Raw genomic sequence first — 69,790 nt, 5'->3', positions numbered from 1 at the left:
TACAATGAAAAATATGTGACTTACAGTGTAATGGACCTCGATTCAGATAAAATAATAATAATAATAATAATAATAATAATAATAATAATAATAATAATATTTTATTTTCGCTGGCAGAGTTAAGGCCATAAGGCCTTCTCTTCCACTCAACCAGCCTTAATCAATACAATACATAAATTTAAATTACAAATATTTACACTACACTTAAAAGGTTCTCCAGCAATATTCTTCACTACACATTTATTTAATTTTAGATAAATCTATAAGGTAAAGTAGTAACTTAATTTATGAGCTAATTTAATTCAATGAATTATAGTTAATTTAATATTTGAGATAGCTAGTAAAATGATGAAAATTTAGACTTCGTATTTCTGCAAAAGGGCCTAAATGTAGGCAATCTTGAAGAAGCAGCATGCGAAAAATTTCTAGATCGCCTAAAAGAAAAAAATGAACATTACCCTCTTTCTGTCTGACCGCCATAAAGGAATTATGAAATTTATAAGGACCAAATATGAATGGATGGACCATCAATTTGACATTTGGCACATGGCAAAAAGCTTATTTAAAAACCTTAAAGCCGCCGTAAAAACATGTGAGAAAACACAAATGTGGAAAGAAAGGATCATAAATCACTTATGGTGATCTTGTGCTTTACACGTGAAGGTGATTCTGACGACTCAGAAGACAGATTAATTTCTGCATTGAATGATGTTTGTAATATACACGAAGAGAGACATATTAAAAGATGTGCACACATTCACCTATACAATAGGGAGAGGGAATGGATCGAACCTGGATCCAGCGATTACAATGCTCTGAAAAATGTTGTATGCAACACTGCCCTTTTAAAAGACCTAAAGCAGAGTAATCAGTTTTGTCATACGAGCAAATTTGAATCATGTAACGAGAGACTGGTTTACACTCCTAAGAGAAAACACTTTCCACATGATGAAATGGTAACAAGAACCATGATTGCGATAATGGACCATAATTACAACGTGAAAAGAGATGTAACTGACTCCAGACTCCAATACTCGAAAGCCACTAAACGATGAGTGGAAAAGAAAACATACAGCAGGAAGGAAAACGTGTGGAGAGAAGAAATGCAAAGAAAGGTGTTGGAAGTAGCTCGTGGTTGTCAACTACTGCAATTCGATGATCCACATGTTTTAGAGATTCTCTCAAACAAAGTCCCGGAGCCTAAACAGTGTGACTCAACAACTATGGTGCAATAGAATAACATAAACCATGTACTAATTTGTTGTTGACGTGAGAAAAACGCGTATCTGTAGTCTCTTCATAACGAATATTTCACGTCTTACATACTCAGTGAAGGCGTTGACTTAGATTATAATTGATCGAAATATTAAACCTTTTCAGTTTGAACCCTTACCAGACCCAAGTCGTTCCAATCACAGAATGGATGGATTGTACACGGGATTTAAAATGGCATAGAGTTTAGATAAGTTATTTATTATTATTATTATTATTATTATTATTATTATTATTATTATTATTATTATTATTATTACAGTATATTCATGTGATAGGTTCTAAGTGAGTTAATAATAACCGACTGTAACATATGAATATGTACAGGGACATCATTTTATTTTTACTTCAATTTTTATTGTACCTGAGTTTTTGAATGTACTTCACTACCACCCCCTCTACTAGTAAACTTATAAACCGTCCTCCACACAGAATCAAGACCGCGTATGCAGTCAAAGTCGCCTTACAGTTATAGTAACCAGTACTGAGTTAGTGAGTATAGTACGTTTCAGAAATATGTTCGCGTTTCCAGTGACGAAAGAGCTTTCAATATTGAATCATATTTTCGCACAGGTACTGTCGTCCGTTTGCCTACGTCGCATCCCGGTTTTTCCCACCCGCTTCTGCTCACCTCTCTGTAAAGACAAGTGGCTGGGCTGTCTTAGCTCTTTTCTGGAAACGTCTACATAATATTATACAACTGTTTAAAATAACTTAAATAAAAAGGCCTCGATAAGTAATTAAATGTCACGTGATTTCCCCCCTTTCTATTACCCTGCGACAAAACCACTTGGACGGACAGTAGATAGCATGTCTAAGTAATTTTGTCGGGCAGAAGTGAAGATTGAATTTACAGTACGTAAGGCACTCTTTTATAGAGTAGGTACAGAATTATTTCAACATGAGTTACTAGTACGAAGGACGAAACTGCTAATTGAAATTAGGTACAATGGTCTATAGCGCGATGATATGCAAAAAAGAACTTAAGCCTGTATCGAAATGAACAGCCACCATTTTCAAAATTGTGTGTAAATATCCATATTATGATTATTTTTCAATTTAACTTCATTCTCTATATTGTATGCTAATGTGCTGCAGACAGTATAATATACACTGCATAATGAATAGGTCCGAATGGATAGATCAGTTCGTGAGTAAAAACATTGTTAATACAGTACTGTATTTTGTTTGAGACGAAGGAGTTCTCGTAATGTTTGGTCTTCTTTGAAGGAGTTTGCAGGTAGAGAAATTGTAGTAAGTTTGCGATATATCTCACACAAAGTAGAAATATAGACGTTTAGAGCCACATGAGCATCTCCTACATCAGCAGGTTTCGGAAAGTGTAACATAATAGTGTCCAGTTCTTCCTTGTACGCATTCCTGTTTGAGGATAATGAGGCCTGCTGTTGGATGGAAAGTAGGTTCCCGAAAGTTCAAGGAGCACAGGTGAATGATCTGACTGCAGCTCAGGTAGAGTGTAAGTGACTAGAGGCGGTGGTGGACACTCCAATATGGCAAAATCAATAATGTCAGCAGCATGTCTAGGATTATAAGGATAATGAGTTAGTTCCGTTGAAGCAAGTATCGTAAGTCCACTTTGCTGAACGAAACTAGAGAGTTGTCTTCCTCGATGACAAGTGTTGAAACTGTTCCACTGCTGATGTTTAGCGTTGAAGTCTCCGGCGAGAACGAAGTACTGACTGAAATTTGCTAAATATCTAAGATGTTGGAGTGGAAAGGACACTCTAGGATGGGCATAAATTGCTGTGAAAAGAATTTCAGCATCTACAGTTTTTACTATTACACCAGTAGTCTCTAAATCTGGATTATATTGTAGGTCTACATTTCGATGTGGGATGGAATCTTTAATGAAGATAGCAGTACCTCTATGATAAAGTAAAGGACTGTCTGTGCGATATACTGTATAGTTCTTTACGACAAGACAGTCTTGTGGTGTTAAGTGAGTCTCGTTGACAAGCATAATATCAACATCGTACTTGAAGAGAAATTGTTTGAATTCGCTTAATTGAGACTTCAGTCCATTAGCGTTCCAAAATATAATTCTTGAAGATCGACGTGGCGGTGTAGTCTTATTTACCATGTTGACTTGTCTTGTTGAAAGGCTGTATAGTCGCCATTACTTCTTGTATTGAAGATACTAACATTGATACATGTTTAAAAATATCCTTGATTTCAAGTAGAAAGTTTTGAATGTTGAACGAACGCAACAATTTATGCAGTTCATGAAATTCTGACTGTAAAGATTGAGTTGATTGTCGATAAGCAGACTGAGAATTGGTAGACGCTATCTTAGCCCAAGTTAAAGTTAGGTCCGAAGGTGATGGGGATTTTATTCTGAGTTCACTTTGTACTATTGGTTTCGGAGTGATGAGATTGGCATATGAAATAAACTTTGGACATTGTCGGTAACGTGCAGTGTGTTTATCTCCACAATTTGCACATAGCGCTTCATGTTCTAGACCTTTCTTTGGACAATCGGCTATAGCATGTTCTCCCGCGCACTTAACACATTTACTTTGGTGACGACACCCTGTAGACCCATGACCAAAAGCCTGACATTTATAACATTGACGTATAGATGGTATAGGTCGATAGGGTTCAACAGTCATTTTGATATAGAATAATCCTGTGCATTGACGTATTGCTTCACCGGCAGGCGGATTTTCTAATATTACAATCCAAACAGGAAGTTTTGAAGCTTCTTTAAAATCAGTTCCTTTTGTGGTAAATTGACGAACAGATTTAACTGGATATTTTAAAACTAGAAGTTCTTGATAGATTTCTTCTTGGGAAATTGTAAGTGGCACTCGCTTAATTACATATTTTAACTGCCTTTCTGATGGTTAAATAAACGTATGGAATTCAATGTTTTCAGAAATCAGGTGTTTAGTTAATTTGTTGAGGATCAATAGTAAATGTACATGTGAGGGTCATCTGTAATGGTGGTTTAATGGGCCTCGATGAAGACGAAGTTTGGGCATGTGGATTAAGTAGGCCTAGTGATCTAGGATGTTGCTTCTGATATTGATTTTTATGTTGACGATACTGTGTTGCTGCTGTTGATCCTGCTGCTGTTGGTCCTGCTGTTGCTGATGATGATGATGCTGTTGTTCCTGCTGCTGTTGATCTTCATCGTTCACGGGAAGAGTATCATAATTTGGAAGTACGTTAAAACGACTTGATAACAGGATGTTCTCAGATGCTGATGTAGAGGGATGACTTATCGTAGATTAGCGTCCAGATATTTTCTGCGACCTTACAAATTGAAATTCATCTTCAGAGTTAGATGTCTCATCTCTCACTCTTTTATTGACTTGTTTATTTTTAGCTCGCTCAGCATATGCTTGAATGATATAGGTCTTCATACTATTTCCGATACCTGTATCTTGTAGTATTTCTTCAAGATCCGAAGTATTCATTCGTGACTCAGATGACAGAGCTGATAATGTTTCCGACTCCGTATCGATTTCATGTTCCATTTGTGAAACCGTGTTCATGACCATGTCATTATTTACGCCGGTCGTCATCAATAAATCAATCGGGGATAACGCTATTTACGCACACGCAGTCGTAAGATGTAAGTTATATTTTTGATGAAGTAAAGAAATAATCACTGTACAAGCAAAAACAAGAGGAAAACACAAATACACAACACACAGTAACTAGTAATAAACACCAGTTCGCTATACACAATCGCTCCGTAGTATACTGTAAGCACGTCTTACTCGTGACCAACCACCCAACACAACAAGCTGCATTCCGAACAATTGTACACAGACCAATGAACCGACAGGATTACAACGAAGAGCTAAACACAGTCAAATACATAGCACAAGAAAACGGATACAACCCCAACATAATACGTAAGACAAAACATAATCACAAAAAAACATAAGAATATAACACAACCACAAGAACACAAAAAATACATCACACTAACATACGAAAACAAAAACACACACAAAATTGCAACCTCATTCAAGAAATTAAATTACAACATCGCATACAGAACAAATAACACTCTACAAAAACATCTCAACACACAAACAACACATACAAACAGATACAACCACACAAATGTAACACCTGCAACAACTTCTACGTAGGACAGACAGGCAGATCATTTCAAACACGTTACAAAGTGCACGTCACAGTATAACAAAATTATAAAACACCTCCATATATACAGAACACATCACAAATGCTAACCACACCCACAGAGACATCAACACAGACATGGAAATACTACACATCCAACCAAAAAGCCAGAAACTAAACACACTAGAACAATTTGAAATATACAGACACAAGAAAACACACCCCAACGAAATTCTCAACACACAACTCAATTTCAGAACACACACACACACTCTCTGACTCTACATTATACTACACGAACACATCCTCACAGGAAACAAAACAAGAGGCGCCAAGACCAACAACGACCAGTTCTGAAGATGATCCATAAATAGGTCGAAACATGTAAGCAAGATGCGTTAGAATCTAACACAAGAAAGTCTTATCATACATATTCCGAAGTGATACAGTGTTAAAAGTTGTGTAATCAAGATGTAGAATAAATAGAATTAAACATACATAGTTATAGCCTATTTCATGTTGAAAGGTAAATTAAATAGCAAATTCATATATTATTTATTATATGATTGGTCTGTCATTAGATATTTAGAAGTTGCGAACAGGTTAAATGCCACACACTACAGCTGATTCTCCTCTCCCTTTTGCTATCATTTGACGCTCGTAACAATCGTGGTAGCCACAGATGTTTCATCTTATTGTTTCCGCAATATATCTACGAAACAATTTTATTTTTAAACTTATAAATGTAATTAATAAATGCCTAGCTAATACATTTTCATTTAAAATTCTGCATTTATTGGGTTAATCTGTTATTGATTTGCTAAATTTTCACTTCTTAAAATATTGACTGCATTGTGTATGTTTTTACTTGCAAGAAATAACGCAGAGTCAGTATAAAGTTGCTCCTCATTGGTTGATGGAATGGAGTAGAGGAAGTGAAAAGTATAACCAACTTAATATATTTGAAAACAACTCAGCAACGTAAGTAAATTTTCAAGTTTTCATGGGTATTTAAATAAGTAAACGAATAGGAACACACATAAATGGAATTAACTGCGCTAATTGTACCGATTTGCTACCTGTGGATTTATTTAGCGCATCGCAGTGCCATTTTATTATTTTATTAGAAGCATGACACTATTGGTACTGCTGAATGATATTATACCGAACGCTTCTCATTTTAATTTCGAGCGGGGATCGCAGAAGTACAGTTCGTGGTTATTTGTGACCGGTGAAGTGTGTGCGTGGTTTAGTTTTTGTGTTGAATAATGGGGGATATGAATAAATGAACGGCCTGAGAATGTCGTCGCGGGTTGAAAGGTTAGTTACACATTTTTATTACAGACTATATTTGCTATTTTCTAAAGATGATTGTTTGTTAAAATCTTCCGTTGGTAATTTAAAACTATCATATGTGAGAATGGTAAAGTTAGTTCAGTATCATGTATTGCATTACTCTGCATGTAATACAACAGTTTAAAAATAGAGCTGTTTGAAGTTCAGTAAAGCGCTATGATATATTCCTTTAATTTATTTACCTGCGATCTTATACTAGTTATTGTTTTTATGCATTGAAACATGTCTGCGTGTGCTTGTGTATGTCTGCGTGCGTATGGTAAAATGCAACGCAGTATGATAGGATTATTTCCAGAACCAACGATAAGTAGGACTACATTGGGTGCGTACAGTTGTCTTGGAACTACATTCGGAATGTCATCCATACCACACAATGTAGCGTTTAAGAATTTTCGTTAGCCAGGTTTGAGTTTGTGTAAGAGATGATAATAGTATTATGAAACCTCAGTTATTTAGTCAGTTTATTCTTTAAATTTGACTTCCTCAGAAAGGTTATGATGCAATCTTCTGTGATCACGAAAATAGAGGAGCCATAATAAAATTAGGCCTGTATTTTGTATTAGTTTTTATCTTGTTATATTTTTAAAAGATACACATTTTAATTCAAACGAGTTCATTATAATTTTTGTGGTTTTAGCCTGCTACTCGTTTATATAGTTAACATTCTAGTTGTAAAATATAATGCAATAATTATTAGAGATTTCTCTTCTTTATGTAGTGTATCAAAATATTGATTATTGATTCTTACAAAAAAAAAAAAAAAAAAAAAAAAAACTCGTTCATCCGAGTTTAACCATGTCGTAGTGAAGTATTTTGTTCAACCGTTATAAGCGTCATTCCTCGAAAATGCAAGGTTTGTTTCATATTGAACTGTTTCATTCATTTAATGTTCTGCCCAAGGGTAGGTCTTTCACTGTAAACCCAGCTTCCTCCAATCCTTTCTATTTACTGTCTTTCGCTTTGTCTCCTCTTATGATCCATATATCTTAATGTCGTCTATTATCTGATATCTTTTTCTGCCCCGAACTCTTCTCCTATTCACCATTCCTTTCAGAGCATCCTTCAGTAGACAGTTTCTTCTCAGACAGTGACCCAACCAATTCCTTTTCCTCTCCCTGATCAGTTTCAGCACATTCTTTTTTGACCCACTCTTTCCAACACAGCTTATAGGCATAGTACAACCCAAGTATTTGAAGCAGTCCATTTGCTCTACTATCTCATCTAGAATTCGCAAGTTTAATTGCTATATTTTTCTTCCTATGACCATAGTCTTCGTCTTATTTGAATTTATCTTCATCCCATACTACTCACAGCTGTCATTTAACTATTGAACTGTTTATTCATTATTTAAATTATATATTTTTGTTAGTATTTTATACTCATTATGAAGAATATTAACTTAGGTTTGGTGCTCAAGTGTTTGTTATAAGATAGTTACCCTTAATAAAGCTTCATTAAGGCTGCCGTATGTCCGTAGAAAAGTAGCACTGCTTTCGAGCCTAAGTGTCCGGCATTCATAAAATTTTTGACTGTACAGACAAATGTTTCGATGCCCGTTGGAGACCTAAATTTTTTATGAATAGATACCGGGTTTTCGTACATGCAGTTTACTACAGAACTAGAAAAGTATTGGCAGTTAAGCGGCTTCAAGGCGTCACCATGGTAACCGCTGAAACCAGGCACCCAGAGTCCATGCTGACGAGTCGCAACTCTTTCACGTGAGCACGTGGTAGGCACCTGTTATGTTCGGAAAATCGAATCATCGTTATTGTGTTACAGCAAGTATTGGAGTTCTGTCATGGCTATTCTTTCGTAGTTATTTTGTGTTGATGGAGGAAGAATTATTTCGAGTTTAGTTTTAAATTTAAATTAACTGTGTGTGTATTTCTAACGCGATTTATAGTATTCGTGCATTTATAAAATGTCGATGATCCGAGGAACGACAACCCATTAAAAACCATGACTGACCAGCCAGCTGCTGGCCTCACGTCCACATGCCGAAGCATAGGTGGACGATCATCCAACCAGAACGGAGATATCGTGTAATTAGCATGATGATCCCCCCAATGGTTATAGTTGGCTTTCGTAATTACTTAATCATATCTCGGAAAATAAATACTGGGACATCATTTTATATTTACTTCAATTTTTATTGTACCTGAGTTCTTCAATGTACTTAACTACCACCCCTTATACTAGTAAACTTCCAACCTTTCTCAACACAGAACCAAGGCCGCGTATGTAGTCAAAGTCGTCTTACGGTCATAGTAAACAGTACTGAGTGAGTATAGTACGTTCCAGAAATATGTTCGCGTTTTCCAGTGACGAAAGAAGTATCAATATTGAATCATATTTTCGTCGTCCGCTTGTCTACGTCGCATCCCGGTTTTCCCCATCCACTTCTACTCGCCCCTCTGTAAAGGCCAGTTGCTGGGCTATCTTAGCTCTTTTCTGAAAACATTAATTTCTGTTAGGAATTGGACGTAGACGTAATATTATACAACTGTTCAAAATAACTTAAATAAAAGGGCCTCGTTAAGTAATTAACTGTCACGTGATTTCCTCGCTTTCTACGACCCTGCGACAAAACCACTTGGACGGACAGTAGATAGCATGTCTGGGTAATTTTATCTTTTCGGATCGGGAAGAAGTGAAGACTGAATTTACAGCACGTGAGGTAGGCCTACTCTTTTATAGAGTAACTAGTACGAAGGACGAAAGTACTAATTGAAATTAGGTACAATAGTTTACAGTGCGATAATATGCACAAAAGAATTGAAGCCTGTATCGAAATGAACGGCCAGCATTTTCAAATGTGTTTAAATATCCTTATTATGATTATTTTTCAATTTAACTTCATTCTCTATAGTGTACGCTAATGTGTTGTAGACAGTATAATATACATTGCATAAGTCGACCTGGTTGGCAAGTTGGTATAGCGCTGGCCTTCTATGCCCAAGGTTGCGGGTTCGATCCCGGGCCAGGTCGATGGCATTTAAGTGTGCTTAAATGCAACAGGCTCATGTCAGTAGATTTACTGGCATGTAAAAGAACTCCTGCGGGACAAAATTCCGGCACATCCGGCGACGCTGATATAACCTCTGAAGTTGCAAGCGTCGTTAAATAAAAACATAACATTTAACATTTACATTTCATAATGAATACGTCCGCATGGAAAGCTCAGTTCGTGAGTAAAAACACTCATTGTTAATACTGTATTGTGTTTTGGTTAAACAAAAACCTAATGAAAATTATCAAACTCAAAATCGCGATTTTCCTAGATTACGTAAATGGATGAACTACTTTTCTTCCCTCCTATACCTAGTAAAGTGATTTGTTTGTATTTTACGCCAGTATCATCGAACTACAGTTGTGGAAGGGGGTAGCAAACGTGTTTCCGGTTGCCAACCGTTAAGTCAAAGGTATAACCAGGTTAATATTAAAAATGTTAGTAAAAATAAAATTATGTCCCTTTATTTACTCGTTCTACACCACTGTATGTCAAACGGAACTACAATGCACTCTTATGTAGCGATCGGTGGTTATGACGTCAGAGCTTGCAGTAAGACCTTTAATATTTCACAAACTGAAAAGCGTAGAGAGATGAGACAAACGACGTTAATCTAAGGATTACTTAGGTAAACATCCTATAATATAATCAAAATTTAGAATTTTATTGCTGACTGCTCCTTTAACATGATATTACCGAAAATTATTTAAGGTTTGTGTATAATAACTTTAAGGCTATAGATCTGTGAAATTTCTACCTTTACATATTTACACCAATTAATCTGAAACTTGTACCACATATTTCTTACAATGAGGACATCCAATACAAAGTTTTCACTTTGATAATCCAATTATGCCTAGTTAACTTATAATTAATTTTTGTATTTTTTTTTAAATACTGAATTATAATTGTCACAATTTTCAAAGTTTACATAATTTTTCTTTAAATTTATATTTAATATATTCCTAGTATATGTATGTAAAATATGACACATGCTTTTCATATTTTTTCAATTAATTAAAAAAAAATATGTTTTTAGTTTCTAATTTTTCAATTTTTTTAAACTTATTACATCCTAAATACATAGTGATTTCAATACTTTCAATAGCAGAAGAAACTACATGTGTCAGTTTACATCACATGCTTTTTTGGAGTTGTGTGCAAAATTTCACTGAGATTGGAGAAAAACTTCATTCGTTAGAGCATTTTGAACGTTACAAAATGTTGAAAATTGTAAAATGGAGAAAACGGGTGTCAAAGTACAAGATACATATACAGAAAATTCTGTGCCTTAAAACTGCACAGCTCTATATGTAGGACCTTCGTCCTTCTTCATTTGTTCTTTTGCAGCTATTTTGGTCAGTCTGATTCTATTACATACTGACCTATGTGCTGCTTTTGGAGAACTCGCTGCATTGAATTGGACACTTGTCTCTTGCCTGGATTAATTTCTTAGCATTGTCACTTATGTTCAGCCGGTCCACCCCAGTCACATCTTCCTTCACTTACAGTTATTTCGGACCCCTTATTGAATACACTAACTGCTGAAGTAGCTGATCCAAATGTCTCTGAAAGCCTTTACCATACAAGACTATGCAAACATTCATTCACATTCTGGGTATTCCCAGTGGTACAACTTTCTAACAGTTCATTAGGAGCAAGCCTTTGATATGCTAATCATATTTTGACTACCACAGATTCAGAAAGTACAGTCTTCATTGTGGAGCTGTTATGTTTTGGAGGTACCTTACCTAGAGCAATGGCTCGATTGAAAAAACACCTTTACAGTACATTGACAATATAGCATGTATCATACTAATCAATCCCCTTTATCCTTAATTTAAATATTGCGTTTTTTGGAATTCTATTTAGCTGTTTTCAAATAATGCTTGAACAAACAAAGATATTTTTCTTTATCTATTTTTCATCTTTCTATTAACTTGATTCGAGATAGAAACAAAGTATGAGAAGAAAATTTAAAGTGCATAACAATTGACATTTAAGATGAGGAGGATATACTGTGTGATATTTATAACAATGGTAAGCTAACATTTTCAATCAAAGATCTTTGCTATTGAAGCTATTTTGTAAAGTTGATTTGAAGATTAAAGACAGGAATATTATATTAGCCTATATTTTAAATTTTATCTCGTTCAATTTTCAGATTTAATGTTTTCATTGAATCTTTCATATCGCTACATACGGGACTGACGTCTGATTTGTGTTGCATTAATTCATTATGAAATGAAATTCAAAGAGGGCATAACTTTACAAATATACATTTATCTAAAAAAAAAAAAATAAACAAGCGAGTTTTCGTAAGGTCGAAGATCTGTGGCAGCCTAGGCTTAGTTTGTTCAGGCTTTTAGTATGCTGTGCATGTACGCTTTCGTAGATTAAGTACTCCACACCTATGGAGTAACGGTTAGCGAGTCTGGCCGCGAAACCAGTGGCCCGGGTTAGATTCCCGGTCGGGGCAAGTTACCTGGTTGAGGATTCTTCCGGAATTTTCCCTCTACCCAATACGAACAAATGCTGGGTAACTTTCGGAGCTGGACCCCTGACTCATTTCATCGGCGTTATCACCTTCATCTCATTCAGACGCTAAATATCCTAAGATGTTGATAAAGCGTCGTAAAATAACCTACCAAAATAAAAAAGTACAGAAATAGATTTACCCTGGACCGAAGAAAGGAGTGCTTTCCGGTGTAATACAACATAATGGTTACGTGATGATTTCGTGTGAAAATGCCAGAGAAAATAATTGGTTAGATATACGTATAAGAAAAGAAGATGTTTGGGTGTGTTTAGAGTGAAGTGCTACAATTTTGAGGTTATTTTGAATGACTTAAGTACGTTTCTTTCTCCCGTTTCTTGTGTGTAGTGGGATCGAAGATTCATAATTTTAGTTAGTCTATTAATATTACTCTGGATATGGTTGAAATATTTATTAAATCTCCTGTTCTTTGATGCACGACGATCTTGGAATGCCTACAGTTTCTGAATACATCCGCGTTATTACTAAGAATTTGTTATATACAAACGAGAAAATGAAAATGTACTAATTTCAAATATTGGGAAACTATAATGTTGCTATGTATACCAAGCATGAAACCCCAAAACATATTTTACTGAATTAATACGTGGTAACTTATTTTTGAGTTAACCACTGAATCATATGGACCTTATCATTATTGAAGAAAATGGATGAATTGTCAAGGCTCCTCATAAAGCCGGAAAAATAACAGTGACATCAGGAAAGAGCATCGTCACAGAGCATCGTCCTTCTAAATATCCGGACTTGACCAAAGACGTTTTATAGTTTAACCGGACTTGACATTGCAAGCGGAAGTGAATAAACCTGGTGGACAGTAGAGTAATTAATGGTATTGGAAAAGCGTGCTTACTTCATGTGACTGTTCAAGTTTGTTTCTTGTATAATAATTATAGTGTAGGCTAATAACAGAATTGTGACCTTACATTTGATATAATTGTTTTTGTAGTGAACAAAGCTTGAAAGTATATTTTGTTATCTACAAGACTTAACCTTGAAATGCTTCGCACGTGGAGTGTTCCAACTTGTAAATGGAATTATGATAAAGAAAGTCCGTTATTATATGTATTTTTGTTTCCGAAAGGTAAAGATTTAACATATTATAAGTGGACATTTTACCGAAACAAATAACTCATTGGTTCGTAAAAAAACGTTTTGATTCTGATTTCGTTATGAGAGAAGATAAATTTCCGTGTGGGGACGGTTCGTTTATAACTGTGCATAGAAATAATTGAAAACTGAAAGAGCATATTAAACGATTTTTAAAATACATACATTTAACTAAATAACTGCCACAGAAAAGAAGACCCCAATGAAAGTTAAGCTTCTGTTGTTACATGTGGCAAGCATCAATTTGAAGTAGTATTCTGAGAGTGAAATGAGATTCATTAGGAGAATTGTCACTAACATCATTTATATCATCTTATTCAGATATTAATATCTATGCTGCTCAGAATGCACGAGAATGTGTCTTGGATAAATTTGAGGGTGCATAAGAACATATACATACCGTTGAATTACACAGGAAGTTCTGACCTGCATTGATGGTTATGTTGCTCATAGTGTATTTAACTCGTTAGTATCGAACGCAGAAAAGTGTGTATCATGTGTTTCAACTTTATCTACAGGCAGGGACTTAATAATTGAAAGCAATACAACATTTTATTTTGATGTCTTAAACCTTGATGGTCTGAAATGTCCTAATTTTTTTTTCTAAATTTGTGTACAGTTGTGTATAAACTATTTAACATTTTACTCAGTGAAACATTTGAAAATGTCTACTTATAGTTGAACTATCAGAGGAAGCTTTTAATCAATTTAGCAGTGGCTTTGTTTGAATTAAACGTCACAGATTTTGATGTTAGGTGTAAATATGAAATGATTTTAAGAAAAGTGGCAGTGAAGTGCAGCAAATTATTGGCCAACATATTTGTTAATATTTATTATAAGGTCCAAAATGAAAGGTACGCATTGAAAGCTAAAATAAAACCATAACAAGTGTTCCAAGTTAACAAAATAGGCTGCTGTGCTCTCCAACCTGTGAATTTCTAATCGCTTTTAGTTCTAGAGTCTATCTAATTTCTTGTCTATGTATCAGTGTATATTACAGAGATAAACTGTACGTAGTGAATAGCTAATTTTATTTTCAACCAATCTTAGTGAATAGAGTGACAAAGTTTACTGAGTAGGAAAACGAGACTTCATAATATATAATCTGCAGTTGCTGATGGAATCTATTGTATAATTCAGGTAAGATTTCCTAAATCCTAAGTAGCAGATATTCATTATTGTAGTATTGCCTTCTATTTCCTCACAAACCTGAATTTTCTAGGAAATTAAAATGGTCAACTGTCAGTATTATTCATATATAAATACATATAGGCCTAATGTAAAAACAACAACAACAACAATATATTGGAGCTTTTAATAATCGTCTTATTTAATTATTGGTATAGATGTCGATATACTTCTATGTTACTGAATATACTTTGTTCATTGAAATAGATAAGGAACTTTATTATTTATTATTTCATTGAGAATTTCGTTAAAATGTCATCTGTTCCGTATTTATTTTAACTCGATGCAATTTAAGAAAGCTCTCTTCGAGCCGCCATCTTGAATGCCAGTGTCAGGTCCAGTAATTTAGAAGGTCTTGGTGAATGCCCAGAATAGCGCAATCTGCCGTCATTGTTATTCTATTTCAATACGCTTGGGATAGCAACATTTAAAGTAAAACTCAATTTAGGCCAGTGTCCGTGGCCTTTAAAATTAAAAATATTTGATTCAGAATTAGACTACATTCATTCACTGTACAACTGTAGACGAAAAACAGAGCACTTTGGAATAACAATGGCTGATTTGTCGGCATTTCCGGCGCAAAGGATTGCGGTACTCTGGATGTCCATGTACTGTGCTATAAGACAGAGTCCATGGATACCCAGAGTATCGCAATCAACATTGTCATTCCATTTCAACACGCTAGGAATAGGAACATTTAACTTAATTTAGGCCAGTGTCAGTGGTCCTTAAAATTAAAAATATTTGACTCTGATTTAGGCTATATTCATTCACTATACAACAGTATACGGAAAATAGTGCGCACTAGAATAACGATGGCTGAAAGAGGAGATGATACTAAGGGATATGCCACTGGAGCTAAATGACAGCTGTGAGCAGTGTGGAATGAAGATAAATGCGAACAAGACGAAGACCATTCTAAATGAGGCAGTCGAGCAAGTGGACAGCTTCAGATATTTGTGGTGTACCATAAGCAGTAACATGAGTTGTTGCCAAGAAGTTAAAAGGAGAATAGCAATGGCAAAGGAAGCTTTTAATAGAAAAAGGAGTATATTTGTACAGATTACTGTGTCCGGGTTCGATCCTCGGCGCCGGAGCGAATTTTTCTCCTCAAATATTAATTGTCAATATTACAGATATTATTCTGTAGGACAAATTAATAAATCTATAATATTCTCATAGCTGCAGTGCATAAATTTTTGTACAGATTACTGTGCACGTAACTGCGTAATCCCGGCCAAACAAGTCACTCAGCGGAGTGCGCTCCTAGTATACTGGCAGTTGACATTGAACATATACGTCAACATATATGCCTAACTTGGAGTCAGGCCACAAAGGGAAACATTGAAGGAGGAGGGTTCGGTCCGGTGCTGTGGATTGAATTCGGCGTAGCTCAGTGGTCAGAGCGCTTGGTACGTAGAACCAAGGACCCAGGTTCGATCCCCGGCGCCGGAGCGAGTTTTTCTCCTCAAATTTAATTTTTTTTGTAAGTAATTAAGTAAGTGAGTAAGTAAGGAAGTAAGTATTATATGGGCAATAATAAATGTTACGAATGTGCTAAACAATCACGAAGGATAATAATTATTTTGTAGACATTTCTTTTAACTTTATTCATGGAGGTATTACATTTTATTATCTTATATTAAACGTTCAGACAAAAAGTAATCTTTATCTCTAACATACTGCCAATAATAATACAACTTAGAAGTTTGTTTTATTTATTATATCGGATCACATTATCTTTAAATGATATTTTACTCTTTTTATGATCCATATATAACATTTCATTTTGAATTTGTGTGTATATGTTTTAAGTCTCTAATTGCTAATCCAAAGAAATATATAGTAGAACTCATATTTGAATCATATGTCTATAATAGGTATTTGTGTTGCAGAAGTATAATTGCTGTTCTTCTAGTGGTGGGCAAATAGCCTTTGTCAACGAGAGTTCACAGAGAGTGTGGTGGACTCAGGATCGCCAAATCCTTGAATATTTCCAATAGCATTGGATATTTTGAGAAGTATGTTTCCCCCAAAATATAACATACGCTGCAACAATTCCATGGGAAACTGAAGCACTAGTAATGGGAATTTGGCAATCTGAAAAATAAAACAATGCGTTAAACTTAAGATAAAAATGTATGTTCAGTTTAGAGAAAGCGAAAATTAGTTTTACCCTCATTTACAAACAACGAAGGGACTCCAGTGTATACGCATTAAAAATCTAATGAAGTTCAAAGGGGCAAAGAAAGGGAAAATAAAAGGAACAGAAGGAAGAAGACAGAACATCTAATTTTTTGTGTATTGTTTAGTCACTTGCCCGAAGACAGGTATGATCTTCATAAGTGATACCAAAACATATCACTTATGAGACAAATAAGCCAAGATATAAAGTGATAGGTTGAAGCAAATCTAGTGTCTGGAATATAGCTGTTTAAAATAATAGATATTAATTTGTACATAGGAACATATCCTTAATATAAGACATTATTTCAAATGAATTCAGCATATTTTTTTTTATAAAGGATATAAACATTTAAACACACTCTTCACAGGATGTATCTATTTGACAGTGTATAAACATATTGTCGGTTTACAAGCCAAACAGGTTAAGTCAAATATGTTACATTTGAGAAAAAGGCATTTGAAAGTTTTGACAAAACTGAATTCCCAATATCTGTCCAAAGTTTGGAATTTTGATATTTATAAGTATGAAGTTACTTTATTGAGGTGTATATAATAGCTCTATGGAATTGTAGTCATATTTTCTAAAGTGACTTAATAAAATTAACAATTTTATGAGAGGTTAGCACTGACTTAATGTACTATTCCTGATAAATATAATTTAACTTGTTTTACCTGCCTTAGGTAATTCTGGAAAGTGATGGGCCTATAACTAGACTTAATATCTTTTACCAGCTCATTAATCATTGCATAGGACATTCATAGCACATAAGATGAGATTTTATAGCTAAGTTTAAGCAGTGGAGTATTATTGTTATTATATTGTTCAACAATTATTTAATAAACACGTTTTATTTATTTACTTATATATTTACATCAGGCCTCTGCAACCAACTTCCAGTTCAAATGGAGCGGAAAGAATAGACACAACGAAATGAAATTATGAATTAATATAATGTATGTGTATAAATTTAGATTTTGAAAATAAAATATACATACTTACTAAAATAATAATAATAATAATAGGTATTTAAGTTACATACTAAAAATTGAACAAGAGAAAAATAACTATAGGAAATTTAGTTTCATAACTTCAATAATAATTGTTACTCTCAGAAAAATAAATAAAATGTCCATCACTGTGGAGTAACGGTTAGCATCTCTGACCGTTAAAACAGCCTACCCGGGCTCAAATCCTGATTGGAACAAGTTACCTGGTCGAGATTTTCTCTGAGGTTTTACCTCAACTGATTAAAAGTAAATGCTGGAGAACTTTTGACGCTGGGCTCTAGACTCATTTCGCTTCATTTCACTCAGACACTGAGTTATCTTCGCAGTTGATAAAGCATAGCAAAATATACAACTTAAAATCAATAAAAGAGCAGCAAGTTAAATAATCGTTAACATTATACTCCTTGGAAAGTGTGGAAAACACGCATTACAAAAATTGAAATTGTACTTAAAAGATTATAGTTTATTAAGTTCGAGAATAAGGAACTTCTATAAGATAAAAGTTGACATATTCCATAAAATGTTCAAAATCCTTATGTTCTTCTTCGTCTCTTTCATCTTGTTCTGCTGCAGCTAACTCAGCCGTTGTGTCTTTTGCAGAGAAAGATTTGATACCAAAGAAGTATATTTTTCTCGCATAGTTTCAGGAGATCATATTTGCTTGCCTCAGAAATGGGCAACTGTCTTAAATAAACATGTGGTATCATTACATAGTCCAGTTTCTCTTCTCTATTGTTCGAAGTTGTCTTGATGATGAAGAATTTATCTTTTCATATCATTTGCGCTAATATCATATATTGCATGATGTTGGTCATTTCCTTTTAATATCCGAAACAATTCAACTTTATACAGTTTACAGTGTCCTTTTCATAATTTTCTTCTTATTGGTCACTGTATTTGGAACCGGTTTCTAAGTTCAAAAATGCATTGTACAATACTTCTCTGATGTGATATCCTGATTTATGATTTTTTTCTACTGAGCATGCAATTTTGAAGCCATTTTTATACTCGTCGACACTGAAAATGTAATTACTGAACACAACCTCGTGAGCTACCACTATTTCCACTTGGTGGCACCCAATATTTGTCAATAATGGAATTATCAGTCACAATCAACATTACTAACAGGGTTCTGTTTCAGACAGGATTCAAAAACCTTATTAGCTTCATTCTGACCTAAAGTATCGTTGCTCCCACTAAGTTATGGATCAGAACCTATATTCAAGATAACATCTGATCCGGTTGTGAATTGTCTGTAAATGCGAATTTAGGTGTATAACCAAAAACTTGTTTTAGTGACTAAATAAATTTTCTGAAACATGAGTAGGACTCGATGTGTGATAATTTTCTCGCGTAGCTTCAGGATATTATTTTCCTTTGCCTCGGAGATGGACAATTGTCTTGAATGAAGTTGTGATATCATTGCATCTTCCAGTTTCTCTTTTCCTCTTCACTTCTTAAAGCATATTGATAATGTGATGTTTTCTTTTCATACTCATGTGTACGAAGATCATAGTTATACTGTAAGAAGTTCTGCATTTCTTTTTCGTATTTGGAACGCTTACAGTGTTCCCTTTCTCCTTTTTTTTATTGATCACTGTATTTTGAACCGATTTAAGTTAAGTAATTTTTTGTACAATACATCTCGGGTATGATACCGTTGTCTTCGTCATAAATTTCAAATAATTATAAGGGAATGAAAGTTTCTTCATCATCACTTTGCAGGTTGTCGGGTGCTGAAGACAATGATGGCAACAGTTTTTAGAAAGCCAAATATAAGGTACACTGCTTACATTTTAAGGCTTTCCAGAGTACTCTTTATTTTTATTAAGCTATCTACTGCTTAAAAAAACAATGTCACTAATTCAATTCCTTAATATGATAGTACGGTTTTGTAAAACTGTGAATATTTTCAACTTTTACTATTATTACACTTGAATTATAAATTTTGTTTACGTTATTACAAAAATTGTATGAAATAAATAATACTTAAAAGTGCTTATAATTTTAATCTACCCCCTTCTATTGTTGTAAGTTTTTAACATTAATGTATTGCGCTGCTAAAACATCCGCATGTGGAAGTAATAAGTATGCATGTTTTTCATGTAAATTAGTGGTTGCTTTTAAATAAATAAATAAATAAATAAATAAATAAATAAATAAATACAAATTAATATTACTTTATAAATTTATTCCCGAGCGTTTAAAAAAATAACAAATTATAAAGGGATTTTTCCTGGTTTTCTTATCATATTAATAATTAAGCACTAATTACAAGTAAATATGCTCTACATTTGATAAATTTACGATAAACATATTTTATACAGGAATTAAACTTAAAAGATTTTTTAGGAAGATAGAATATTTTTTCCGTTCTTCTCGTTTTGCCTTTTTCAGATATACACTTGAATAAACAATCCACCAAACACCGACAACAATTTTATTAACATCGGCATTACAATAATAGTTCATAAAAGTAACATACTGGACCTTGTTGACTTGTTTTTGGCGTTTTTAAGGTTGGCAATAATAAGAATCGTGATCATTTTGTCATAGGAAACACTAAAATCTAACAGTAACAGTACATTAAGTCAAACTGAGTCATTATTTCTGCTAAGATGAATCAAGTCAAACACACTACTGTAAGTTACTTATTGTGTCTTACCTGAAAAAAGGTACTATCCTCAGACTTAGTGAAAATAATTAAATTTACCTAATAAAATGAAATTGTACGCCTTAATTGGTATTACCAGTGGACAGGGCGGCAAAAAACACACAAGTTGCTACAATTAAGTCAGAAAGTGAAAAAAATGACTTAATGTGTTTTGCTTATAAACCGACGATATGTTGTTGCTAAAGTACCTTTCCTTTCGTTGTTCTCTAGTAGCTGTAATTATCTTTATTGCTCCGGTTTAAAAGTGAGTGAAACTACATGTGCAGGTACTACTAATGGCAACATTTAAACTGAATTTGAAAGTTAGATAATTATTTTTAAATTGCAAAATTATAAAAAGTATGTTGTTTACCTCACCATGCATTTAATAGTGTTATTTTCTGTTGGAAGAAAAAAAGTGTTGTATTTTTACATTAATTTTAGCTATTTTTTTTGATGTAAAGTTTTAAACTCTCCCATTAAACTAAACATAGTTTACATGTTTTGTACTGGTGCATTTTATAATAACATCTAAGAATATGTCATAGGCTGTTGTTGTTTGCTCGTATGTAAAAATCTGATTATTTTACTATTACTACATACCACATATTATTTCGCGACAACTAAATGCTGTCTGGGTAGAACTTTTAGCTATTTCAACATCTATTGACAGAAGAAATTTCCTTGATGCATGAGTATTCGTGACGAAATATGCCTTCATATTTGACACAAGAACGCTTCATGTGTTTAATATATTGTGTTTAATGACTTAATTTCGGTCACAGAGATGGGTTTCCAATCAATGCCAATATTAAGTTGTAAATGTGCATCACTCACACGGATAAACGGAGGGGATGAAAACGCATCAAGTCTTCAAGAAAGAATGTCATTCATTTTCATTTTAACGACGTTCCAATTTCAGCCGTTGCCTTCGATTCCCCTTATCCATCCATCTCTATCATCCCAGGAACCATCTTCAAGTCCTCTGACTCGCATGCACTCAACAACTCGTCGTCTCAACGTAAACCGAGGGCGTCCTTTCTTTCTTCTTCCTGAAGGAGATCAATTTAATATCTTTTTGGGCCATCATATTTCTGGCATACGTTGCACATGCCCAAATCATCGAAGCTTCCGACATTCCAGACGATCAACCATGTTTTCTTTGCTATTAAGTTTCTCCATTATGGAGTCATTTTGTAAAATCTGAAGCGCAGACTTCGCCGCAGACCTCCAATTCCACAGCTTTAATGCGGTTCTTCTGTCTTGCTGTTAGTGCCCAAGCTTCTCCACCATATGTCAATATCTCTCCACAATTAGGTTAAGTACGATCTTTTTTGTTTCTTGTCTGATGTCACCGCTTCCATAGTACTCCATTGACATGTTTAATGGTGATGCAGGCTTGAGTTACAAGACTTCCGACCTTTTTCTCACATGTCCCCGATTTGTAAAGGATGGATTCCAGATGTTTTAAATGATCTACTGCCTTGACTGTGCCTTCCAAGAAATTCTGATCCCTACCCTCTTCACCAACGATAAGTTATTTTGTCTTCTTGAAATTTATATTTAGGCCTCCTGACGTAAAACAATCAATCAATCATGAATTTCACGTCAACCCGATCTTGTGCGATAATCACTTGGTCGTCTGCAGAAAATATTGAATGAATAGGACTATTTTATATCTCAATTCCTATACATCTACGAGAGATATTCCACTGTGCCAGCACTGCTTCCAAGTAAATCTTAAGAAAGACGGCAACATTTCACAACCTTGTCTCAGGGATTTTGATGTCCTGAACTCGGGACGTACAACTTTCCCGCATTTGATATATGCTCTACACATTCTCTCGTTAAGACTGATGAGCGGTTCTCTTATATTCATACTTCTCGACTCCCATAGACTAGACGTGGGGACTGAGTCATATGCCTTGTCTAAATCTACAAAAATAAGGTGTGTTTCCTACCCTTTTTGCTGTTTTTTCTCCATGATCTGTCGGAGTATAAATATATAACCTAAACAGGACTTTCCTGCCTGTTCTTTTGACACAGGGGGATATGCTCTTCTCGATCCTCGAAATTATTTTACTTAATAGTCTAGTCATTGAGGCCATAATTTGTTGGATCTCTCTTATTCCCTTCTGAAATATTGGGGTTGTATAAAACAATGTCCAGTCTTCGGGAATATCTCCTTCCAAAATCTGATAATAAGAAACTAGTAATATTGTAGGTCCAAACATTTACTGGAAGTACAATGAGCCTTTATTCAAGCGAGCCACTTAATTTATAAATATATAAAAATTGAGTCGAACTATCTCAACTTCATTCGATTTACAAAAATTTATCTAAAATTATTTATCATTTAATATTCTTTCCTTGACTAACACATTTTTCTATAATCATCAATGAGTTAATGGAAGAACAGTTGAGAAAGTTTTGTCGCTTTCATTCATTCGATGTTTCATAACATTTACTTTTGTATTTAGCAACGAAAGAGTGTCACACACATGTCAGTTGCAATGCCTCAGCACTTACATTATCATGTCATCCATATGGCTTTTTTGTGTGCTGTTATAAAGAAGTTCTTTTAAACATTAACTGGTTAGTGGCATGTCGCACAAATGTTCGACTGTTCATTTCGTATACTTTTAATGACATTCTCTCTTCGAAAACAGTATTATAATGATTTTTAAAAGAAAGTGATTTAATTGATTTTAATGATGGACAAGAGCTAATTTTGTCATGAAATTGAAATGTGTATTTGTCTCATTTTGTATTTTCGTGGAAAATAGAACTGTGGAAGTAGCCTACTTAGTATTCATATCTAGAAATTTTGTGGATCTGACAGACTTTTAGATGAATACATTTTGGAAATACAGTAAAGTGATGCCGTCAAGACTCGGGGCCTCCACATAAGAAGAGCCAGTGTATCACATGGAAAACAGAAAAGCATCTCGCTATCCAACCAACTATGTATTTCACTGAGAGTCAATCCATTACGCAGGGTAAAGTTGCACCTAATAGATTCAAAAATAATCATTGTAAACAAGTACTTACGACTGACAAAAAATTACCAGATCCGTTATCAGCAGGACTAGTGGAATTTTCATCAGCGCCTTCTACTTCTTGCAAACCTGTAAGAAAATTACTTTCTATAAACATTTTTGCATTGAAAGTTCCATGAAATGTTGAAGTTTATTGAATCAGTGCTGACGTTCTATCTATCCAGCCAGCAAAGAATCTTTATACTACACAATTTTGGCTTCATGGTCAGGTTGTAGGCAGCAGCAGAAGCAGCAGCAGCAGTACACAGCATCGTAAATCAGCGTTGGCGAGAAATGCCGAACAATAATAATTGATATTATACATATTCTATTAGTGTGGCTATTGCATTGTATCTCACATAAAGAGACGCCTTGTGACAACATGAAAATTGACCATACTTCGAAAATTTGTTACACAGCCACTATTCTAGAAGTCGAATAATAATAATAATAATAATAATAATAATAATAATAATAATAGTAATAATAATAGTAATAATAATAATAATAATAATAACCATCATCATCATTATCATCATCATTCTAGCAAAAAAGAATTTACAATAGACAGATTTCTCCTTGCTCTCTGAAATGCATTGTCTAGAAGCAAGGAAAGTCTACATAATTCTTCTATTAGAAAATTGTGACCACTTTTTTCCTAACCCTGAGTTCTTAACCCCAAGCAAATGTATGAAAATCGAAATTTTGAGTACTCTATTACAAAAAGCATTAAAAATTATAGGAACTTGAACATTCGGTCCTGAAATACCAAATTTATCATAGTAATAGTTACGCCTAAATTGACAGTAGTAATACGGTAGTAGCCTAGTAAAAACAATCACGGTAGTATTAGTAAAACAAGCATTGTTAGGAGCAATAAAACTAATATATATATATATATATATATATATATATATATATATATATATATATATATAAGGGACACATTAAATCTAAGCGTTTGAGATGGGCAGGGCATGGAGCACGTTTGGGCGAATCCAGAGAGGCATATAGAGTGTTAGTTGGGAGGTCGGAAGGAAAAAGACCTTCGGGGAGGCAGAGACGTAGATGAGAGGATAATACAAATTGGATTTGAGGGAGGTAGGATATGATGATAGAGACTGGATTAATCTTGCATAGAATAGGGACAGATGGCGAGCTTATGTGAGAGCGGCAATGAACCTGCGGGTTCCTTAAAGACATTTGTAAGTATATATATATATACACACACACACACACACACACACACACTGCCGATGAAACGTTTTCGATCACCTATCACAACTATGGATTTGTGATTAAAACAGGGATTTCGTTTTGAATATTCTATCATATCATAATGCTATAGAGGGAGAAAATATTTATTTTGTTGGTCTATTTAGTTTTTCCGATGTGTTTGTACATTGAAATAAAGTATATAGGCCTAGTTGTTTTCATAGTTGATCGAAAACTTTTGACCAGTAGTGTTTAGGAACATAAAATCCAGACGTTTGAGATGGGCAGGACATGTAGCACGTATGGGCGAATCCAGAAATGCATATAGAGTATTAGTTGGGAGGCCGGAGGGACAAAGACCTTTGGGGCGGCCGAGACGTAGGTGGGAAGATAATATTAAAATGGATCTGAGGGAGGTGGGATATGATGGTAGAGACTGGATTAATCTTGCTCAGGATAGGGACCAATGGCGGGCTTATGTGAGGGCGGCAATGAACCTCCGGGTTCCTTAAAAGCCAGTAAGTAAGTAAGTGTATGTAATATAATATAATATAATATAATATAATATAATATAATATAATATAATATAATATAATATAATGATAATGTAAGACAATTAGGTATATCGAAGATTACCCGGATAGTACTCGCATTGCTCAAAACCACTGGGTAAAGGTAGAAGGAACTGCTTTACGCGGCTCATATGCAGTATATCCAATCCTGCCTGGATAAAACATTTTAATGGCAATCAAATTATATTTCTGAGACTCTAAGTGACAACACAATACCGCACCTTTTATCCTAGGGTATTTTATAACATTCAATATTTTAAGAAGTATACACACTAATTAAGAACTGAAGACAATTGCTTTTTTATTTTAAGCACAAAACCTCTTACACAAAAAGAAGTTTCAAGAGAATAAGAGTAAAACACGAAACAGATTACTGTGATTTTTTATAATGTACTATCAATCTAAACTTAATTTTGAAGTAACTTAATAAAGACATTAAATTTATTTACTTAAATCATGTCATGTCCCGCGCCGTGGCGTCGTAGTCTAAGGCATCCTGCCTGGGACTCGCGTTACGGAATGCGCGCTGGTTCGATTCCTCATGGGGAAAGAAATTTTCTCATGAAATTTCGGCCAGTGTATGGGAAAGGTACCCACTCAACATCGTGATGCACTTAGGGAGCTACGATATGTAGCGAAATCTGGTTACGCAAACCAGCTATAATAGCAGGGGGCTCATCGTGCTAACTACACGATACTTCCATTCTGGTTGGATGATCGTCTACCTCATCTTCGGCTTGTGGCTATGAGGCCAGCAGCCGGCTGGTCGGTATTAGCCCTTCGTGGGCTGTAGCGCTACGAATTATTATTATTATTATTATTATTATTATTATTATTATTATTATTATTATTATTATTATTAAACAATGTCATGGTTTCTTCAAAGTGTGCTACTCTTGTTTATTTGCTAATACAAGATAATCTGGAATGATATTTTGAATTGTTAAGTATTCTTTCATTTAGAATTTACATTTATTTTGTTTCTCATTTAAGCTGGAAGTTGACCCTTTTATATCTTTGCCTTCCTGAGAGTTATTGTGCATTTGCCAATTGGCGTAATGATTGTTCTTCCGGAGCTATTTTACTCAGTTCAATGAGTTTATTGTAACAAAGATAAAACTGGTTTCGTGCAAACAGTTTTTGTACCGTACCATTTTAATTTCCAAGTTTATGCAAACCTTTACCTATTTCCACAATACCCAATAGATAATTTATGAAATCCTTCTACCTCAATGAACTTCAGGAATTTGAACTCACACTGTATCACCAATATGTTCCGGACGAAAATGAAGAAATTTACATTGATTTCTGTGCTCGAGGTTGTGGGTTCGATCCAGGACCAGATCGATGGCATTTAAGAGTGCTTAAATGCGACAGGTTCATGTCAATAGATTTACTGGCATATAAAAGAGTTCCTGCGGTACAAAATTCTGGCACACCGGCGACGCAGTTATAATCTCAGCAGTTGTGAGTGTCGTTAAATAAATCATAACTTAATTTAATTCACATTGATTTCATTTTCTTTGCTTAATTCTCAAGTTTTCTTTTCGCTGCACGTCAGATTTGACTCTTTTCATTCCTTTTTCAACAAATTTCACAAATACTTTGACACTACAAGGTTCTTTACAAAATCTGCACTGATATTCGCCGTCGTCCGTCACTTCTAGGGAATCCTCGTTGTCCTGGTTCAAGTGTCTTCATTTTCAGCAACACGATGAAAACTTCCACCTTCTTCTGCACTTATTGGATCCATTTCACCGCCCAGTCTATCCAGATTTTTTTTCGATCTTAATGCAGTCTGTGACTTCTTCAGGTAATGACGATGTGGATAAACATACCTCAATAACACACCCAAACCTAGCGTTGTAAGAAGCCCGTTTTATGCCGTCGTGATGTGCTTTATTCTTCATCAGCTGCATAAATCTTATGCCTTCAGACCACTGCTTACAGTTTTCGTCAGTCATCCTGGTTGCAAGGATATTCTGTATATCCTGGTTCGTACACTAGACACTGCCTTGTGATTGACTGTGTTGTGTTTTACCATTCCATGATAAATTGTCGACGTTTATCTGACTGTAAAATAGACTGTGCACCAAAAATACGGAAAATGTTCACTAAATTTTTAGTTACTTCCTTGATTCTAGATGACTATAAAGCACAGATGCAAACGAATGAATTTAGATGATCCTCATAGGCTATACTAAATTATTGCTTTCCACCTTGTGCAATAGATGTGTCATAGAGTCGTAGAGCGTGTCGAATATAATATCTTCAATTTAATATAGTATCGTACATTGTTATTTATATTATCATCCTGATTTAGTTAGGATTTAAATAGTGAATTTAAATAGTATACTTTAAAACTTACTTTAGTGACTAAATACATTTTCTGAAGGGCTCAATGTATGATAATTTCCTCACATAGTTTCAGAAGATTATTTTTCTTTGTCTCAGAGATAATCAACTGTGTTGAAAAATAGTTGCGATATCATTACATCTTTCAGTTTCTCTTTCTCTAATGTCTTCAGAAGACGTCTCGATGGTGCAATATTTAACTTTTGATACTCGTTTGCACGAAGATCATACTTAATTTCTGTCTTTGTTGTTCACTGTATTTTTAAACCGAATTAAGTTCAGAAATTCATTGCACAGTTGTTCTCGGTTATGATACCCTATTCTCTGGATGAATTTGAAGTAATAATAAGAGAATTAAGATTTTATCACCTTCATCATTCTGTAGGTTGTCGGGTGCTGAAAGCAATGGCGCTATGGTGGCAACAGTTGCAAGAAAGTGAAATATAAGGCAGACTGCCATATGTTTCAAATTTTGTAGAGTAAATTTTATTATATACTTCATATAAAAATGAACAGCCACTGACTCATTTTATATATTCCTTCTTATGATAGTAGGCCTACAGCTTTATAAATATGTTAATATTTTAAACGTTTTGCTATTATTACACTTAAATTATAAATTTGTCCTTTGCAGTTACACACTTGAATAAACAATATCACAAAACACCGACAACAATTTTATTAACATCAGCATTATAAGAACAGTTCATAAAAGTTGCACACTGGATCTTGTTGACTTGTTTTTGGCATTCTCAAGGATGTTGATAGTAAGAATCATGATCATTATGTTACAGGAAACACAAAAGTAACAGAAAAATACACTCTGTCAAACTGTGTCTCTATGTCTGCCAAAATTAATCTGGTTAAACATACTAAGTAACTTAATGTAATGAAAAAATTTCCTATCCTCAGACTTAGTGAAAATGAAAATAATTAAATTTACCTAGATAAGATACCTTGTAGGACTTAATGGATACTATAGGTGGATAGAGCGTCAAAAACAGAATTGTGCAATTAAGTGGAAATTGAAAAAACTGACAATGTGTTTTGCTTGTATATCGGCGATATACTAAAATAAAAATCATTTGTAGCTTTATTAATAGAAAATAATTATTTACTAAAATAGCGTATTTCAAATTTGGCCAATTTTTCATTTTTATTTAATCTTTTAATAACCACAATGTTATCACATGACATCTAAAACCAATAGTGTGATCGGAAAATTCTTAGATTTCAGTCTAAAAATCCACAGTTTCCGAGATAGTAGCATTAAATACACGAAAGCGCCATAAATTGCAATCATAATGATGAATATAAATGCATGAGGAATAAAATTATCCTAATTCAAGATTTTAATTTATATTCTATTTGAAATAACTTGAATAGTAGTGATTTGGTCATCATGTTATCTCTCTCATAGTAAACTTATCCAGTTCCAAGGTTGGGAATTTCATTCACAATATTTTGTATTTTGGCAGTTGTGTTGTCTGATAACGGAGGACAAGATAATAACTGAGGGGTATATTTACGATGCTTTTAGATTTTGAACATATAACGGATCTTACCTTTTCTTGAATTCAATGTGATTCTCTTTGGTTCAAATTTGTAAAACCATTTAAATAGTGCTGGTATTTGTTTACTCTTCATGTGTATATATTGCTGAATGACAGAATTAAATTCTGTAGGTTCTATTGCGGATATGTTGTATGTTAGTTACGACCTTTCTTATATAATTGCTTTCGTGAACTACCGTTTTCCATCGGGTTGTTTGGTCAAGGCTTATGTCAAATCTGCGGCACAACACTTGAGTTTGAATGTTGTTCCGAAGTTTCACGCTAAAAGTCTGTCATATAACATTGTAACGAGTAGCATTCAGAACATAGCAGAAATCTCAGAACTGTTTGTATTAATTTTATAATTTTTTTACTGACAGACGAAATCGTACATTTATTCAAATCATAAAACTTATGATATTACTTTTATGGGATATTGAGTAATTTTTAATGAAAAGAGTGGACAGCATTGGAGTTACCACTGAATGTGTATAGATTACACTTATTCGTTGGATTCTAATATATATATATATATACTTGTATGAAAAAGTGAAATCATAGGGTCTGGTCCTCTAAGTTGGGGGTTCTGCGGTAGCATGATGACTCCTGATGTAAACAAAAATTACTACCTAGGGTTCATACAGAATTTGCCAGATGGGTCTATATAATCGGAACGAATTCTGGGTCCACATGAAAAAATAAAAAGTTTGATCATGATAATGATAGTAAATAAAATGGATTATTTTGAAAACTGTGTGTTGGTGTCTATTTATCCAAACACATAATGGATAATTACAGATAAATATACTCGTATGTTGCCAAAGTGTTCACTCCTGCTTTCCATACGAGCCGTTCCGGTTAAGCAAACATCGGTACAACACACTCTGCAGGCTCCTGTGTTCTCCAGATTTACGTGACTGCAGTATGCAATAATTCAATATATAAGTACAGTACTCTTACTAATTTATTGCTTTGTCTTGAGTGAAACTAATGTTGTATTTCGTGTTTTGTCATTATACGTATTAAATCGCCATTAAGATATATTTAATTTCTAGACATACGCGAATTTGTTCTCATCTAAAATTTGTGTACTATACCCTCTAGGGACTTTAATGTGTATGACAGTCACAATAATAATGTTTGCTTAATTCAAGATTTAGGTTACCAAATATTGACTTAGAAAACCATGCTTTAGAGACATTACAGATAGTTACGAAGTGGTTATTTGTAGGTGAGGCAATAAAAAACTACGTATGGAAGAAGCTATAGTAAATTACCATTATCCAACACCATGAACGTATGAAGCACACTTATCAGAAAAAAATAAACAATCGCAACATTAAGATTTCAGCTGACGTTTGAAATGGATTTGTTCGTCATTGGTCAAGTTTTTCTTTTTAATTTGAGAAACACTGTCAGAACTACGTCATATTTAACGCATTTTTCGTCTTCAGAACTTACTGAAATAATTCCATTCCTTTAAACTACGATGATTCTATGTATGTTTTATATATTTATTCCTTTGTTTCATTAGGTGGACAATTACAAAACTGCTAATGTATCCTGAAAAATATTTCAAGTGTGACATCAAACACTTGCTTAAGTGTTTTAGTTGAGAACTGGTGAAGTTATTGTAGAAGAAACAGTATGACAGAGAAAACGTGCTTTCTTGCAACAAAAGTTTGGCCTGTTCTTTCTTGGCTTTTAAAGCCTGCTCTCCAAAATTAAAAATTAATTTCTTTTGGCTATGATGTTAGTGTACCAGTCAAATAGTTAACATAAAGTGATAGAATTTCGCTTACCTGGGAGTGTGAAGAAACATACTGTATAAGCAAGAAGAACTACAAAGACTGACAGCTTCAGCATTGTTAATTGTCAGCAGTTGCTAGCAATAGCAATAAAATATCAGAAGTAACCATGTATTGTACACTGTCTTTATATATGTTCGGTAGAAAACGGAATTACACGCTAACACTTTGGAAAATTAGATGTGGAAATTCAAAGATAATTATTGATGACGTATTTTATCTTAATTGACATATACCACACAATGAAGAATTATCTATCGCTAATGGAAACACAGTCATTTTAAAATTTGAAGGACAATACATACCAAATGCATCGAAATGCTATGAAGTTCTGATTATCAGTAAACCATTGTTTCATGTTCACATTGATAATATTTTCTACATCGTCACTTATGCATTTCGAAATACTAATGACAAGGATCTAAGTTTTAGGTTTAATTCTTTCATAAATAACATTTATCTACCTTGTTTTATTATGAATTATTGCATGTTAATGTTATGTTCTAATGTCACTTATTCTGTTATATGCCACAATTTTTTTCAGATATTTATTTATCATTTCGGTTGTTTCTGTTGTTTTCAAATCCGCTCAATTATTCTAATACGTTGTTGTTACATATTCTTTCAGTGAGCCTTTTCCTTAACCTTCCAGAATTTCTTAATCTCTTGATGAATATTTTCCCATACTATCTTTTGTTTTACAATGTTTAATATATTTTTTAATTTATATATTCCTATAATATTTAATTACTTGAAAATTGGTTTTAGGGAACTCGGAGGTTCATTACCACCCAAACATAAGCCTGCCGACGGTCCCTATCCTGAGCAAGATTAATCCAGTCTCTATCATTATATCAAACCTCCCTCAAATTTACTTTAATATTATCTTTCCATCTACATCTTGACCTCTCCAGAGATGTCTTTCGTTCTCAGGTCTTCCAACTAACACTGAATATGCTCTTCTAGATTTCTCGCATCGTGCTACATGCCTTGCGCATCACAAACGTCTGGATTTAATGTTCCTAATTATGTTAGGTGAAGAATACAATGCGTGAAGTTCTGCGTTGTGTAACTTTCTCCATTCCCCTATAACTTCATTCTTCTTAGCCCCAAATATTTTCTTAAGCACCTTATTCTCGAACACCCTTAACCTCTGTTCGTGTCTCAAAGTGAGAGTCCAAGTTTCACAACCATACAGAGCAACAGGAAATATAGCTGTTTTATAAATACTAACTTTCGACCCTTTCAAGAGCAGAGAGGATGATAAAATCTTCTCAAGCGAATAATAACGGACATTTCTCATTATTATTCTGCGTTTAATTTCTTCTTCATTTATATCTGTTACTGTTGCTCCAAGGTACTTGAATTTTTCCACCAATTCAAAGAATAGATTTCAGATTTTTATATTTCCATTTCGTACTATATTCTAGTCACGGAACATAATCATATATGTACTTTGTTTTTTTTTTTTTTTCGGAGTTTGCTTCCAAACTTAGCTCCTTACTTGCTTGAAGTAAAATACCTGCTTTTTTCTAATATTTTATGGATTTTTTCCTAACGTATTCACGTCATCTGCATATACAACCCGTTCAAATTTAAACCCTCCCTGTTTTCCTGAATTGAAGGGTTCAGAACCACAGTGGGCCAAGCGCCATTTACTAAAACCGTAGAAAACAAAGGTTAAAATGAAGTTATTACCATAATTCAATGGAAACATAATAGTAAGTAATATAAAATATACATTAAATCTAAATGATATGTCAATCTTCATTAATCTATGATATTCACTTAACTTTAACACTTGCTTTCTCCGTTTTTGATAAATGGCACTTGGCCCACTATGGCTCTGAACCCTCCAATTTCCCTAATGAGATATTCTAGACCAAAGTTAAAAAGTAAAGGTGATAGTTCATTTCCTTGCTTTGGCCCGCAGTGAATTGGAAAAGCGTCAGAGAAAAACTGGTCTTTAGCCTACGGACTTTGCTGTAAGTTTTACTCAGACACATTTTAATTAATCAAACTAGTTTCTTGGGAATACCAAATCCAATAAGAATATTACTCTCTTAACCGAGTCATATGCCTTTTTGAAATCTATTAATAACTGATGTACTGTGCACTTATATTCACATTTTTTCTCCAATTACTTTTCAAAATCATTTAACTATATAGCTTTCATATTTTCCTTATGATTCTCATCGCAGTTTTCCTACAGAGTAGTGAGAATCTGACAGAGAAACTCAGTGGGGTATTCAATTGCAAATTATATTGTAGGTCAGCTTTAGGACTCCGGTCTCCCATCCAGGCGGTTCGTGAGTGATTCCCGACAAGACCGTGATAAAATTTGTGGTTGAAAGAGTGAGCGATACACAAGGTTGTTCTCTTCTGAATACTCGTCTTCTTATTTTTATATCATCAAAATTATCTACCTCCCATATATTTGAAGTATCATCTGCAATAATTTTTCAGAATATAATTATTATCAAGAATTCTTGAAAAAAGTACACATATCCTGTTCTGATCTAGAAAGGTCCTGTATGGTACTTGTCTGGGAACGAGACCTGGCTCTTTGAGGGTTGGCGAAGAATGATCTACCTATCAGTGTAGGATTCACAAATGCGACTGAGCTACCTGTCGGACTCGAACAATAATCTATATTCAGGTTTATATGGTGCGGAAAGTTGGCTAATATAAGCCGAAGTGCATTGATCCATTTCGGTTGCTACCATCGAAATGTTGACAACTCGAACTTATTTAAAATAATGATTAATATTCGGGAAGCAGTATGTGTTGAGATATTCAAGATACTATTACGTTACTTGAATGGACCATAAGACAAGATAAATATAGAGTAGGTCTATAAAGTATTTATGTAAATGGATGAATCGCAAGCTCTATGACCTAATAGACGTCTTACGCTTCTCATTCAGGTGGACGCATTCTAAACCCACACCGACAACTACACTAATGATTGCTACATATTTAGATTTTCAGCAGCAGTCCACTAGTCCCTATACCAGTCTCCTTCGTACGTCGCCAGTCGGCGTTCAGGGAATTCTATGGAATAACAACGGAATGCAAATCGCACAGAAATACATCGATACCTAGCATGGAGAAACAGGAGAACCGTAGAAAATGCTGAAATGTGAACACGTCTGCCATACGTTTCGCTATGAATTTTTAAATTAAAAATCACAGATATATCCGCAACTTGAACAAAATTTGTAAAGTCAGATCAGGAATGTTCAAATTTTTCCAACTACAGAACCGTTTCGAGACCAGACACAATTTGTAATATCAGATCCAGATTCTCTACATTATTACAATCTCAGAACACGCTTCAATATTTTGTTATAATAGGTGCAGAATCTTGTCATTATTCCAATCATAAAAAAGACTAGAATTTATTAATTACTCTGTGTTACAATGGATTTTTTTCTGGGATGACAATACATATTTAAAGGATTTTGTTATTCTAAATTAAAATTTGAAAATAGAAATTCCGTATCAAGGATAGTTTTATATATATATATATATATATATATACATAATTATTTTCTTAATAATTTCGTATATTACAAAGAGTATATTGCCTCAAGTTAAGTTGGATACACTGCTTTTATATGTTGGTAGCAATGATTATATAGTACACTAGCGTTCAAATATATCTGACCTACGATTTTATGATCGTGTAAGTGAACTTTCTAACCACGAGTAAGTTACAATCAAAGATATAAAAAATTGACAAACTTTGAAAGAGTTCCGCTAGTTCTCAATAGGTGGCACCATTATTGGGGCGGTTAAAAAGTGTCAGGGAAAATGATAGTGCAGATTATGCATAAATTACTCTCATAATTGACGATATCAACGGTTTCCAGCTAAACCTAGTGTTGTTTTACAATCAGTAGAGTAGGGTGAAGAATTGAATTGTATAACGCGGATATATTTAAGTACGATTGGCTACACTGACTTTTATCTTCGCCATCTATTCATTCAAGTAATAACTAAAGAAGTCACATTTACACCAACAAATTATCGATCACTACCGATTAGAACGGTCAGATACCTTTGAACGTCAGTGTACACTTGGTCAAAATGATAGTGGCCGGCGTGTGAAGACTAAGTTCGAGTCGGGTATTTTCGTGAGCGCTCGGGACAGCCAGGCTTAGTTCAAAAGATTGCGTATATTCTTCTAGTAGTTATAATGAGGAAGACAGCTATTAATCACTAAAAACTTCCGAGAAAATAATTCATGTACGAGATTTGAAACAGACAGATCGTTCAGAGTGCTTAAACAGTAAATATTGTAACACAAACACTGGTAATTATGGAGATTGACTACTATGCGGATTTTTAAATAAGAACTCTTGACTATAGGGTAGTTTTATGAGATGAAAACGGTGTTTTACTTTTTATTTATCGGAAATGACGAGAACATGTTTTTTATGGTTTTTATTATTAATTTATTACGAGTTATACGGTTAAATTCGGCGGACTTTGTGGTGATTGGTGGCTAGGTTTGAGTGAGGATTGTTGTGATTGGCTGCTGGGTGGGGAGTTCGATTGGTCGATCAATTGCAGTATTGAAGTATTTGTCTTTTGTGTCGACTTAGATCGAAATGCGCGGGATGTAGAACGAGTGAGGTGAAGTTTATTAGATTGAGGGACGAAGAATTGCCAGTGTTGTTTGAGTAGTGATAGAAGAAAGTCGTAAATCGTTGTGATTGAGTGTTTAGTTGTGTTTGTTATTGTGGATTTTGTTAAGTTATCCATATATATTGTTAGTTGGTGACGTGTTTTTTTTTTCCAATATGGAAGGACCCACGAGACCTCCCCACAACAGAGAGAACATGGACCTGGATAATACAGACTTGAGAAAAGTCGGCAGTAGCTCTCTTCCCGTAATCGATTCCAATCAATCTGAGCTTCTAAAATAAAGACAAAGTGATATTCCTCTAGCAGAATATGCGAGTTGGCATTCGGGGCCTTACATAGTGACGTTATAGGAAATAACATTAGCAGAGGCAATCTTCATCCTATTAAGCTAGGAAAACAGTTTTATCAGACCAGAGAGTTCCAAATCACCCAAATTAAGAAAATTAACAGAAATAAAGTAGAAATCGAATTTAAGTTTGCGAATGAGGCGAATAAATTTCTCAAATTAAATATACTGAAATCCCTGGATATTAAGGCAGTGATCCCACGGCTTTATGTTCAGATTATTGGAGTAATTGGAGGCATTCCAGTGGAGATTTTTAATGAAGACATTATTTGTCGTGGAAAAACTGTGGAAGGTTTCAAAATCATTCAGGCCTATCGGTTTAGTAAATGCACTGTTACAGAATCGGGCGCGGTGAAATACGTCCTTACGCAAACGGTCAAAGTGACGTTCTCGACACAACAGTTACCTACGAAAGTCTTTGTCTTTTAGGGCCGTATTCATAGACATTTTTAGCGCGGGCTTTCGGTGGATTATCAGCGTTTTTCGTATTCATAAACCAGTGTTAGCGATAGGATATGATTTGAATTCTGTACTAGTAACCAGTGGATAGCCGGGGCTAGCTTAGTACGCTCGTAGCGCGTGTTGCGAAATGTCTATGAATAGCACCCTTATACTTATTCTAATTAAGAGTTATACACACCACCTATTCATCAATGTATGAAATGTTTCAAATTTTGTCACTGAGCTAAATATTACCCAAACCCCCAACCTGTGATAATTGTGCAGAAAAGCATCAGACAATGGAGTGTACTAAAGTTGAACTCAAATGTGTTAATTGTCTTCAGTCGCATAAGTCAAGTTTCAAATTATGTCCAACTTATTAGACTCAAAAGAAAATGAATGAATATATGTACGAGAACAATATGCCATATCACGAAGCCAAAGAAGTTTTCTAAAGAAAATCTTTCTTTGGCTGATATATCTCAGAAACGTAAACTATATGGCTTACAATCTTTCCAATTAGACGCTACTCCAAAAAAAAGTTGGGTTTCAGTTGTTTCCTCTAGACCGACACCATCTCTTCCGCCAAAAAGGAAAGTTGATAATTTCAAATCAACTTACCAGAAAGAAGAATTGAAAGAGTTTTTCATTTTGCCTAATGGGAGAGGGGACAAATAAAGAAAAACCGAAAAGGCAACGTCAAACAATTCCATTACTCCTATAAGATCTCCAATGGAAAAAAAAAATCAAGGTGGGAGTGCAGTGAATGCTACTCGTCAAACAGGAGGTCTATATCGTCTTCAATCCAAGCATCATATCAATTCAACTGTGAGCAATATGTGAATCTAAAAGAGGAATAGGAGAAGAAATAAATAGAAAGAAAGACAGATAGAAATAAGACAGAGACGAACAGTAAAGAAAGGTCAGAACCTGCGACAGCTGAGGATATAGCAGAGATATTTGGTATGTTTAAAAAACAATGTGAGGATGTGATCAAAAGTGCAAGTAAAAGGAAATTGTAAATGATCGAGAAGTATAGGGGAGAGAGAAAGTGTATAAGCTGATGTGTAGATATATATATATATATATATATATATATATATATATATATATATATAGGAAGTGAAAATAGTGACAATGGATTAGGTGTAAGCAGAATAGTGAGAAAGTGAAAGTGAGCGCAAATAAGAATGAGTGAAAATAGTGAGAAAGGGTTAAGAGAAGTGAACAAGTGACAGCATAAAATTAGTACTAACATTTGAACGTTGGAACAGTAAATGAATAAAAGGTCAAAGAACAAATAGGTCAAATAATTCATTATAATAATTTATAGAGAAAAATTGAAATTGAGATTTTAGTGAAAAGTAGTTAGAGGAAAAGGGGGGTGAGAAAGAAGTATATAATATTAGATATATTAGGATTAATGAACAAATAGAGAATAGCAAATGAAATGTAGGAGAAATACTGAAGGGGAGATTGACCAAGTAACAAAAAAGGTACATAGTGTAACTGGGAGTTTTGTTGTAGACGTGTACTGCAATTAATATGTTATTGTAATAATATGTTAATGGTGGCACCGGATACAGAAATGTGAGGTACACCATTACATGTAAAGAAGTGCTGTGAAGAAATATGTAACATATCATATCATATCATATCATATCATATCATATCATATCATATCATATCATATCATATCATATCATATCATATCATATCATATCATATCATATCATATCATATCATATCATATCATATCATATCATATCATATCATATCATATCATATCATATCATATCATATCATATCATATCATATCATATCATATCATATCATATCATATCATATCATATCATATCATATCATATCATATCATATCATATCATATCATATCATATCATATCATATCATATCATATCATATCATATCATATCATATCATATCATATCATATCATATCATATCATATCATATCATATCATATCATATCATATCATATCATATCATATCATATCATATCATATCATATCATATCATATCATATCATATCATATCATATCATATCATATCATATCATATCATATCATATCATATCATATCATATCATATCATATCATATCATATCATATCATATCATATCATATCAATATGTGAATCAACAGCTGGAGGAGATTTATGCTTTAGCACAAGATAATCAACAGAAAATTCTTTTAAGACAACTTGAGGAAATTATGTTACCACTCCTCAGTTTTCGTAAGATACCGTCGATGAAGATTAATAATTTATAATCAAATTCTGATAAGTTGGATGACTTAAAAATACTGCACTGGAATGCTCATAGTTTCAGCCAAAAGAAAGTGGAAATTCATAATTTATTAGTTACTCTTTCCTTTCATATAATTATTGTTATTGTTGAATCGTGGTCTTTGTCATCTTCCTTTTACAATCTTTCTGCCTTCAAAACCTACCAAATAAACCGGTCTGACCATAGAGGAGACATTTTAATTTGGATTCGCAAAGACCTCACAGTTGAATCTGTGCTTTATTCCGATGATAATACCCCGCATAATTTACAATATATTCTTTTGAATTTTCATAATTTATTCTTGGCCGCTATATATAATCCAGATGGTTGTTTTTAAAATTTACAAGTCTATCAATCCATTTTTAAACTTCTTAAAAATTCTAGGAAAATTGTGTTAGAAGATTTTAATATTCTTTCCCCTAGGGACACTACTTTAAATTTCATTAATTTTTATCACCCCATTTTTTATTTGACCTATAGTTATCACTTGATCTGCGTTAATAATCCAGGTACCCCTAGGTTAATCATTTCCATCAACAGAATACAGCTCTAGATTTAACCTTTATCTCTCCATCCATATTATCAGACTTTTCTTGGCAAACATTTTCTAATACTCTTGGTAGTGATCATTTTCCATTATTTTAACGCTTTCCATTCACATTCAAGTAGAAAAGTCGTCGAAAAAATACAGAAGTAATATTTCACAATTCAATTCCGAGTTTTTTCGGAATTTTATTAGTGATAGGATGATGGGAGTAGACATTCATAATGGACTGAATTCCTGTCTGGACTTTTAAAATTCAATTACCTCGTATCTAGATATTTTTCATCCGTTTAAAGTTATAAATAGATCGCCACGTCTTGGCAATAAACCCCCTTGGTGGACAGCTAGTTGTTCTGAAGCAGTTGGGTTATTTTACGACGCTGTGCCAACATCTAGGTTATTTAGCGTCTGAATGAAATGAAGGTGATAATGCCGGTGAAATGAGTCCGGGGTCCAGCACCGAAAGTTACCCAGCATTTGCTCGTATTGGGTTGAGGGAAAACCCCGGAAAAACCTCAACCATGTAACTTTCCCCGACTGGTAATCGAACCCGGGCCACCTGGTTTCGCGGCCAGACCTGAAGCAGTTGCAAAACGTCGACTGGCTCTAAAAAAATATAAAACCATGAATTGTTCAGTTAATTTTTTGGCAGAAAAAAGGCAAATTGCAGCTACGAGGAGAATTTTGCGGGAGTTCAAAAGCGACGCGTGGGATGAAATGTGCAGATCTTTAAACCCTTCTACTTTTAGCAAAAACTTTTGGAACAAAATCAGGCGATTTAATAACAAACCACTAGAAACGTCTCAATTCCCCAAGAATTAAAATATGATTTTTTTTAATCCTTAATTCCTGATTTAGCAGAAAATAAGATGGATATTGACTTTCAAGATGATATTCAGATTGCAGAACTTTCACAGCCAATTTCAGTTTCGGAAGTTCAGTTTTTATTATCAAGTAAACAACATTCTAGGTCGGCGACGAGTCTGGATGGCATTTCGTTCAATATGCTAGCCTCATTTCCTGATATATTAGAATTAATTATTACAAACAAAATTCATACTTTTTTTGGAGTACGCGAGACGTTGGCCTCGGAGTCAATATGGTTTTCGCAAGGGTTATGACACTTATTATAACTTGGCTACACTCATTACGGACATTCAGAAAGCATTTCAGCAAAAGGAATATATCCAAGCGGTCTTTTCAGATATTCATTAGGCTTATGATAATGTATGTTTATCTTCTTTGTTGCAAGCGTTACATGATATAAACATTCCTGTGAAACGTGTTAACTTTATTAATACCTTAATGTCCAATAGAATGCTAGTAACTGAGATAGGCGACGATCCAACAATCAGTAGAACTACATCCCATGGTCTTCCGCAAGCGTCACCTCTCTCTCCAATTTTATTTATGATTTACATAGCAAAATTGAATTCGTGTAATCTTTATCAATCCAGAGTGCTGCTGTATGCGGTTGATTTGGTGGTATATACTAAAACTAACAATAAACTTTTGACAGATGAAGCCTGGCAAAACTCTACTAATAATCTTTCTGATTGTTTGCATTCAATAGGTCTTGATTTACATCCCTCTAAATGTAATTATATAATTACAAGTAAGTTCTCAAAGCTCGAACCATAGACAGAGTATTTTCATAGAAAATCAAGCAGTTTTTTTTCGGGGCAGAATGTTAAATTTTTAGATTTAACTTTTAATCAGAATTGGAACTGGTCATCTCACTTCTCCGAACTTCTAACAAAAATTTAGAAAAGTAAAAATATATACTCTACTTAGCGGGAAGATGGTGGGATACGAACACACCATCATTAATAATGATATTCAAAAGTCTCATTCTCTCAAAAATAGAATATGGTGCCTTTCTCTGCAATCCCACACATAAAGTTTCTAACCGTCTTTCGTCTCAATTCCATAAGATTTTAATAGTACATTATACAACGAACCTATAATGGTAGTAATTAAGACGCTAGTATGTTTGTTTATGACAAGAGCACAAGCGAGTTTCATAATTTTCATACGAGCGCCTTAATTACCATTACAGGCAAGTTTCATACGACTTTTTATGCTCGACCTTATTTCTAACTTGAAATTATTCAGAAGTATTCATGTTATGGTTATGTGAGGAGTGGAACTGACCTGAATTGTGAGATGTGCGCAACGTGAAAGTATTGATTTTTTCCGAAACACGAATGTCATTGACCTTGATATAATCTAGAGAATAACATGAAGATTAGGCTTGATATAACCTGGAAATTGATTTAGAATTGAAAAACGAGATTACAAATTGAATTTATTTGAATATTATTCACAATTAACGCTAATTATTATAGTAACAGAACATAACCTTCTGCGACAGTATTGGATTTCCAGCCTCCTTGACTTTTCGCTAATAGTCTTTCGATTGCATATCCGAGAATAATCGATACTTGCGGTTTTATAATGGTAAAATCAGTACAAAGGTGATTTTTCATTAGCTGAACAACTGAATTATAATGAATAGGTGTACTTTAATGAGGTGCATTAAAGGGCTACTACCAGGTGTATAATTACTACATTTCGGCATGGTCGAGCATAAAATTAATTTTAGACTTAAATGGGAATCCTTCCTTCTTGGCTATGAGTATGGAACTTAATATACCTCCATTTCGGTTTCGATGTAGGGCATTAACAGCGAAATTTTTGGCACGTGTAATTCCCAACATCAATAATGCCTTAAGTCTCAAACTTAAACTCCTTGCACAACTTCAACAGCAAAATTCTAGAATACTTCAATTTATATCGAATTTAATTCAAGCTGTTGGTCTTTTTACCCCTCTGGAATCACAGATCCTTAATTTACACCATTTTACAGTTTATTTCAACTTTCGTTACAGATCTCGGCCTTTAATTAATGTTACACTCGAAAACATAGAGGTTATGGGATCTGATCCTATCTCGAGGTTTCGGAATTGGATCTTTCAAAGTTCCTTTTATGACGTTCCATTCAATTATTGGTTTTGTACCGATGGTTCGAAAAATGAGGGAGTGGGAGCTGCTAGGTATAAACAAATAACAAAAACAAGTAAACAATTTAATCTTCCAATGCTTACGTCAATTTTTATGGCGGAAGCTTTTGCAATAAGACAGGTCTTAATATATATAAAACAAAATAATTTGTATGACGTCTTGATTTTCTCAGATTCTCAAAGTGTATTACGAGCCGTGTTAAATCACACATCCGAGAAAGTTGGTATATTTCCAATATTCGTGGTCATCTTTATGAGTTATATCACAAGAATGTATTTTTAATGTGGATTCCGGGTCATAACAAAATTCTGGGGAATGAGGTAGTAGATTTGTTAGCCAAAGATGCTATTGTTCAAGGTGCTCAGTGTAATATTTTACTTCCCACTTCTGACTTTTTACCCGTAATTAATAAAAAAATAGAGATGATTGGCAAGAACTCTGGTCATCTTATATTAAAACTCGTGCTAAGTTTAATGGTGAAGTACAAGAAACATTACAAGGACATTTCTGGGTACAAACATTCAATCTGCAGAGAAAATTAACTTCTACCATAGTTCGCTTGCGATTCCATACTGCCAGTCTGCATTATACTTGCATAAAATTAGAAAACGGGACAGCGCGTTGTGGTCTTGTGGTCAGATCGGTATAATTAATCACATGTTATTTAAATGTGCCTATCATGGTAATAGTAAAACTAGATTTTATCAGGACTTGAAAAGATTAGGATTTCCATTAACAATTTCTATAGCAACGATTCTACACCTTCCGACTATACAGGGTGTTTAAAAATACGGTGCATAATTTCAGGTATATATATCCCACATGTAGACAATCAAAATAGTTCATTACAACATGTATCCGGAAATGCTTTATTTCCGAGTTATGGCCTTCACGACATTGAAATTCACCGGAACGTTGTTCTTTCCGCAGGTCGTTGCCGTCAAAGGAGACATTAAGAGGGCACTCTGACAGTTCATTCCGAGGCGAAGGTTACATTCAGTGTTGTGTAGGCGTTAGACATGTATTCAAATCAAGAGCTGGCAGAGATACACTTCATGTACGGTAAGGCGGACGGCAATGCTGCGCTGGCTCGTCGTTTGTACCAGGAGAAGTACCCACAGCGACAATGTCCAGATCGGAAGACATTTGTACGTCTCCATTACCGTCTGTGCGAGTATGGAAAATTTAACTCTTCTGGTTTGGGAAGGGGACGACCAAGATCTACAACTCCAGAAGTACAGGAGGAGATTCTAGAGGCTGTGAACATGACTCCTCCTATCAGCACACGAAGGGTAGCGTTGCAAGTCAATGTTCCTCATACGACTGTCTGGAGACTGTTGAAAGAGTATCAATTGTATCCTTATCATTTGCAACGTGGAGCTACCTTGGAATGTAATCCTCAAAAATCTCCTTTCTGGAGTTGATATACGTCTTCAAGATGAATATACGATGATGCAGTAAATATCTCATCATTGCACTACACTGCAGTAACTTACTCCTTAATGAAATCTCACTTATGACTGCACAAAAAACTGTTCTACTCCAATGAAATCTTACATGGGGCTTGAGCCACAGAACTGGCCGAACAATGTTTCGGGACTTTTAACAGCTCGGTCTGTATATCTGTATATTCTGACTTGTGAATATACAATTCTAATATAGGCCATTAGCTACAATTATACAAGTTTACTGATTTTTCAACATCTTCGAGTTATAGTATAATACATACCGAGAACTGTAAGCGAGACTTATCTGGTCAAGAATGCAGTTTAGGAAACCGAGGTTTCCAAGCATTCGAGATCAGATAAGTCACTTACAGTTTGCAGTCAGTGCATAACTTTTTGCAATACTTGAAAAAATGTAAAAAGTAATAATACATAAAAATTGCATTTCTAAGTTTTGCAATAAATTCATTAATTCAAGTAACACATGACTTGGTTACTATGTCACTAGTTCATACATGGGAAATTAATGTTTGAATGTTTAACAGTTATGAAGCAGTAAAATTGGACTAAAATATTGTAAAAATAGTGAGACTCTAGCATGTGCATCACTTTTACCAGAAAAAAAAAATCAAAGGAAAGGTATGAAGTATCTTACAATGTTTTTCGAAAGTGGTGTTTTGATACAAATGTTAAGTTAATATTCATACCAGTGAGATTGTGTTATTGGCACATTTTCTTGGAAAATCTAAAAAAAAAAAACATATCTCCAGCAAGCTTATGTTACCATTATTCAATGTTACAATCAACTATCTCTTTAAATTGAATCAGTTCTTAATCTTAACAACATGTCAAATTCATGGACATTTCACATTACAATTAATATATAATCAATGCATTTGTAGATTTTGGTAAATATCCATTAATTCAAGGTTTGGTTGTTAGGTTACTATTCTTTTGGGTGCTACATCATTTCCAACTCGTACTGTAAGTATTTTAGACCTATTCAAGAATTGTTGCCATGAACTTAATATATTAACTGTCAAATATAATGTGTTAAAAATAATTAATGTACGAGTACATATCAAGTATTGCAAAAAATAAATTTTATATTAATTTTAATGTTAATTTTACTTTAATATTATACAACATTTATTTTTTGGAGGGTTTATATCTGAACAACACTGTAATTTCTTTGCATTGTGTTCTTCTATTTATTAATACATCCGTCTGTCATAACAGATGACCATACAGGTCCGGAAAACAGTTAAAAAAATGCATATACGGAATAGAGAGAAAAATCAATACAATAGGTAGCAATCATAGTACAATATGTGGAGTGTCGTTTCAAATCGTATTAAATACATCCTCGGTCGAAATTTAGTTTGAAGCGGTTTCGTATAGCTGAGACAGTATTCTTTAAGATCCTGATCTCATATTGGAGCAATTCGTATTCTTTCCCGCCTTTTTTCTATGATGAAAATTATGTGTTGGATCAAATCGTATTATGTACAACTCCCGTGATGTGTCGGATCAAATCGTATTATGTACAACTTCCATTAGTTAAAATCTTAAATGGACAGCGTTAGCCAGCGCGCTGTATCTTCCCGCCATTATTGAGTTTCCCGCTGTTTTACAACATTGTGATTATCAAGGTATGTACAATAGCAAAATCTATTAATAGCAGTAAGGGAATCAGAGAGAGGAGAGTTGTTGCCCGAAAGAGAGCACTATATGTAGGTAAGAAGAGGGAAGTAGTGTAATTTATTTCTAAATTAAGAGCAAGTGGTCCACACCTGTGGAGTAACGGTGAGCACGTCTGGGCGCGAAACCAGGTGGCCCGGGTTTACTTCATTCATACGCTAAATAACCTCAGATGTTGATAGAGCGTCGTAAAATAACCTACTGTAAGAAAGAGCAAGGGAATCACATTACGATAGAAGTAAATGTCAGAGACATTATTTGGCTTCCGAATTAATATTACAGAGCTCTTCAAAATGTACAATTAAAGTGTTAATACCCGACTTAAGAGTAAAAAGATTGTTTTCCCCTCCCCCCAAATATTTCTCGGGACAGAATTCAATAGGCTATAGGATTTTGTACACCGGCCAATGATGAATGCAGTTATTGCGCACATATGCTGTTCCCAATAAGAAACCGCGATGATACACTGAAAAGACTAGGCTCTTAGTCGATTTAGGCGCACATAAACTTCGTGCCAATACGTTCCATAAAATTATGAGAACAGAACCTAATGAGACACAGTCAGTTTGTTTCGACTTATAGCAACTGCAACCGCTCTCGAAACTCAGCATAAGTGAAGTATATTATTCAAGACAATTAGCTTTCTATACCCTCTGTGTAACTGATAAAGCTTCACACAAGCCAAATTTCTTTACATGAAATGAAGCACAGGTTGGGCGGGTGCTATTGAAGTGGAATCTTGTGTCACTACATTATCAGTGAATTTAATTTCGACAGTTCACCAAATGTATTAGGCTGTTCGCCGATGAATGTGGTGGACAAAATAGCATGTATGTTGTACATGCTCTTGGTCTTTGACTCCAAAGAAAAGCACGACCTCAGGTTTCTGAAAATCTGTTAGTTTTTCCGGTAAGAGGCCATTCTTTTCTACCAGCTGACAGAGCCTTTGGGCTACTAAAAAGGTTTTGCGTAAGAAGAATTAAATTCTAACTCCTGAGGAGTATAAGACGATATATGAAACAGTGGGGGACAGTAAAATATTTAGGCACAGATTGGCATGTCAGGGATTTCAAGCTCTTGGCTAATGAATTTCATAACTTCAGTGGCATAAAAGAAATGAAAAGAATAATGCTAAAGAAATGCGAGAAGAATGGGAAAGTGAATGTCACTTTCAAAATGGAACCTACATACCGATATGACGATCCATCTAAATCATGTGCTAATCTGATGAAACGTGGTATGTTCATGGATCATGTCAAAGTAATTCCGAAAGTCGCCACCTTGAGATCAATCAGTAATGCCAAAAAATCTGATTTGCGAAACCTACTCTATAGTACATTCGGAGAAAATTGGAAAGAGGTTGATTCAGTGAAATTGTATGATATTTTTATTATTACAAATCAGATTAGTGAAAGTTAAAACAAGGAGAATGAAGAATCACGTATAGGTAGAATTTAAAATGTTAATGAAATTGTGTGTGCAATCTAAAACATTGATTAATACATTTTCCAGTGTTCTCGCCACATTTCATAAATTTGTTACAAACCTTACTTACTTAAATATTGCAATACTGTATTTTAATACAAATCTTTACAACATATTTTTTATAATTTTATTATAAAGCTCACAAAATATGTAATATTGTAATTTTGTTATTAAAGCTTACTTAGATATTACAGTAATTAATACAAGTGTTCACACCATATTTCATAATTTTGTTATAGATCTTAATAAAATACTGATATACCGGTATAAGGATTGAAGAATAAAGTATACAGAGTGGGCAAAAAGTCCCATTACTCCATATTATTTTGTGTCATGAGAATAAACGGGAACATACTGACTCTTTAGATACTTAGGTATACATAGTTAGTGTACAGCTGTCAAAAGAAAAAGTGGCCGCTCTCCTGAAACAAAGTTCCCTTCGGGTATCTTCGCTACAATTCGGAGACGGGCGATGTTACATGTTGTTGGACCACGTTGCCTGATATCTACAGTTATAATTGAAGTATACTGTGTGTTATTCGATAGCATAATGGTAGCGTTCAGGCTTCTTATTCATGAGTTCCTGCGTTCGACTACAACCTCGTGCTTTTTATGTCCTTTTTTGTTATGTTTTTGAGAGAGACAAACTAGACATAATGGCTCCTTTCTCTTTTATGATTATTTTAGTAATTAACATCGGGTTCATTAATATATTATGCCATGACTTTATCATTATCATTATGATATTGTGGCTGCACATGGAAAGAAAAAAGATTTTATTCTCAATAAAATATCTTTCGTGGCATAAACAAAACAAATTTACTGGCGTCGGCCTTAAAACATTCAAACAATTAAGCGTTCAAAAAACAAAACAAAAAGGCACAATTCAATATTTAGTCTATCTTCCTCTTATCTCGATCATCTTGCAGTCGAGTGGGCATGGAAGAAACTAGTCTTTGCAAATAGCGACTGTTCTTAGACACGATATTCCAGGCATTCTGAACATACACACATAAATGTTCTGTCCATGGTCAGGTCTTTCATTGCAAACCCAGCAATCTCCAATCTTTCCTATTTTCTGCCTTCCTCTTAGTCTCTGCATATGATCCACATATCCTAATGTCGTCTATTATTCTTTTCAACCAGAGACCCAACCAATTCCTTTTTCTCTTTCTAATCAGTTTCAGCATCATTATTTCTTCACTCACTTTTTCAAACACAATTTTATTTCTTATTCTATCTGTCCACTTCACACGCACCGTTCTTCTCCACATCCACATTTCAAATGCTTCAATTCGTTTCTCTTCATTTCGTCGTAATGTCCATGTTCCTTCCCCATACAATGCTACACTCCACACAAAGCACTTCACTAGTCTCTTCCTTAGTTCTTTTTCCAGAGGTCCGCAGAAGATCCTTCTTCTTCTATTAAAAGCTTCCTTTGTTCATGTTTGCAGTTTTTCTTGGGAAGGATAGGCCTAAATGCGGTAACATCGCGTTGCCTTCCGCACACCACTATCTCTTTCGCATCTTATTAAATTCCAGAGGGCCCAAGCGTGGAGATGAGGAGAATGGATTTGACTAATTGGGCCCTCCGGACTTCACCGAAAGTCACGCCAAGGGTTAAATATTAATTCTATCAGGATGTTTGACCCGATCAGAAACAGGGAAATCTCAATTAGCCTTTGCCCCCCGCATCCTGGACTAGCTTCTACGAATCATCAGAAAATCTTAGAGTGTGATTGGGCCAATTTTTCCGAAAATGTTTCCACACTTTTGCCCTCGTAGCTCAGCGGACGAACGTCGAAATTTAGATGTCAACGTCTCAGGTTCAATTCCTCGTTACTCCTTTTCATTTTATTGTGGTTCAAGATAGTATAATGTAATAATACAAAAAGAAAAACTAATACTAGTATTATGCAACTGGATTTTTCCAAACCTAATATTAAATGTATGTTATTTATATCGCTAAAGAACGATTACAATATAAATAACTTGAATATTATTTATACAGTATCACTAAAGAACGATAACAGAATATAAATGATAAATATCGGTTTGTTTAATTAATATATTGCGAAAGAACAATAACAATATAAATAACTTGAATATTGTTTTATAATGTTAATGAAGGAAAACAGAATATAAATGATAACTTGAATATTATTTAAATCGCTAAAGAACGATGACAATATAAGAAACTTGAATAATATTCGTATCGGAATTTCACAGATTTATTACAGATGTATTTAAGAAATTGTAGAAGAATAGTAATTAGTAACAGTGTCCTATTTATTCTTCTTGGAGCCAAATTTGTAACTTTTAAAAGTGTGGTTACTATGTTGAAGTGTATGTGTTGTAACGGATGCTTGATTTGTTATGTATGTGAGTCAGTTATGGGATGCTTGATGTCTTCGCAATGTCGTAATTATAATTTGATTGTGTTTGTGTGACTATTGTGTATTAATGTATGATGTATGGTACGGAAAGCTGAATATTTGTGTTATAGAAGTGTTACGTATGTGTGTTGTTAATATTTTTGTATGTTTCAAATTGATACCTGATATTTGTTTCGCAATCGCAATGCCTAATTTACGGATTGTTTATGTTTTGTTTACATCGCGTAAGCTAATTTAATTTTCTTTTCCATTTGTCTTTATGCTTATCTTTTTTGTGTATAAAACTACAGCCCTAACATACATATGTAAAATAGGGCTAACCCTCATTGGAGATACAATAATAATTATAATTCATATCGTTATAATACGATAACAGAATACAAATGATGACCTGAATTTTATTCATATCTGTAAAGAAAGATAACAAAATATAAATAACGTGATATCCATAAAGAACGATAACTGGATATAAATGATAATTTGAATATCATTTAAATCGCTAAAGAACGATTAAAAAATAAAATGAAAGCTTGAAGAAGGCCCGAACCCACGACCTTTGAATCATTAAGCAAGCACTCTACCGCTCGTCTACGAGGCGCAGATACGGAACACTTTCATAGTTCCGGAACTGCTTGTACAAGCACATGCATCGTGTAACATCGCCGCGACCCGAAGCGGACTTTAAAAATATTCGCTGTTCACGAGTGCGGCCACTTTTTTTTTTGACAGCTGTACAGTGGTTATTTTGTTTGTATGTTTGAATTATGACCAGAATTACATCAATAGTGTGCATATTTGAGGTATTTCAGATATTTAAGGGGGTAACGGAACTTTGTGCTCACCCTGTAGATGCCATAATTATTTAAAATTTATATTCAATATGAGTTAGAGATCGACCCGGGTGGCCGCACGATCCAAAGTATGTCTCTTTAGGCAGCTCTGTTCGAAGGGTTGCAGGTAAGAAACTCGCCTTTCCAGTAGAAAGCAATAAAAACTATTGATGTATCGGCCTACGTAGTAAGCTGCTGTAAGAACCACAGAAAAAACTGACAAATGACAGGGCACAATTCAGTGTGGTTTATAGAGGCAAATCGTATTATGTGTCAAAATCGCTTCAAAACGTATTAAATACACTGTGTCGGTGCAAAACGTATTAAGTGCAAACTTCAGTTGGCAATATCATGCATTAGATTAAACAATCCACTTATTAGGATTTGTAGATTTAAATCCGAATTGATACTTGATGCTGTAGTTTTCAAATGCTGGAATATACTTCTTCACATACTCTCATTTTCTCTAAAGGAAAGTTCATGTAGGTATACTGTATAACCAGAAAAATTGTCTTAAACTCTATTCCATTGACTGTGTTTGTTTAGCTGTGAAATTGTTGAGATATTTTATTATTTACAAACCTTAAACAGATAATAAAATGGACGTAGTCCCTAATATGGACTGGACGTTGTATCTGTGAACGAAATATTGTGGTTGAGTATGTTGTTGCTAGTGGTAGTGAATATTTCTCCTCATCGTTATAGTCGTCTTTTATTCCTATTGTCCTCCACATCAATATTACTCTAGTTCTCTCTTATATTCCTTTACAAACACATAGTAAAGCACATTATATATCCAATAACAATGTTGCTTTTTAACTTACAACTGCATATTTTACATTTCTTGAAAAAGGAATACAGAAGATTAATAGTTACAATCAACACAACTTGAAATTGACTTTTCAGGTAGACACTTTCATATTTGAGAATGCAGTACAGAACTCCTACAAAAGGTCTTTCCGGTTTCGAACGTATGTAATTTTGCGTTTTATGAATCTGAGGTACATGAAAAAAGTACTAATGGAAAGAGAAACTCAAAAAGTTTAATTACTTTCCTTAAAAATGTTTAATGTGTCCACCATTGGTAACATGGCACACATCAAGCCTATAGTGTTCCGCGTAGTAATGCGGATTTTCCGACCCCCGGATTCTGAGTTTATGTCTGTTCACCTTACCAGAAAGATGAAGAATGGCTTCGTCATAAAATACCACGAAACGAATAAATTCATCATTGTTTTCAATTAAGGTCTTCATATTTTTGCAGAAATTACTTCGTAGCACTTTGTCCTCTGGTTTTAGGCCTAACAGAAACTGTAGTCAGTACGGATGAAATCACAACCGCTTGCGAAGAATCTTGCCTTACAATCAGTGTACCATTTACGGATTATAGGTACACAGGATGGATACGCATCAGACATTGTTCGGTAATACCATTGCATATTAATAACTGATTGGTTCATATGAAAATCAAGCACAAACAAATATTTTCTGTTCTCTATAGCAGCCATTTCGCCTCATGAACAAATTTGTTTATATGCGATATCATGAGGCAGTGTTACAAACTAGGAAAACAATGTTGCCACAACTGAAATTTTTGAGTTTCTCTTTCCATTGGAGCTCATGTCATGCGTCTCAAATTCATAGAACGTAAATTACATGTGTTCAAAACCGGAAAGGTCTTTTTAGGAGCTCTCAATTTCGTTCTAATAATATTTAACATTATTTTCAAGTTACAGTACTGTGAAGGAAGACTGTTTACTTGTTACTACCCGTACTACTGAAATTACACCAAACATTACAGCTCTGTATCGATAAACTACCTCTTTTAGATATGCAGTTTGCTTTACTTAGCCCGCGGAGTAAGAGCAAAGGGCGGTACAGCCTGCATGATATGATGACGCAACTTAGAATAGCCACGTAACGGAAGGTCAAGAATTAACTCAGACAGGGACGGGCCCATGTTCATCTCTATGTAGAACATGAAGGTGAAAATTATCACATTCTTTGGCTCATTGAAACAATCTAGAGAAGTACCTAAATATAAAGATACATTACTACACTGAGTTTTATAATGATCAGGTTCATACTTCCTTAATACGTCAGCATTTGACAAGACTTGTGTTATTCTCTGTGCATAAGAAGTCACTCTTATTAGGTGGGTCTAATTATCTATCAGATTATTTCTTGAACATAAGCCTATACGCCTAGATGGAGTTACATCATGTAGACCTTAGTTATATGAATCACATTTTAATATTAAAACATATTATTTTTATTAATTAAATATAGGTTCATCATCTTTTCCATTAGTTCTATAAAAACGCACAGGCCTAGTATTGTGAAGTACACTACTCGTATCTTTATATCCTAATATATTAATTGTAATAAAATAATGCCTTTTGAAACAAAAATTGTGTGGGATGTTAGTTCTTTAAATAGTGTTTACAATTATCCCTATAACTGTTTATTTTACAAAATGTATGTAAAATAAAGTAATAACATGAATATGTCTCTACAATGGTGTTCTCATAAATCAGGTGTCAAATGATGATCTCAGCAGTATGGCGATTGCCCGCATGATTCGGTGTTAGTATCGTAAAGTGAGTAGGATACGTAAAGTCGCCTCTACCTTATTCATTGCTCTCTGCGTTATACCGAAGAGCTAAAAAGAGTCTATAGAGGAGTTAGCTTGGCTTGTACAGTGCTCTAGGTGATGCTGAGACGAAATACGGAAGCATTAAATAAGAACCTCCCGTTGTATAATTTTCTTCCGCTACTGCGCACACAGGAGGCATAACTTACATTTCTTTTTCGTATTTTTTCTGCCTATCATCTCCGTATGCATATCTTCAGGAAAAAAAAAACTGTACACTAGACCTTCGTCTAATATGCTTTTCAGTGTTAATTTTCAAAAAACAAAATTGTGTAAAATCATTTAATTCTGCTCTTTGTGTTCTTACTACTTAGAGAAGAAGACAATGAGGTATAGCTTATAAAATGTAGGCCTATTTCGAAGAAAAATGAGAAAGCAAATAATTAAAATGTTTCACAAGTAATGTACTTAAACTAAGTACGGATAAAGCCTCTATAATTCCATTTAAAACCAAATTAAAACCTAAATGCATTACAATATTGAAATAGCATCTCGACACTGGCATCCAAAATTCTAGAAACCTTTCAGGCAGGCCGTATTGTTGTTGGCAGTATTTTGACTGGAGGGATAGGAAGGAACGTAATTGTAAATAGGGTAAACATTGGTAATTTCGTGGCAGTGGTTATTTCGTGATACTTTTTATTTGCTCTTTCGTGAACTAACCAATGGTGTTACGAGATTCGAATTTCCACCAAGGGATTGCATATGCTGTCCGGTTCCAGAAACATACAGCTACGCTTTGTGTGACTATTGTAGCTGCTTCAGTGAGCTTTTATGTTTGGAGAGAGCACGTTAGCCTCGACTTCTCAGGCGTACAAATTTTGTGGATGTTTGTAATTATATTACAGGCATATTACTAAAGATAAGCATATGATATTTGGTACGAAGATTTATTATATCTTAATGAAATTTTAGGAAATGTTTTTGGAATTTTAGATACAGCTGTAGTCGCCATATAGGCTTAGCTTTACTGATGGAAATCTTAGCTATTTGAGGTGAAATTTTGTTGAGTATTAAGCTTTGCATTTTATACTATTTTGAAAATTGTATTACAATACGAATTTTAGAAATCTGAAGATAAAATGTGATAACAAAAAAGAAAAGGGGGATGCAATGGGTTCAGTGTAGCTTCTGTTTGATTTGTTATCATGCCAAGTGTCAATGATAATTGCTAGATGACTTACTTGCAAGAATTGTGACAGAAGATGAAACATGGCTCCACCATTTTGGACCGGAGACAGAGGCAGACAATGGAGTGGCATCATGTAAATTCACCAAAGAAAAAGAAATTCAAAAGTGCACCTTCGGCAGGAAAAGTTATGGCTACTGTGTTTTTCGATTCAGAAGGACTCTTGCTTGTGGACATCATGCCACACGGAACCATCATTAATTATGACGCGTATGTGGCAACTCTCAAGAAACTTCAAGCTCAACTGAGTCGTGTTCGACAACATCGGGAGAAGCAGGATGTTCTGCTATTGTACGACAACGCACAGTCATATGTCAGTCACAAGACCACAGACCTGATCAGAAAATTCGGATAGACAACACTGTAACAACCGCCTTACAGTACTGAACTGGCACCGTGCGATTACCATCTCTTTCGTAAACTGAAGTATCCCTTCGCGGAACGAGGGTAGAAGATGACTCCCTTGTGCAGACTTTTACCGTGCTGGTCTGCAGGCCCTCGTTCCTAGGTTACGTAAGGCAGTTGAAAGGGACGGGGATTATGTGTAAAAGTGACATTTTGTTCCTAAAGGATGTATCTACATTCTGTGAAAATAGCAAAGCTGTAGGATAAAAATATAATTTTTAAACAAATGTTATGAATTACTTTTGGAGTTACCCTAGTAATATATGCTATAGTAAAGTCCGTAATAAAAGTGTTCACCCTTTCAGGGCAAAGAAGATGCCTTTTAAATTTCAATTTTTACTTTGATTTCATTCTTATTATGTTTAGATATGTATTTCTGTGTTTTCTTGCTGTGAATATTAGACATAATTACTGTTTTTGAAGTCTTGTAACAATAAATGATAATTTTATTTGACTTTAATGAATTTTTCCACAATTCTTCTACCTCTCACGAAATTATCTGTAGTAATGTCACGAGAGGTCTGAGATGTGCCGATAAATCCACGAGCGAAGCGAGTGGATTTATCTGGGAAATCTCAGACCTCGAGTGACATTTATTAGGACTATTTCGTGAATAAAATAAAAATTGAAATAACATGTCCCTAAAATTCGATCACAAAATGTTAATGATTGTATATTAACGAATACTTAACCTATTCAGACATTGTGAAGTTGAAATACTCGTAGATGAATATCGATTATTGCAATAAAAAATTTGATGTTATTATTCAGAAATGCCAATTGCGAAAAGCGAAATACAGGTTTAACATTGGTAATTACATGTACTGCACTTTTCTCTTATTATTATAACAAATACATTTTCATTATCTGCTGAAATCATAATTTAATTTAACAGTAACAGTGGGGACAGCTATATACCAATGCTTATGTATTCACAGTGAGACATGTTGCTACACAGTGAAGCCATCTCTGTATAGATAGGCATAATTAAAACACGAATTTTATTACGCCATACGAAAGGCAGTTTGATCAAAGACATTATTACTATGCAAGGTCTTTGAGTTTGATATGCGATGATGTTACATAAATTTGAACGTCTATTAATTGTTTAATTTCAATAAAAATGTTATAGGCTACAATTTTATAGGTTACGTTAGGCCTACCTGTGGAAGCAGGACCAATGTCAGCTGTGTCTTGTTTCGACCGTTACTTACAATGAGTGCTACACGAAAGCATTTTTTATAGCTCGACAAACGCATTCTCGCTGTAGTGTGTAACGGAACTAAAGCTGCATCTACACAGTTCAATATTCCAATCGCGTATGCGTGCAATCTGGGAAGAATAGAATCAAGTTTAAAAGGTACTTTCAATTAAGATGCATAAATATTTTGTGTCTACATGGTGCGCCGTTTTGAACGTGGTCTTCACTGCGTAAATATATTAATTAATATTAAATATCAATCTTGCATTCATTGCTTTAAAGTTGAAAGAAAAGTTTAACCGTGTAGTTGCATCTTAATGTATTCATGATCATCAATTTACGGGGAAACAGTTGGCGACAACGACTAAACAAAAGAACGACCATGCGATAAATTGATAGCGATAAATCTAGCTGCAGAAATTATCGCAAAGCCTGACTGTGATTGGTTGGAATTCAAAATTTCATTACACTTCATTGGTCGAAAATGGAATGACGTCATATAAACGAAATAGTCAATGTAATATCACGAAATTACCAAGGTTATCACGAAATAACCAACCTTTTAGCTTAAGTTGTAAAAGTGGTTTTTGGCACTTGTTCAAGAACGTGTCCAATCTTTTATGTCTCCAGATTTGTACAGAAAATTATCGTCTTTTAGACGAAAAAATCGGAATAAGGATATATTTACACATTTGCATTTTAAATTAATTTACATCAAATTATCACGAAATTACCTATGTTTACCCTACACTATTGGTGAAAAAGAAACTAAAAGCGTGTTGTGATGTGCCATATTTTACTCAAGTTATGAGCTTAGAGATGAAGATTTTTTAACGCACTTAGGGCCTACTTCCATTCTGTAATATCTCATAGTGTAGTAAATAGTTCTGCAACTTGTAGAAAGTGAGAAAAACTAAAAGGGTTATCCAAACCAATTCGTTTATTTTATAGACAAATATTCACATAGCGGAGTTCATCAATTAAACTGCACTAATTGCAATATGAAATACATTGGGTAAACAAAAAGGAATAAATCAAAATTTGCATCACATTTAATCAACTCTGGTCATGAATGCAATACAGACCTTAAAAACAATAAATGATCGATATGTAATCAATTCAGCTGAAGAATATTTCATTGCCATAAATGATAATCAAAATCACAATAGTTGTTAAATGAACAAGTACCGAATCTTCATAATCCTCTATATCGTATCGCCATTTATCTATTTATCGAGCCGTTCCGCCTCGTGTTTCAATAAAACTCCCCTCCCCTTTCCCATCCACACTAGAAATAGTACGTACGATCAGTTGCAAGGCATGTAACGTGTCGATGAGTTCAATTCAGCATCTGACTCCGCTCCACCTTCAACATCGTAAGTATTAACAGAAAAACACTATTGTTGCTCCCCAATTAATTCTCTTTTCTAATTATCGTTCATAAAAATCCTTATTGACTAATTTTGAGATGTCTTAATCACCTCATCTACCTGAATGACAAAATATTCAATAGAACTTGAGTCTTCAACTACCATAAATATATGGCATCATCAAATTTTTATTTTTAACTTACATATATCTTAATTTTACATTATTGCAACCTTTAAAACCCAAAAGATATATATGTACATGCATCACTCTATGAATGCTTGTTATCATTGAATTTTATAAGTTGTTTTAATATTTTGACATATGATATTGCTCCTTTACTATATTATTCATTACGTATGCATTTTATATTTCACTTGTGTTCAATTTGTCTAATTCATTGCTTTTTCACCTGATGATGATTTTCTGTAAAATCGAAAATATTCGTGGATGGAATCGAGAATTATAATGTGATTATTGCAATAAAACTTTGATTTGTACCAATCTGATAAGTTGTAGACTGAAATTGTGACATAATTTTCCTTATCTTTGTAGCTCATTGCTTTACGCTCTGGACAGTACGCCATCCACATCGCAGAAAGGTGTCCCGTGAGTCTCTCACACAATAATTTTATTAACACAAATTTCTACATATTCACAGTTACAGATTTCTACATATTTACAGTTATGGCACATGTATCAATTTGAAATAAGGAACCCTGGTCCGGAAATGACCGAGTCGGAAGTTACAAGAAAAAATATTTCTGTGGAGATGAAATAATTTTATTCCTCTGTACACCTTATTTATGTGTATTTATCTGTACATCTTATGCAAACTGTATTCATCTGACGTTGTTTACGTTGTCTACTTACAGTATTCCATTCAGTGCGCTGTCTGATGGGTGAGGAATGGAAACTACACTAAAGCAATGCAGATAGCGTAATGTGTAACGGACATGGTCGGTCTTAATATGCACGTAGACAGTAGTGAATGTGTACAAATTGCAGTGTCCAGTCGATCAGTCCTAGTGAAATGGCGGAGTACACGAAAGCGGAATAAGCAGACCTGATTTTCGAATACGGATGAGCCAATGAGAACAGTAGACAAGCTCACAGATTGTATCGGTCAAGTACCCACGTAGGAGACATCCTGTCCATACCATCTTTCCACGATTGTTCCACAGGTCAAGGGAAGGAGGGCACGTGGTGCCAAATTACAATTCCATTTCCACACAACTATTTTTGCTTATAACTTTCGAATCAGTCATTTCCGGACCATGGTTCCTTATTTCAAATTGATACATGTGTCCTTCGCCATCATCCCTGAAAGTTTGTAACACCACCTCGGAAACATTCTGTACATATATACACAGAGTGTAAGGGGTATAAGTTCCATTACTTTAACTGATGATTATTCATGTCATAAGGAAGAAGAAAAATCCTTATAATTTTTATAATTGCAATGTTTAACTAATTATTAAAGTTTACAATATTAGACTTTTTGGCAACATTGCTGGATAAGGAGGAGGGGTTTTAGAAGTGCACAATACAGCTTAAGCGGAGAGTAGGGGGTTTAGAAGTACAGAGTACAGCTGAAGCAGGTACAGACATACCGATTCAAAACAGATGCTCTGTTGTAATTTTTATATTTTATTAGGTTAGGTTATTTTACGACGCTGTATCAACATCTCAAGTTATTTAGCGTCTGAATGAGATGAAGGCGATAATGACGGTGAAATGAGTCCGGGGTCCAGCACCGAAAGTTACCCAGCATTTACTCGTATTGGGTTGCCCCGAACGGGATTCGAACCCGCGCCACCTGGTTTCGCGGCCAGACGCGCTGACCGTTACTCCACAGATGTGAACCTGGTCTAATGTAAGAGCGAACCATGCTAATTCTGTTTTTTTCTTACAGAAAACGAGCAGCAAATAGAAACTTTCAGTTTCATTAAGATAACATTATGGTAAGTTTATATTATATGCAACAATATTGCTCCATTTTTACTGTACGTCTAAAAAATAAAAAAAAAATAATGGTTTTCTGCACAAAATCAAAATAAATTTTTTGTAATGCAACATTTTAATCTCTCCCGCTTCCGTAAATCAATAGCATTTTTAAAGGAATTTCTGGTTGTGTGATTTTCGAAACTGTGTAAGAGACTTCTAGTTTCTAATAACCGTTGAGAAACTGCTACAAAAGTTCGCCGATTAGATATCCTTCCTTGAGGAAAACGTTGACTGTACATCCTTCTTACCTCGCTTGAATTACGACGAATTTCTCCACAAATTAATAACATACGATATTCCTAAACTGTGAATAACATTGTCAATTGTTTATCGAATACACTCTACTGAACGCCATCAGCTCAACAGTAGAGCTATGACAGGGAGTTTGAACTCAGCTGATTCGTACTTACGTCTATGCAGAGTACTGCCTGCTGAACGTTGCCACGTCTCTCTCGCCGAAATATTAACAAATTTAAGCATGGATTTTTATTTAATTTCACGAAAACGTTATAGAACACACAAATATTTATTTAAATTAATGTTAACTCGTAGCTAGATATATCTACTGATGTAATTATTTTCGTAATTTTACTAATGATATAAACAGTATAACGCGAATAAAATAAGAAAATAAATATTTTTTTTTTCAGGGAAAACTATCAGGTTTTGACCCTATGTTGTATAGATATTTTTTGATCCTGTATTCCGTCACCGACGACTGTGAAAAGGACGGCACTTATACCCCTTACAATATATATATATATATATATATATATATATATATATATATATATATATATATATATACACTTTGTATAATATAAATATGATTTTTATTGTCATACACATTTAATGTAATATGTATATTTTATGATACAATTATGTATACATTTTATGTAGTGACAATGGAGTTAGATTAGTCAACTTTGCCACATCGAAAAATTTAATTGTCAAAAGTACAACATTCCCCCATAAGGATATACATAAATATACTTGGACTTCTCCAGATGGATTGACACACAACCAAATCGATCACATCTTGATAGATAAACGGAGACATACTAGTATAGTAGATATTCGAACTTTCAGGGGTGCAGACTGTAATTCTGACCATTATTTGGTGATTGGAGAATTAAGAGAAAGATTATCAGTAGCCAAGCGAGTAGAGCAACAAGTTAATATTACTAAATTCAATATTTTGAAATTAAAGGACGAGGAAGCTAAGCAAAATTATCAGGTCGAAATTTCGAATAGGTTTGCCACTTTAGAAAGTTCCGACGAAGTTGAGAAAGAATTAGATGTTAATAGCGTGTGGCAAAATATCAGAGATAGTATCAAAATTGCAGCTGAGCAGAGCATAGGTTATTATGAAACTAGGAAAAAGAAACCGTGGTTTGATGAAGATTGTTGCATGGTAGTAGAAAGAAGGAAACAGGCAAAATTGAAATTCTTACAGGATCCAGTTGAGGAGAAGAGAGATAATTATTTCAATGAAAGACGGGAAGCAAGTCGTACACTTAGGAATAAAAAGAGAGGTTACTTGAAGGAAAAACTGAATGAGGTAGAAACAAATAGTAAGAATAAAATCATTCGAGATTTATATAAGGGTATAAAGGAATTTAAGAACGGATATCAGCCAAGGGTAAACGTGATCAAGGATGAGAATGGTGACTTGCTTGCAGACTTTCCATCAATCCTAAACAGATGGAAAAACTATTTTGCGCAACTACTAAATGTACATAGGCCAAATAGAAATGATCGGGACGAAATTGAAATACAAACTGCTGAGCCATTTATACCCGAACCCACACTTTCAGAAGTCGAAATTGCGATAGAAAATCTGAAAAAGTACAAGTCTCCAGGTATCGATCAAATTCCAGCAGAATTAATACAAGAGGGTGGGAGTGCATTATATAACGAAATTTATAAACTTGTACTTGCTATTTGGGAAAAGGAAATTGTACCAGAACAATGGAAGGAGTCCATAATTGTACCTATTTTTAAAAAGGGGGACAAAACCAACTGTGGTAACTTTCGAGGAATATCACTTTTGTTGACGTCGTACAAAATTTTGTCCAATATTCTTTTGAGAAGATTAACTCCGTACGTAGATGAAATTATTGGGGATCATCAGTGCGGTTTTCGGCGTAATAGATCGACTATTGATCAGATTTTTTGTATTCGACAGATAATGGAGAAAAAATGGGAGTATAAGGGTACAGTACATCAGTTATTCATAGATTTAAAAAAGGCTTATGACTCTGTTAAGAGGGAAGCATTATATGATATTCTTATTGAATTTGGTATTCCCAAGAAACTAGTTCGATTAATTAAAATGTGTCTCAGTGAAACATACAGCAGAGTCCGTATAGGTCATTTTCTATCTGATGCTTTTCCAATTCACTGCGGGCTAAAGCAGGGAGATGCACTATCACCTTTACTTTTTAACTTCGCTCTAGAATATGCCATTAGGAAAGTTCAGGATAACAGGCAGGGTTTGGAATTGAACGGGTTACATCAGCTTCTAGTCTATGCGGATGACGTGAATATGTTAGGAGAAAATACACAAACGATTAGGGAAAACACGGAAATTTTACTTGAAGCAAGTAGAGCGATCGGTTTGGAAGTAAATCCCGAAAAGACAAAGTATATGATTATGTCTCGTGACCAGAATATTGTACGAAATGGAAATATAAAAATTGGAGATTTATCCTTCGAAGAGGTGGAAAAATTCAAATATCTTGGAGCAACAGTAACAAATATAAATGACACTCGGGAGGAAATTAAACGCAGAATAAATATGGGAAATGCGTGTTATTATTCGGTTGAGAAGCTCTTATCATCCAGTCTGCTGTCGAAAAACCTGAAAGTTAGAATTTATAAAACAGTTATATTACCGGTTGTTCTTTATGGTTGTGAAACTTGGACTCTCACTCTGAGAGAGGAACATAGGTTCAGGGTGTTTGAGAATAAGGTGCTAAGGAAAATATTTGGGGCTAAGCGGGATGAAGTTACAGGAGAATGGAGAAATTTACACAACACAGAACTGCGCGCATTGTATTCTTCACCTGACATAATTAGGAACATTAAATCCAGACGTTTGAGATGGGCAGGGCATGTAGCACGTATGGGCGAATCCAGAAATGCATATAGAGTGTTAGTTGGGAGACCGGAGGGAAAAAGACCTTTAGGGAGGCCGAGACGTAGATGGGAGGATAATATTAAAATGGATTTGAGGGAGGTGGGGTGTGGTGATAGAGACTGGATTAATCTTGCACAGGATAGGGACCGCTGGCGGGCTTATGTGAGGGCGGCAATGAACCTTCGGGTTCCTTAAAAGCCATTTGTAAGTAAGTAAGTAAGTAAATAATAATAATAATAATAATAGGGTAAGGTTGCTATCAATGTGCCACTTAAAAGAAATCTTATATAAATATCCTCAGATGAAATAATATTTATTTCCTTTTTCAAGTAAACTTAAATATTGCCTTCTGTATTTCACTACGGTACAAATAGAAGTTATAATTATTATTCGATGTTAATGAAATATTTGGAAAATAAAGATAAGCATCATCGGCCCAATGAAGGAGACTCGTTTCCTTCTTTGGGCCAGGTAGGTTCCATGAATGGGCTGCAGAATAATATTGTTAAATAACAACCCACATCTAAATAAATGCCAATACACAATATCTTCGGCATTAATAGAAGTAGTGTGTTGGCATTTGGAACCACAAAACATGTATTCGACCACTAGGGCACTTAAAAAAATCTTCAGATATTTCGTTAACACAAGAAAACGAAATACATCATTGTTAGTTTGTAATCAGGCTAAGACCTTCAGCATATCTATCTCAAATAATTTACGATCTTACAGAAATAAAAAGAAAACACTTTAGTTAAACAAAACTAAAACATTTCAAAATAACCATAGTTTAAAGGCTAATCAAACAAAACAACAATTTATATACACTGAAAACAAAACATATCAAAACAATTGAAATAACTTAATTTAACTTAATTTAACTCTAAACTCTAAACTCTATCCTTCTTCTAACGTTGGCTGACCAAATAAAAAACTGAAAAAGAACGTGCAACGAAAACCATGAATTTAGTTTTGTTTATAGCTGCTAAGATGAGACAAAACAAAACTTTTATAAATTATTGTCACACTTTAGTCACAGTTTTCGCAACAGAACACTTTGGCTCCTTTTGTAACACCAGCACAATTCTCATGAACCCACTGGTTACATGACAGACAGTGAATCATATCTTCTTTTATGTCATTGCAACAGATGCCACAATACCATGACTCCTTGTTAGAATTACATCTCGTTGAACCATTTGAAGAAAACGAGAATTTGGTGTGAGCTGACTTCTCCAGTGCAGAATTTTCAAGACGTTTCCTTTTAGTTGTTTGCTTTTTACCTCTTCCAGTATCTGCTTGTAAGGACTACTCGTGATCATTATCATTTTCTCAGCTTTATTTGCACTTCTTTCGAGAGAAATTTTGTTTGATATAGGAGAGATTTCACCCAAGGAAACTTGCAATTTTGGTACCAATGTTGCTGGATCAGCTGGAAGAGATTCTATACTGTCTTAATTTCCAGATGCTATTGCTCCCTTTTTCTGGAATCTTGGTATTAGGTCTATTTGGTTCTGGAATTTCTTCATTGACAAGCTGAATTGTACAAGCTTCCATAATGGGAACATCATTTGTTTCAAACTGCATCGCTGCCACAAAATGCCAATTTTGGAACACATCCCTATTGACTCCATACGCTTTACCAGACAGTCGTGGAATATCAAAATGAGTAACAACTTCAGGTTTGCTTATTCAAATGCTTAAAACACGACACGTTCGATGACTGCAACCTATGAGTAGTGTGTCCTGGTGACTCCATTCTCTCGAGCAATATCTAGAGCATCGAGATTTCTGTTGTGAGTTGAATGTCCATCGAGAAGAAGCAAGACTTCTCTTTCCTTTGGAGGAAGGACAGTGTCGATGAAATGCCTTAAGCACCTCATAAATACATCTTTGTTAATGTATCCACTTTCAGGATTATAAGAAAAAATTGTTCCAGATGGAGCTCCATTTTATAACCTTTCCCCAGAACGCGAACGTTTGTAGAGGATCAGTGGTGGAACATATTGACACGCAGCACTTGTGCAGCAAATTGGAGTAGTAGTGGAACCTCTTTCTCCACTGCTCTTTTACCTTTGAAGGCAGGCACCTTTCTAGGTTTCTTTTACACAGTTGATAAATCAATCTCAACAACGTTGAATACTCGCGTTGAATCGAGTTGGTTTACATCAACAATTTTATGCAAGGTGTCAAAAAAGTGACTTACGTTTTCTTTATCAAACCCCTTAGCTCGAACAAAAGAGGTCGACTCTGGTTGACGCAAGTTAAGTTGAGGATGTCTCCTCTTAAATGCATAATACCATGTCTTTCCGGCGATTCTCTTTTCTTTACTGAATCTATGAAGGATTTCGTTCCTCTCTGCTATATCAAATGCTAGCAAGCGCAGTTCTCTGGGTGTAATACCAACATAAATTCCTCAAATTTGAGAACATGAGCAACAAGTTCATTTTCCACTTCTGCGGGAAGGTCAGCTATGCTATCTATAATTTTTTATGTTCAACAGCAAAATAATTCTTGCCCGCTAAATTTCTTTGTAATGTTACCCTGGGCACACTATATGTTCTGGCAGCCTCATTGACACCCATGTCACCATTTCGTACTGCAGCTAAAGCACGACTCATATCATCTTCCTGCCACTGACCATATTTCATTTTTGACAGCATCTAGGAAAGAAAACATGTATATATATATATATATATATATATATATATATATATATATATATATATATATTTATAATAGGCCTATATGAATGTATAACTAATCATTCGTTTACATTATACACGTATTAAATCAGCTAGCACGGCTCTTTGTTAAGTAATTTGAAACAGTAATTACGAAAGTGCGCGCGGGTACGGTTTCCATCATTGGGCCACTAGCCCATTCATAGCAGCTCGGAGTGGCTCATTGAAGGCAACTAGCACTGCATCGTTTAACATGATCCTGTCTCCGTTCACAGTAACGAAATTTATAATGTAAATATGACTAAATAACGAGAATTCATCGCACTTTCAGACACTGTCTGTAGAAATTTATAAAGTATTAATATTTGACAGAAATGCTTCCTTCATTACATTAGTAAATTTAGAAGAATAACTTGAAAATCTTACCTTCCTTCACTGCTGCTTTGGGTCTGCGTCGAGCAACTCGCAACTAATATGACGACACTTTGGCAACCCGAAGTACACTAAACAGCCACCAGAGTGTGCCTATTGTCAATACATACGGAGATATCGAGCCGGCCTATCGAAGGAACCGGCCCATTGATAGCAACCTTACCATAATAATAATAATAATAATAATAATAATAATTATATATATATATGGATGTAATTTATGTATCACTGCATAATTAATATATATATATATATATATATATATATATATATATATACCAGCTGACTCATTCAAAGAGGACGACTGGGATGCGCAGCGTCTTTAAAATTTCTGCCACTAGGTTCGTCTCACAGTTCCATAAAATAAGGTCCGTCGGTAAGTCAGGTCTTCCCACGCCGTCATATTTGCGCTATTGTTCGGTTTGTTTACATTGGGCTATGGTTGGATTTTGGAAGGAATTTGTGTTCAAAATTTATATATTTAATAAAAAACCAAGTCCAAAATCCAAAATCCCTGAATGTGCTCACCCACATGGAGTTTGGATTAGGTTGCCTACACATCCGATACAATAATATAAAAATAGGAGTAAAGGAGGCCAAAAGGTTGAAGTCAAATAGGTATATAGTGATTAACAGGGAACGGATTTATATGGACTAAAAATATATGAAATATGTAAATATATATGTAGTTATTTTTACCAAAATATGGAATTAAATATGGATTTTTACCAAAATATGGAATTAAATATGGACTTAAAATTATAAAAAAATGACTATGTACGTTAAATATTGGTACATTTTAATCAAACTAAACAAAAAATATAATGGACGTACCTTATCTTCCAATGTAGTTTCAACAAAACACAATTTTTATTGTCTGTTACCATAACAATAGGTTACAAACATTTCTTTCAAGTGCTGAAAAGTGAATCTTCTTCTATTGTCTCTGAGGATAGATTTATACTGACTAAAAGAGCGTTCGACGTCACAAGAAGTAACTGGTACATAATTCAATTTCACAATGTCTGCTGGGGATAAGTCCAAGTTAATCTTCACTGTTGATTCACCACTCATCACAGCAACAACCTTTTGTAGTTCTTCATATCCAGGGTTTTTTGAAAGTACAGTGTCCACCTTAGCTCTTACTGCATCTGCAACTTTACCTCTACCACGATTCAGTTGTTCCACAGTACTAATTTCAAAACTTTCAGATAGTGAAAGGTGCCTATTTTGGAGACTTTTGAGCGTTTTTATGATGCATGAAAATGTATGCTGAATGTGAGCTAAGTCATTCTTCACACTTATGTCACAGGTAACTGTTTTCGCAGTATCAATTGAGACTGCATCTTCAGAGTCCAATGCAAGGAGAACATTGTTAATAGAGTCTATATGTTCGGCATAATATTCAACTGCTTCTAGCCAAGTACCCCATCTAGTTAAAATTGGCTTTGGTGGCAATGGAATTTCAGGGTACATTTCTTTCAACACGTTAACTCTACTGGGAGCTTTGAGAAATACTTTTTTCACTGATGAAATCAACAAATCTACTTTAGGGAAATTGTCTCTGACCACTTCTGCCACACGATGAAATGCATGCGCCACACAAGTAAAATGAGTCAATTTAGGATATACAACAGATAATGCTTGTCCAGCTTTGACCATATAAGGGGCAGCATCGCTAATAAAGAATAACACATTATCGTACATAATACCCTTTGGCCACAGGATACCCATAGCTTCGTTGAACAGTTTAACTATAGTTTTGTTATTGCACTTTTCTAGAACATCACAATGTAAAAGAATTCGTTCAGAATATTGTTCACTTAACAAACCGATAACTACATTACCAACAAGTCTACCTTCTTTGTCGGGAGTCTCATCAATGGAAACCCAAATTGAACTATCTTTAATTTCATCTCTTATCTTCTGTATTGTCTCATCGTAGATGGATGGAGCATACGTCTTCCTAAGTGTTGACTCATCCGGGATTGTATGTTGAGTATATTTTTCAAGGAATTCCCTGAAGACCTTATTCTTTAGTTTGTAGAGAGGAATATCAGCAGAGATGAGAGAACGGCACAGGTCGATGTTAAACTCAGATCTTACATTCGATGTTGTTGGTTGTGTTAAAAACAATTGTCTCTGCTTGGAATTTAGTTGTTTGTTGGCCTGATGTTTACTAGTTGTAATGTGTTGTTGCACCAGGAACTTTTGTGTAGATGATACTGCACACTGACACAAATTACAAAATAATATTTTATTGTCAGTTGATAAACCATCTTCTTTAAATTCTGAAATGTAACTTGTTAGTTTTGATTTTAAATTGACTGAATGACGTACTTTTGGCATATTTACCGTCTTTATAGTATGATTTACAAAACTGAACCTATGTGTACTCTGACTGGCATTTAACTGTTGAGCTGCACAATAGAGATGGGTAAAAAATAACACAACAGTTATTTTGGAACTGTTCCGGTCTCGGAACTGTTGCAAAAATGAACAGTAGGTCGGAACCTCCTGTTCCGAAATAACAGTGTTCCGACTCCGAGCTGCTCACTTGCCCAGCTGTTGCGGGCTCGCAGTACCGCGTTGCACAGGGTATGTTCCGACTCTCTCGGAACTGTTGCAAAAATGAACAGTAGGTCGGGACCTCCTGTTCCGAAATAACAGTGTTCCGACTCCGAGCTGCTCACTTGCCCAGCTGTTGCGGGCTCGCAGTACCGCGTTGCACAAGGTATGTTCCGACTCCGAGATAACAGTCGGAACGTCGGAGCTTGTTCCGATGAACCGACAGCTGCAGTTACACTGTTCTCGTTGTTCTTTATGTTATACTTGGAACTTCGTTGGATGAAGTTGGTACTTGAAACTCTCACGTGGTTGGAGGGGGGCGCATGGAAATTGAAATCCTTGCGGTGGCGCGTACTTTAATATCAACATTTGTAAGACTGGCCAATCATCTGTAATGTTATAGTAAGTATTTAATAATCTGTAATATTCATTCCCGCTTTATGGTTTATTTCACCATTAGTTGACTAATTCTGTTTTATAAACATTCTACAAAGTCATAAAGTACGCATACTATTATTAATTCATTGATCAGCTGATTCTATACAAAGGTTAAAGTCGTAAATGGTAATGAGTGGTTTAGTTACAATGTCTGTATGTCGTTTGTTGAGGTTAAGTCTGACAAGCACAAGTTTTTGTGCTATCTTCTCTGATATCAAAGAACGACAAAAATGTTGTAGCATTATTTGTTGGAAACTACCCATATAAGTACTGATTTGGAGAGCGAGGTTTAATGCGAAGTTTAAATTACACTTTGGTAAAGATGCGATTCCAACATTTTACTAACCCACTGCGGGGTTTCCAGGTTTCAGTACTGCCAATATATATCTTTTTTATTTATGAAATTGTAATATTTATTATTATTATTATAACTGCATTAAGAAAAGTAAAAATAAAAATTAATGATTTGTTTTTTTTATTATGTAATAGAGAGAAGAGACATTATATACCATATGTTTTAAATGTTATGTTATTTTTTTTAGTTGGCTACCATGTCTTTATAACTTTATGTACGAAAACAAAGTGTTCTATTCTGTCCTTGTAGTCAACAGCTGTTTAATTACTAACATTAAGCTTTTGAGTTCTGTCCGCATGCACAGCAATTTTCCAAAATCGATTCGAATGTGCATTGCAGTGCCATCTATAGATAAGAATGTGTACTATGTCATGCCTATGAGTGCTCCAGTGTGAGCAGCATGGTAAAGAGGGAGGGTACTGTACCGTTCGTTTGAACGACTCAACGACTCCGACTCATCACCACTGGTGACTGTTATTTCGGAACTGTTATTTGGAACATAGTATTTTTTCGGAACCGGAACAGTCGGAACTGTTCCGGGAAAAGAACAACTTCGCCCATCACTACTGCACAACTGAAGTCTGTTAAAAATTTTAAATTAAATTAATACAGTTTTGTAACTTACTTTCCCATTGTTGATAGGACTGCTAATTTTCAAATAACTCTGATGTTAAAGGGATTACTGAACATGTGTTTAAATCTCTATTGTTGAAATGTATTTTTAAAAGTTAATGGAATTTTGTTTTGTTTTATTGTTAAACCTAATATAATATGGACTGTTTTATATGAAATATGGAAAATATATGGAAATTAACGAAAATATGTACTAAACTCTAAAATATGGAAAAATATGGAAAATAAAAGTAGGATTTTTCAACCCTACACATTGTGAAACATAAAGATAATGCAAAATATAAATTATATTAGCTTTATAAGTAAATATGTATTTACATATAAATCCTTTCCCTGGTGATTAACTTCAGTAATTGATTGGGTTGATCTAAGGCAGATATTAATAGCATTGGTTAGCAATGTTGTTAAACAATATAAAGTAAATTAGATTATTGGAATTAACAAAACTCATTTGATTCCAGAAAATGTACTAGCTGCTGAGTTATTAGATTTTCAGGAAAGTTATGAAAAATAAGTTCAAAATACAGTAATGCAAACAATACCTTTTA

The 69,790-nt window shown here is 34.5% G+C and overlaps 1 protein-coding gene across 1 annotated transcript; it reads right to left on the bottom strand.

The window, feature by feature from the left end:
* Nucleotides 1–16,190: 16,190 nt before the first annotated feature.
* Nucleotides 16,191–31,132, bottom strand: LOC138711862 (uncharacterized). Its single transcript, XM_069843115.1, has 3 exons — nt 30,993–31,132; nt 23,509–23,585; nt 16,191–16,709 (listed from the first exon to the last, which is right to left on the bottom strand). The coding sequence occupies exons 1-3, from the start codon at nt 31,054–31,056 to the stop codon at nt 16,548–16,550; spliced, it is 303 nt and encodes a 100-aa protein (XP_069699216.1). The 5' UTR covers nt 31,057–31,132; the 3' UTR covers nt 16,191–16,547.
* Nucleotides 31,133–69,790: the final 38,658 nt, after the last annotated feature.

This window comes from Periplaneta americana, chromosome 13 (assembly GCF_040183065.1).
Source record: "Periplaneta americana isolate PAMFEO1 chromosome 13, P.americana_PAMFEO1_priV1, whole genome shotgun sequence".
NCBI lineage: Eukaryota > Metazoa > Arthropoda > Insecta > Blattodea > Blattidae > Periplaneta > Periplaneta americana.
The sequence above is the reverse complement of the archived record's forward strand: the minus strand, read 5'-3'. Positions and strand labels throughout refer to the sequence as shown.

Excerpts from the sequence above, each read along its gene's own strand:
- LOC138711862 (XM_069843115.1), bottom strand. The coding sequence starts at position 31,056 with ATGCTGAAGCTGTCAGTCTTTGTAGTTCTTCTTGCTTATACAGTATGT. Across the intron at positions 23,586-30,992 it reads ATGTTTCTTCACACTCCCAG|GTTTGCAAGAAGTAGAAGGC; the intron begins GTAAGCGAAATT and ends ATTTTCTTACAG. Across the intron at positions 16,710-23,508 it reads CTGGTAATTTTTTGTCAGTC|ATTGCCAAATTCCCATTACT; the intron begins GTAAGTACTTGT and ends TTTATTTTTCAG.